Here is a 71,688-nt window from a genome sequence, read left to right as displayed (position 1 = left end):
GGAACAAAAACAGCCGCTGTTTATTACAGTTCTGCTACACTCTTCAAAAGCAGTCTCAGTTCTGACACAGATTCTGCAAGGGAAGGTCTGATTATACCCATTTTAAGGACTGGCAAACCGAAGCCAAGACTCGCTAGTGGTTGCCTAAAGATATCATCAAGTCCTCATTCAGAACTTGGCAATGTTACATTATTTGGAGAAACAGGACTTTGCTGATGCAGTTTGGGACTTGGAGATGAGAGTTAGAGCTGAAGTTCGGGAAGATAATTCTTGCAGGAAGCTCAGCCATGAGCGAGATCAGTATTTGTTTATTTGTTTGTTTTCATACTAGGATAGTGCGATGTTAAAGATGGACAAGACACTTCCTGTTTTCTTGGTGACCTGGAGACCAAAAGAAGCAGATAAAACAGCCCATTGTCAGATGGCAGCCGGAGGGAAGGGTGTGAGGCACTGACCTCCCACAGAGGTGCAAGGCTGTAGAAACTTTTGAAAATTACTTTGCAATTTAGAGCAAAAGCCAAGAAGATAATTATGTCGTTTGACCCCACAATTCATACCTGGGGATGTGTCTTGTGACTCAGAAGAAAACAAAACAAAACAAAAAACTATGACAAGACATTTATATCTGTGGTGGGGACAGAACCTAGGGGCTTCCACACAAGATAAACACCTACGTTGCCGTTGAGTTATACCGCAAGCTATAGTGGTACAAGCCCAGTCTACATTCCCTGGCTACTCAGGAGCCTGAGACAGGAGGCGCTCAAGTTTAAGATCTGCCTGAGTTACAGAGTGAGTTCAAGGCCAGCCTGGGTAGCTTTGTCAAGCCATGTCTCAAAATAAAAAGTTAAAAAAATAAAGAAAGGAAGTCATGTAGTTCAGTAATAGAACACTTACTTAACATCCAAAGCCATAGGCTCAATCCCAGGGCCGTCAAAAAACAAACACGCATGTAAATAAATAAATAGCAACAAGCATATGGAGACATCCAGGGACAAGAGCGTGAGAATAACAGAGAGAAGTCCCAAGAATAAGCCTTCAGTGGCCTAATCCGTCCCTCCAGGGCCCACAGGCTACCAAAGAGTACCAGCTGGAGGGGACCAATTCATTTCTCAGTGGAAAGAGAGTAACTGTACGCATCCTTCATCGGAGCCAGCTAAGGATGGAGATGGGGTAACTCAGAGCCCGTCCTTGAGCCTGGCTCCTTCTCAGCTCCCTGGGGCAGTATTTTAAGACAGCTTATGGAAATGAGAAACCAACAAACAACCAAAACCAAACTGCTGTCTCTACTGTGTTTGGACAGTTACAGCCCTGGCTCCCTGAAGACGAGGCCATTGCCTCTGCCTCTGTCCCAGATTAGCCTGTTCAGGCCTCAACAGGTGCCTCAGGGGCCCAGCACTCAGAGAATGTGTTTTAATAGATGAGGATGATCAACATGATGACATCGTGTTTGCCCATTGCAGAGAGAGATAAGCAGGAAGAATGGTTAGTGTTGAAACACAAGGAATGGATGCCTCCCACCAGAAATGCCTAAGTGACCAGGAGGAGGACGAGGGAACATCACATGGCTACTAGAAGAAGGTCCATTGGGAAAGCCCTGTGGGGACACGGGGAAAAGGCAGAACTCAATAACCATCAAATGCAACTGAGCCGGTCACCTAGGAGCGAACTGTAGGGTCTTCCCATTCCTTCTGCCTTGAAAGTTTACTTATTAATAATACAACACATATTCCTCATTTATAGCCCTTGTTACTATGAATTGACAACTGCAAAAATGGAATTATAAAGATCATATACCAAAGTTTTGAGTTCTGGCGGGATAAGTCATTGGCAGCTCTTTCATTAACACTATTTTGGTGTTTTAAGATCATATACCAAAGTTTTGAGTTCTGGCGGGATAAGTCATTGGCAGCTCTTTCATTAACACTATTTTGGTGTTTTAAGATCATATACCAAAGTTTTGAGTTCTGGCGGGATAAGTCATTGGCAGCTCTTTCATTAACACTATTTTGGTGTTTTAAGATCATATACCAAAGTTTTGAGTTCTGGCGGGATAAGTGATTGGCAGCTCTTTCATTAACACTATTTTGGTGTTTTAAGGTATGAAAAAGGCTTCGACAAGTTAATAATACAGTTCTGACTTAGAAGAATTGTCTAAACTCAGTAGCGACTGCAGTTTGTTTTTGGTTGTTTGTTTCTCATCCTCCTAAGCTGTCTTATAATACTGCCCCAGGGAGCTGTGACGGAGTCAGGCTCAAGGACGGGCTCTGAGTTTCCTGTCTCCATCCTTAGCTGGCTCCTATGAAGGATACATACAGTTCCTCTCCTTCTTGGCTGCCCTCTTCCATGGAGAAACAGACTCTTTGGTCCCCTCCAACCTGGGTGGGCCCTCTAGTCTCTTTGCCAGCCTGTGGTGGAGGTCTCATGATTATAAGCCTGAGCTTCGAGATACCAGTTTGTCCTCGTGAAAGTCAGCAGCCTTGTAAATAAATCTGACTATTCTAAGGGGTGGGGGCAGGAAGAAAGAAGGCTCCAACCCTCAGCTATTCCATCCACCTTCACTGTGGTGCCAGGCATGTGAATGAGGCCAACCAGCTCCTCCAACTCCCGTGGAAACAGCCCAACCAAGGCTATGTGGGGCAGAGATGAACCGAGCGCATGCGCCTTGCTCCACTTGCTGTGTTGAGCAAATGAATCCCCGTTGCTGGTTCAGGCCACGAAGATTGGAGGTGTTTTGTTATGTAGCAATAGGTAACTGAAACATCTCTCATCTCCAGACGACCCAAAGACGCTAGTGTCAGCCCTGAGTCGGCTCGGGCCTCCTGCTCCTCCACTACAGAGTCTGTGGAAAACGGGAGCCAATGTGAGAGAGGTATGGGCTGCTTTGGTTCTAACTCCCACCTCCAAAGCTGAGCATGTCAAAACGGTCAAACCCAAACTCTGGAGGCTGCAGGTGCATACACAGCCTGTCCTGTGACCTGCCCCACTTTGGAATCAGGCATTGGCTCCCATGCCAAGACCAAACCCAGTCATAGGCCGTCACCCATTAATTATCCTGTCCGGGGGTTCTCTCTGTACTTAGGAAAGGCCCCGTGGAGAACCAGCACTTAGGCTCCTTAATCTTCATCATGTTATTTAACACAGCAAAACATGGGCCGGGACCGCGTGTTTGTGATGCTTGCTCCACACTGTGTGTGACCTTGAGTCAATTTCCTGTTGTCTCCTTCCATGTTGAGGTGCTCAGGACCTGCTGCGACCATGTAGGGAAAGCATGTAGAGCCATCGCAATGAAGGAGCAGAAGGAGACCTGAACATCTCGCCCAAGGGTTGGGACATCACAGCCCAAGGAACCAAAGCCTGCCTGCCACTTGCTTGTCAATGCCCTATCGGCTAAGGATATTTTAACAACTTTTAATGGTTGAAAAAAAGAATAAGGGCCATGGATCTCTAGCACCCATGTGAAAAGCCTGTGATCCAGTGTGGGGAGCCAGACACTAAGATCCCTGGGTCTCATTGGCCAGCCAGTGAGTTCTAGGTTCAGTAGATAGATAGATAGAAAGATAGATAGATAGATAGATAGATAGATAGATAGATAGATAGATAGATAGATAGATAAACGGAGAGATGAGAGTGAGAGAGAGAGAGAGAAAGAGAGAGAGAGAGAGAGAGAGAGAGAATAAGGTGAAAAATAATTGAGAAAGACACCTAGACATCTGATGACCTCTGGCTTCTACAAACAAATACATAAATATACACCCACCCACCCACTCACACACATCAAAATAATACTGTTTTTCACATGTGAAAATAAGAAATGCAAATTTTGGTGTCCTATTCCTCTGGGTGCTGAAATTATAGAGCAACAAGAACCAGATGGTCCACAGACTACTAATAGTTACTAGTTACTGATAGTTACTAGTTACAGTAACTAGTTACTAATAGTTACTAGCTGTGTTTACAGGCTCTTTGTATGGTGACACTTATTTAAACAACTCAAACAATGATAGTATGGATCAAGGCCCAGGTGGACCAGCTAAACAGAAGATACAGAGGGGTAGGGATGGGTTTCTGGCATAGACACTTTCCTTCCTACCAAATCTGTCTTCTGAACGAATCAGAACAAAATTCTGACCCACTGTCACACTTCTGTCCCCAGATGAACAATGAAAAAAACACACTGAATTCTAGGAAGGCTGCAGAAAGAAAGCTTTTAAGGGCTTCTGGCCCCTGGAATTCTTTTCTTCCTCTGCCCGGGGCTGGAACCCTCGGCTCTGTGTCTCCTGGGCAGCACTTAACCCCTGAGCTACATCCCAGCCAGGACCTGTGAGATCAGGCTTACGCCTACAAGGAAAGAGTCAACTAGCTTGCTTGTCTGTTGACGAAGGCTTCTCCACATTGTCTAGACAGGTCTAGTCCATTTCTCTAGACAACACCATGCTGAATAACGTGTGTTCTAGAATGAGTTGGCCACCGTGAAGATCGGCTGTGGATACAACTGAACGAGGAAAGCAAGTCCTCACCCACAGGGAACATGGCCCAGGGCCACCAAGCGCATCCAAACCCAGATCACCATGCTGGGCCAAGGGAAACTGGAGAGGCCAGTGGCCCCTCCTCCTGTAATTCAAATCTACCCAGGACAGGTCACCTCAGGTGCCTGTAGAGACTCACTTGCTGTTTGTTTACATGCAAATGCCCCCCTTTCCTGGGACTACTGTCTGAGCAACTCAACCGTTCTCAGGAACTCCGGAGAGCCACTCCTAGGGACCAGTGCTGAGAGCTCCTGAAGCTGAGTAAAGTCAGAGATGCTTGCCCTTCAGCCCTTCAGTCTGTTTAGAGGACTAGATGGGATGAGGCAGGTGAATGTTTCTGGAAGAATTCCATGTCCTGTTATTTGCTCTTTTTCTTTATTTGGGGACTGGAGCCAGAAGCCAAGGCCACCCACATGCGACCCAAGTTCTCTGTCACTGTACCACAACCAGACCTGAGTTGCTTATTTGGCTATTTCTGAAGCAACTGAGAAATTGTTGGGTCCCTTGCTAGAGGAGAAAAGGATGCTGTAAACAAATGGGGTTCCAGGAGGGTGGGCAGGAGTCTGACGGCATGGGCGTCTGGCCCCTGGGGTGTTCTTCCAATGCTCCCCTCCCACCTCCAAAAGGCTCAAACACTCTTGAGGCAGGATGGAGATTAGAGCTGAATCTAACAGCTCCCAGACTCCGGCACCATAGCTGATCTTACTTAACGTTTTGCCCAGCTTTTAGTAAGGCAAGTTCTATAATACAGCCCACCCTGGCTTTGCCCCATGTAGTCAGATAACCTTTGCTGTACAAATAGGGAAACTGAGGCTGGAAGGTCAGTGGCCTGGGGCCAGCTTTCACAGCACAGAGCTCACCCCTTACCTTCTAAGATGGATGATCATTGATCTAAATGATGGTTTAGAGCCATGACCTAAAACACATGTATCCTCACATACATCCCTACAGACACTATGCTCACCTGAGGCCAAATTGTTGTTGGGAGGAGTGGACATCAATGTTAGAATTCCACAGCCCTGTGATGGTGTGGGAGGTCTTTTTGTCTATGTGTTGCTTTTATTGGTTAATAAAATAATAATAAAGAAAACTGGCTTGGCCTATAGCACGGGAAGAAGAAGGCAGAATCAGAGAGACGCCATGGAGCTGCCAGAATCAGACATGCCGAAACTTTAGCCAGTAAGTCACAACCACGTGGCCATATACAGATTAATAGAAATGGGTTAAATTAATATGAGTAAGCCAATAAGAACCTAGAGCTAATGGGCCAAGCAGTGAGTTAATTAATACAGTTTCTGTGTGGTTATTTTGGGTCTAAGCTAGCCAGGCGGCTGGGAACCAACAAGCTCTCTCCGTACAACACTGTGAAGTTCTTTCTGGTGCTTGTCTGTCACGCTTGAACCGGAGGCCACCCCAACCCCAGTGTTAGCACACTAGCCTACTTCGTCTGTTCTTTGAAGGGACACAAGCCCATCTAAGTTGTGCCTCTGCCGGGTCTTTTCTTCTCTTCCATTCCCTCTGTGTTGCTAAAACCATTAGATTACATTCTTAAAGTGAGTCAGCAAGATCAGTTCCCTTATTTGGCCACTTCCTCTGCCTGAGGCTGACTACCAAAGTCCAGCAATCAAAAGTCGTCTTTGTTTCACCTAATTAACATATCCAATTAAATTTAAACACCTCATCTTCATAAACTGTCCTGCCATGTCTGTTTCCTCCTTATCCAGAGGCAGCCCTTTGTCCTTCTGGGACAAATACCCTTTCCCCTTCCCCTTGTCCCCTTACTCTGCTCCCTCACCAGCTCATCATAGCTCATTCTAACACAGTCCTCCTCTTTTCCTCCTCTTAAAAATTACACTGTGGCACACGCCTTTAATCCCTGCACTTGGGAGGCAGAGACAGGTGGATGTCTGTGAGTTCGAGGCCAGCCTGGTCTACAAGAGCTAGTTCCAGGACAGGCTCCAAAGCTACAGAGAAACCCTGTCTCAAAATAAATAAATAAATATAAATAAATAAAATAAAAAAAAATTACACTTTAAAAGGTGACTTTAACTTTTCTTTCCCAGTTAATAAAAGATCTCTCCATGAAAGACATGTATTTGGGTGTGGTTTGAGCCTAATCCAGGGTCTGGGAGGAAGCCCCCACTGTCTCCTCCGTTCTTGAACTCCATATAAATAGAATCGGACTATAGGAGCCCATGTGTGCCTATGCTCACTGTTCTGAGAGTCTTTCTCATTCTGTTTTATACGTCAGAAGCCAGTTTCTCAGTACTGAGCAATACCGTTCCATTGTGTGACTATATCCAGTTGGTTTGATGGAGGTTTTGGTGTATTGCTCAGTTTGGTGGTATTGTGGATAGAGCTAACATGGACATTTTCAGAGAAATCTTGAAGACACGTGCTTTCATGTTTCCTGGCAAGTACCTTGAAGTAGGATAACTATAGAGATATAGGTGTGGTCAGTTTTCTGTCACTGAAACAAAATGCCCATCAGCGGTTTGCAACCTATGAGTTACGACCCCTTTGGAGGTCACATGACCCTTTCTAGGCATCACATATCATTCTTATGATATTTACATTATGATTTATAACAGTAGCAAAATTATAGTTATAAGGTAGCAAGGGAATAATTTTATGGTTGAGGATCACCACCGCATGAGGAGATTTAGAAGATTGAAACCACCGACTTAGTCAACTGAAAAAGGGGACAGGGCTGGGGCTGGTGTGGTCATCACTGTTGCCCCTAGGTAGGAGTTGCTGAAAACCAGTCATGTGACTTTAGTGAGGATGCCCAGGGTCCAGGTGCAGGAGGACGGAAAGACACCTGTGAGGCCAGGGCCTGGGCCAGGCTCTACAGAGGCCACAGGCCCTGGCTATGTGGCTGTGGCGGCTGAGGCAGCCGAGGCAGTTAAACAACTTAGCCAGGACCCATGATGCAAATCTCTGGTTGTGATCTCATTTTCTTGGAGGAGGGATGTGTTATGGAGTACCTGAAGAAGAAAACTCTCAAGAGGCCCCAATAAGTCAAACGGAGTCTTATTTACCGCCAGCGTGGCCTCGGCCTCCAGCTGGTTTCAGCTTTTAAGGGCAAAACCCACCATTGTGAAGTATACAGAAAGCAAGTGTTTACAGAAGATGTTTACAGAGGCAGAGAGATAACAGCAAGTGGTCAGGCAGTTGCCCTTTCGCTCGGAGTCACACTGTATAGGAACTTAGGGCTAGTCCAAAGAGCAGTTTTGCCCAAGATAGTTTTAGCACTTAAAATATTCTTAGGAATACGTTCATAAGACAGCATAAGTACAGTTCAGCTGCCCTACAGATGGAACCTGCTACCTCACAGACTGAGCAAACACTGGACCGCAAAACCACACGCCTAGCCCATGCTGCAGCTTGGAACAGCACCTCCTCTTTCTAAGATGTACCTACGTACGTATGTACATACGCATGTTCAAGGAAGCCAGAGTGTGCTTCCTATAGCGCTCCATGGAAACCCGTCCCAGCAGCCAATTTACAGCGCATCCTCCGCACGTGTAGTCGATAGCACACAGGCTCTGAGAAGTTTGAGGTCAAGAAAGTGGTTTAATAAGGCCGTCTGCTATGACCGCAGTTAGTCAGTACCATGGCCTCTGTTTAGATAGACGCCAGGACTGAGGATATAACTCAGTGGCGGAGTGTTTCCTGCACATTCGCGAGGCTCTAGTCTCTGTCCTCATCACTTATGCAAACACACACCTAGGTGTAGCTGTGTGAACTGTGGCCTCTGCTCCTTAGGAAGCCTAGGCAGGAGGATTGCTTGAACCCAGGAATTGCAAGACAAACTGGGCAACCTAGCCAAATGCAGATTCCAAAACAAAAGAGCAGAGAGTATTGCTTCCCTGTTCTGGAGGCTGAAGCTGAGGTGGAGGGGCCGGCAGGGCTGGTTCCCCGCAGGCAGGCTTGGAGGGAGTAGCTGCCACTCCCAGTTTCTGGTGGTTGCCGGTGACTGTGGGCAACTCTTGACTTGTAGATGCCCTGCCGAGCTCTGCACCTTCTTCACATGTGTGGAAGTCTTTGTCTAAATTTCCCTTTTCGTAAGGATGCTCCTTGCATGAAGGGGCTGCCTTCTTCCAGTGTGAGCTCAACTAACTGCATCTGGACCGCCTGTAGGACTCAGCCAACCGTGATAAGCTTAATAGGAGCAGACCACCCAAAGGACATTCTTAACTTCCAGCCATCATGACCTGCCAGAGTAGGGCTCAGCCACTGATGAGTTTAATGGAGGCCTGAGTCTCAGTAGTTTACCCTGAAGCAATACCTAGTTGCAGGAAAGACCACAAACTGAGATTACCCAAGCACCAACCAAGAACAGATCATCCAAAGGAAATTCCTAACTTTCCAACGGTTGTAGATAGGATCACCTGCCAGCACACACTCACCAGGACCCCCTTAGACAAATGTCAGCCAATCAGGGGTCCTAACCTTAGAAATCCCTCGTCCCCACCTTTACTACTATAAAAACCCAACTCTAACTGAGCTCAAGTTCCCTGATTACTCAAATATGTTGGATACACAGAGAGACCAAGTTTGCAAACTTGTATAAAGATTCTTTGCTTTTACATACAAGACTCAGCCTCCTTGTTGGTTTTTGGGGGATCTGGGCATAACAATGACCTATTTCCAAATTGGGTATCACTTGAAGATCTTGAACATGTACATTTTGAGGTGACAACTCAACCAACAGCACTAGAATTCCCCCACCTGCTAGACTTTTTTTGGGGGGGGGTGGGGGTAGGAGTCCAAAAAAATTGATGATATAGTTTAGTGGAACCAGAAAACAAATCCCTAGGGCTGGACAGAGATGGCTCAGGTGGTAAAGTATCTGCTGGGGAAACAGAAGGATCATGTTTGACTCCACCACCCACATTAGAAAAAAAAAGAGTTTAACGTTTGTAATCCCAGCTCTTGGGAGGTAAAGGGATAAGGATCCTTGGGGTTTGGCCAGAGACTAATAGAATTGGTGAGCTCCAGGGTTACTGAGAGGTGGAGAATGATTAAGGAATATACTTAGTGTTGAACACTAGCCTCCCCGTGCTTAAGTACACACACACATCATATACACACACACACACAAACCACACATACACCATACACACACCACACACACAAACCACACATACACCATACACACACATACACACACCATACACCATACACACCACACACACACAAACACCACACATATACTACATACACACACATACACACACACACACCATACTCCATACACACCACACACATACACACCATACACACACACACACCATACTCCATACACAGCACACACACACACACACACACACCATATTTCAAGTTTAGAGCCTTATCTTTGAATCTTTCTAAAGTCAGGTGTCACTGGAGAACCTATCATTGCCTAGGGGTGTCATCTAGACATCATCAACCTATGACTGGCAGGTAGAGCTGTCCATCTAACATTGTTAGTCCCTGATTGGTAGGTGGAGATGTCCATCTAGACCATCAGCCCCTGACTGGCAGGGGGAGGGTCAGCTCAGATGACTGAAAGGTAGCTCAAGCCCCTGCCCAGAGGCAAACAATGACTCAGCACTTGCTTCATCTTTAGCTCTGCCCAGATCTTAGAAGGCACTACATCCCAGAGTGTGCCTTCCAGACTGAGCAAAAGAAATTCCATATGTCAGTTGACACTCGGAAGCCCTAGGCCCCTGCCCTAGTATGCCCGGGAGCTGCAGCTCTGGACAGGCAGGAATGTGTCCTATGTCTGAGGCAGGAATGTGATGCCCAGTTCTGGTGCAAAGGGACTAATAGTGAATGGAGCTAGGTGAACTTTCACCAACACAAACACTTCCCTCTTGTGCCTCCTGCACTCTGGAGGAGCAACCCAGGCCTTCCTGAGAAAGAACAGCCCTGTTGGAACACTCCCTTCTGATTAACTCGGGGAACCCGGAGAATAGAAGGGGTTTTATTAAAACTCGATGCCCAGCTGGTTCTCAACAAATCACTGAATCTGACATGAGCATCTAGTAACCAGAGGCTCACTCAAACGCCACAATAGGGGGCTGCTTTGACATCTTATTGACACAAAGAGTCACATTGAAGGAGGCCAGACGGGTGACATTTAGATGCGAATCAGCCGAGCAGACAAGAGGGACAGCCTTGGGTCTAGAAGAAGGTCGAAGACGGACTGTTAAATTTAAAATTGTAAAGAAAGAATTCATTAGCCCAGGGTATAATGCAGGCAGATGGCATGGTACCTAAGCTTAAAGCGTTTAAGTTGATAAACAATGAACGTGGAATACACTTAACCAAGTAAGGGATCGCAAGGCTCAAAGGTTGACAGGTGAGCTGCAGTCCTCCGAGGTGTCCATCCACAGAAGGAGAAGTGGTACGGACAGACCCCAATATTAGTCTACCAGAAAGAAGAATGGAACCCAGGCATTTGCAGCAAAATGGACGCAACTACAGGATATTGCGGTGGGTGGAGAAGTGAGGCAGACATCAAAGACAAGGACCACAAGAATATTAGAACTTCTTGCTGCTCCATTACAAGGCTGAAGGCAGCAGAGAACCGGGAGTTGGGGAAGTGGTTGGATTCATCTTATCACCAGGAACCCATAGCAGAGGTGACCACCTCAGTCTCAGGGTGCAGTGCTAATCCATGTGTGAGGCCCTGCCTGGCAACCTAGTCCCTTTGGAAAGGTCTGCCTCTAAGGCTGTGAAGAACTCCTCCAGCGTGTAAGCTTCACAGGACGCATGTATACCACGGCACATTTTACACTTCTAGAACTGCAAATCTCTTAGATGCATTCTACAGCTCCCTTGGGGTTCCAAGGGTCATGTCGCATACCTCCCTCCCACTGAGGATGGACCACGCTGACGCTGACGGTGGACTATCTATCTCAAAGACAGTGATTGCTAATATTCTCAGAAACAGGATGCTGTACAACTTGACTTTCCATGGGGGTCAAAACTTGAAATGGTCACTCTTGAAAATGAGCCAATCCCCAAAGCCGGTAGAAAGTTATGTTGAGCCTTCAAAAGCAAGAATCAGGCTGTGTGTGGGATGGCACACACTCGCTATCCCAGCACTCTTAAGCTGAGGCAGGAGGATCCTGAGTTTGAGGTCGGCCTGGGCTGTATAGCAAGAACTTCCCACAGAAAACAAACAAACAAGAAATTAAAAATAAGAGAGAGTTGGTCCTGAGGGCTACGTTTGATGAGGGCGGAGCTCAGCGGTAGCTGGGGTGCTGAGCGAGGGCCCACTGAAAAGCCAAGTCAGAGTAAGGGTCATGCCCACTTAGCTAAAGGTCGTGCCCACTCTGCTAAAGGTCATGCTCATTCAGCTAAAGGCATTCACTTTTCTTGCTTTCCTTATGAATGGCAATGCGTGATTGATAGAGACACTTTTAGGGGTGCTTGGAACACAGCTGTCACCAGCGACAGAGCATCACCCGGTCTAGAACTTCAGGCCAAAATTCCCCAACAATCTCTGTTAGCCACAATACGACCTATTCTGGTCTTCTCTATAAACGGAGGGAGGGGTTTGTTTAATAATGCCTAGTTATTATCACTGTAAATCTGAGAAGTCTCCAGTGCCTTCCCATAATTCCAAAAGAGTCTTCATGCTCTCTGAAGGAGAAGAAGCAGGCATTACACTTGTCTTCCAGACTGCCCCAGGCTGCTGCCAACTCTTAACCTTCCCTGGCCTCCTGAGTCCCCTCAGTCAGGGGACCAAGTGCCTGCCCAGGGCCTTCTCAAGCTGTCCATGCTGTGGTCTCTTTCACTTGGCATTAAATTCCTCAGGCTGGCTGCAGTGACTATCACATGGTTAGCACACGTCATAGTGTGGCTTATTATTGATCTTAGTATTAGCTAATCTTTATCAAAACCCCAAAGTGGGCGACTCCCTCAGGGTTCCTCTGTGGCTCACAGCCCAACTCCTTACAGAGTCATAGGCCCCACAGACAAAACCCTGGCGTCTCAAGAGTGTGATCCATGAGCTTGTTTGATTGGCTAGTGTTTGATCACTGCTGAATTACTCACTGTTCCTCAGCTGGCTGTTATGCATGAACATGAATCAGATAAGAGCCAAAGTTCCCTGGGTGACTTCATTCTTCCCCCTAAAGTGAAAGCAGGCCACGGGGCACTATCACTCCCTTCCCTGGAAGGAGCCCCACATCACTTCTGTGGGGTGCAGGAAGGGGAACATAACCTGAATGGGACCACACAGTCTTATACCTGTTGAAGTCTACAGAGCTCAAAATGCCAGACCCCTGGGCATGGGGCTCTCTTCCTGAGCAGCGTGTGACCCTCTGGATTGTGAAGAGGGAAAGAAACCGTATGAGTCACTGCATTTTACAGGCGGGAAGGTGGAGACTCTCCACTCCTTCCTCCCTTCTCTGATTCTTAAGACCTAAACGAGTCCTTTTGGCCGAGCAAGATTTTCTTGGTGTGGCTGAACTCGGGTCCCCTTTTGGGCTGGCCCTGAGAGCACTCAGCAAACCGATCTGCTCCCGGATTGTGGTGGAGCCATGTCAAGGGCATTGCTTTGGTGGAGTCAGGATGTGACAGTGGCTTGGGAACCTCTTCAACACGAGGGACTCCAGTTCCCAGGGTCCTAAAAGCTCTGTCACCCTCTCTGCTGGCCCGGGCCATCCATCACCTTCCCCCCAGTTTTCTGGGCTTTGCCCCACCCTGTGTTTCACTCACTGCTCTGTTATCAATTCTGCCTCTCACTCACTTCTAACGAGGTGGGGGTGGGGTGGGGTGGGGAAGGTGGAGGGGTTGGGGTGGGCAGGGCATGCAAGGTGTTGATTCAGAGCCTGGGCTCCTCTTCTGTTGTCCTCTGCTCCTCCCATCAACAGATAAAGGATTTTTTTTATCAAAGACTCTTGTTACTAGAGCTTGCAACCACGGGAAAGATACTCTGGGCAGAAACAACCAGATAACACAGTGTTTGATGTCCTTCCATGATGTCTCTATAGAAGGAGGCTCAAGGTGACCTAGCCCAACACCCTCATTGTGCAGGAGAGGAAAGGGATGTCCAGGCAAAGAGATGGTTTATATCTTGTCATGCGACTAGTTCTTGGCTAGACCAGGGTCCTGGGTCACCCTTTTAAGGACTCACTAGCTGAGCTCATTTCAGTCTCAAAGCACATGTATGGCTGTGGGTTCAATCTCTTTCCCCACCCACACACCCACTAGCTTGGCATGAAGACTAGAGGCTGTGTCTCTCCGTCCCCATCACACCCTTACGCCAGAATAGTGCCTGACACACAGGAGGACCTCGGTAAAGGTCGGCTGTTGGTTGGCCGATGAGCTCCATCTGTGCCCTTTCAATAGTCAACCGTCTGGACTCTTACTGCGATGGATCAGGTAGTCACCAAGTAGACAAACAAAGAGGGTGGCTGTTACTCACCTCTCCTGCCTTTGGCACACAGGGAGGTTACCTCACCCACCTCCAGGCAGGAAGAAGTGCTGAGTTACCCATTTGCTGGAGAGCCCGGTAGGGCATCAGTTCTGCCTGACCATCCATGAGGCCCTGTTGAGAAACCAAAGACAGTGGCTGAGCCTGATGGGGGAACACTGTGCCACTCTGCACAATGGTCTACACGTGTGATCTGTGGCTTTGTGCCCAGAGCCTAGGAGATACTCACACCTGCGAGCATTTGGTGGCGGTGCCCCTCAGGGTTACCGTGATTATTTTTGGAGCCATGTTTCTTTAGGGAAAATGACATGATTCTGTGCAGTGTAAACTACTTACAGCCTCCATTTACGTGTGTGTGTGTGCGTGTGTGTGTGTGCGTGCGTGCGTGTGTGTGCGTGCGTGTGTGTGTGCGTGCGTGTGTGCGTGCGTGTGTGCGTGCGTGTGTGCGTGTGTGTGTGTGCGTGTGTGTGTGTGCGTCCTTCAGAATTCAAGATGGTTTTGCTGTCTCACCTCCTTTTCTGGCTTCTCCAGTTCTTCCTTCTTTCTTCCTGATTGGGCCGTAGCTACTAGACCTGGGCCTTCAAATGTCTGGCTTACTCATCGTAAAATGGCCCCAGTGCAGTGATACAGAGGATGAATTGAGCTTCAGATATTGGACCCCTAAGGAATGAGGTCAAAGGTTTTGTCAGCCAAGGGACCAAATAGCTTTCTGGTTCCATGGACACAAATTGCTCCTCCGACCAACAACCTCCTTTTTAATAACCTACTTTCCCAGGCCCCGCACCCTTAGTGACACAGGTCGTTTAGCATCTAAATGGCCGGGCCTTCCCCTGGCAGCACACAGTGCTCTAACACGCGGGGGAGGCAGCTCTCTGAGGTTTAGGATGCTTCCCAGTTTCCCTGGGGCATTTTTGCTCTGATTTGCATCCCTCTGGGGCTTCCTCATTGAGGACCTTTCTCCCTCACAGGAAAGTGAGAGAGGAAGGAGGGGGAGGAGAAAATGAGGCCTCAGAGGACCAGACCATAGTTGTATTTAACAGTAAGCTCTCAATGCTCTTGACATCTCTACAAGGAGCTTCTGGGCTTTTGCATCATAGTAACTAAGCTGGGCTGTCCCCATTTCTGTTCCCACAGGTGTCTGGCACACTTCACAGGAAAGCCCTTTCTCCCTCAGGAAAGCCCCCTGGTGCCAGAAGAGGCTGCAGAAGGATGAGTCTCACAGTGTTGAAGGAACAGTAGAGACTAACTCCTAGAACCCTCCCTCCAAGCCTCCCGACCTCCCTTCCTTCCTCTCTCCCTCCCTCTCTTTCTTTTTCCTCCCTTTTAACCAGTTCAGGTAGCCCAGGCTGCCCTTGAATTTTTGGTGCAGCTAAGAATGACCTTGGACTTCGGATCTCCCTTCCCCCACCCCCTGAATTGTGGGGTTCTAGGAATGCATCACCACACCTGGTTTGTCTGGTGCTGGCAGTTAAACACGTAACTTGGTCCAAGCCCGGCCAGTATTCCACCAGCTGAGCCTTTTGGCACCAGCCCTGATCAGGGGGAGTTCTCCTGTCAGGAAGCTGGCTAGATTCTGTGTTTCCTGGTCAGGTAGGGTATGGGAACCACAGAGTTCAGGGTCTTTTCGCAAAGGAGCCTGGGGGATTCTGCTCCCAGCTGCTGTGGGGATGGGGAGGACAGAGGGGAGATTCAAATGGAACAAACCAAGCTGAGGGAAGAGGGGAGGAACAGAGACCTGCAGGCTCCACAGCCTCCACCACTCTCTCCGGAGTGAGCCACAGAGCCTGAAAGGCCAGTTTGGTGAATGGGTGGAGAAGAAAGATTTCTCTTCAGCTGAGGGAAGGTCGAAGCCAACAGGAGCATAATTGCTGAGGCTGTCTTTGCATGGTGGTGTCCAGATGGGCCTTCTCGTTTCTAGTCTTTTCTTCCAGGCTGAATGTACGGTTTGGGCTTCATTAGAAGAAAGTGCTTCACCTGGACCTGTGGGCAGAGTTACAGAGGGGCCTGTTGGTCTGCTCTTTGTAGACAAGCTTTCAGAGAACTGCCCTTGCCTGGGGCTGCATCTAGGATTGTGAGGGCCTCTGTCCTGAGGGTATAGGGGAAGCCAGCAGGCCTTCTCCGGGTCTAGATGAGGTGAAGATATGTCCTCTAAGATCTCAGGGAGTCTGGACACCTGTCCAGGGACCGTCTCTCATTTCTGGACAGTATTGCCCACAGATGTCTTCTTCCAGGGACTGGAGACCCCTACTGTGTCAGAAAGGCTCCTGTCTTGCTCATAGAGCTGTTTCTGGCAGTCCCTAGCCAGTCATCTCAGGAAACCCTGGGGTACGCATTTTTGTAACCATCCGTGAGTGTGTGTGCAGTGCTGACTCTGGAGATGGCCCTAGCCATCTCCACACCCTCAACTCAAATCTGAACTCAACCCCTGGAGCCTCCCTGTGCACTCACCTCAGAAGCCTCAGGCTAGAACATCACTTCCCATCCCTCCACTGAGGCAGAACCCCAGCCCAGCTCAGCCCCCTTTGCTCACCAGGGCTTCAGAATCCCCACAAATGTGCCAACTTGCTGCTTCCCCTCTATGCCCATCCAGTGAATTCCTCCGAGTCTTCTGATCCTTCCTTTCCTTCTAACCCCCGTGCAGCCACTACTGTGTGCAGCTCCACTTCCATCTCTCTGCTTACTACCTGTGTCCTGGCTTCGAACTTCATGTTCCAGAAACACCCGAGGGCTGTGCTGCTCAGAGCATCTTCATCCATTACCTTCTTTACCTTCTTGACAGATTCAACCCTCACATAACAGACCTCTCTCTCTCTCTCTCTCTCTCTCTCTCTCTCTCTCTCTCTCTCTCTCTCTCTCTCTCTCTCTCTCTCCCCCCGCCCCCAGAATTTCTCTGTGCAACCCTGGCTGTCCTCAAACTCAGAGATCCACCTGCCTCTGCCTCCTGGGATTAAAGGCATGCGCCATCACCACCTGGCTGTCTTTCATCTCTTAAGGCCCCTCCTTGCACTATGCAGCCCTGTCCCTCCCCTGCAGCCCAGGGATTCCCACAAAGCCCTTGAAGTCTGCGTCAACACACGCCCCACCTGGCACTGATGCTCAGCATGTGAGAACGTATAGATGGGGGAAAAGGAAGTCTGGATTTAGGCAGAACTTTTCCTAGTCATACCTGCAGGCAGAGGCAGACCTGGGATAAAGCTAGAGATGCCAGCCCCCGGGGAAGCCCCTCAGCGCCACACCTTAGCCTTCCTGACCCTGTGCTAGGCCCCCCTGGCCATGTAGCTTGTATTCTGTTTCTCGTAGTTCAAGAGTACTCCCTCATCCAGCTGCTGCACAGCTGTGGGTAGGAAAAGCACTGGGCCGACTCTAGAAGGCTCGCAGTCCAGGAGGGGAGGGAGGCCATGGAATAGTCTCTCGAATCACCACTGTTTATCAACCATTACATGGCCAGAGGGAGACTGTGGCTCTTAAACTAAGGGCCAACCAATTAAAACATGCACCCTGCACTAGAACCAAACAACGGCCCTTGTTCAGCAAGCCCTTTCTTTGCCTGCCTGTGCCACCCCAGCTGTGCAGCTGCTTCAGCTGCCACTGGACCCCAGGGCGCCTGGCAGTACTTGGTGACAATGACTATATCTCTACTCAATGAGGATCTCTCTTTGCAGGTACTGGGAGAAGAGTATGGAATGATCGTTGTGGCCCTGTGTGTCATGGTGTGGTCTGTAAGAAACATAGATGCCTCGTTGTAGGAGGAAGAGGAAGAACAATGGGACGATGTGTCAGGAAGAGTTAACAGGAGATGTACACACAGCAGATAGAGAGATTATAGACACACGCAGAATGAAGGGGCAGAGTGGGGTCTGTAGCACTCGTGCCGTTTTATGGAAATTTCCTGAGGTTCCTTTTTTATACAGACTCTCTAGGTTGTCTAGGCTGCCCTTGAACTTGTGATCCTCCTGCCTCTGCGTCTCAAGTGCTGGAATCACAGGAATGTGCTCCCATGCCTGACTCATCTACCTAAACTAAAGAACACCCCAAACTGTGTTGTTACATTATTTTCAAGGCTCTTATCTCTATGGAACCACAGAGAAACAAGCACACTCTGTAAGCACACACGTATCTAAGAACAGATATTAGGTACATTATAATTGATGCTTGCTGGGTGAGGATGGGAGTGGAGATGAAGGGTAGAGGGTAAAAATGCGGCACTACTCGCTTGAAAGGGTTTTGCACAACCTGGTTCTAATTGTACACCACAGTCAGCGTCTTCCCCTGCTGTCATGGTATCACAGAAAACAAGGGCACACAACTCCGCCAGTCAACCTGAAACACTGAGCTTCTCAGGGCGTGGGAATGCTACTCTCTTTTTAGAGGTCTTGGGGATGACCTCACTCAACTCCCCTTGTGAGGGCTCAGCATCTTGAAGCAGCTCCAGTCATAGACTTCAGAGCAACAGAGGACAAGGGGCTTTCTCTAGCCCCCTGGTGTTCCTTCCTGCCCCAGGCTCTGTCAGGCTCTGTCTTCCAACTGCCCAAGCCAGCGTTCCCTTGTGTTTGTTTGAAGGGCTTGGCTGTGTTTGTCTTAACACACGGGTGCCCGTCTGAAGCAAAGCCTTGTGCTGTTGTGCAGCTCAAGGGAAAGGTCTCCTAAGGAGTGGTGAGTGGGGAGGCTCTGTCCTGCTCTGTCAGCGTTGTGGAGTGTTTTTCTCTTTCCAGGACAACGGCCTCAAAGCTCAGATGAGGTCACCTTCTCTGGACAGGTGAGAGCAAAACCCAGGCTCCAGTGGGAGGGATCCTGGTTGGAGGATATGACGTCACTGTGGCACCGAGACACAAGAAGGGATTGAAGGGACCGGCTTTCCCACAGCCTGTTCGGTATTCACTGACTCTAACTGCGGCAGACCCAGACCCCTTGCCCTGTGTGGGCATACTGTGCTGATGTCAACAGCTTTCTGGGACACAGGTCCATAAAGCTGCTGGCAGAAGAATCGCATAGGCATCAGCGTGGGCCCTGGTCAAGGTTTATGATTGTCACTTGGAGGTGGAACAATACATCCTCAGAGAAGCCGCTTTCAAAATGATTTCTATCCAGCATGCCCCCATCCCCCATGAATCACTTGTTATTGTATTATTATGTTATATTATATATATTATATTATTCTTGTCATTAAATCACAGTGTGGATCCATGGGAGAAATTGGACATATCGAAAGAGCGAGTTTTCAGAACCTGTACACACCCATGGAATCAGCACGGAACATCCCCAGACCACAGAAGTCCCTTCACACCTGTCCCTTTCTCAGGACTACTTACCCTCCAAAAGGCAGCCATGCCTTGAACACCTCAGATGGGAACCATTTGTGTGTGTGTGTGTGTGTGTGTGTGCATGGATGCACATGAAGGACAGAAGCCAGCATCCGATGCCTTCCTCTGTCCCATCCATCTGACTATGGGGGGCAGGGTCTCTCACAGAATCTCAGCTTGCCAACTGGCTACACTGATTGCTCAGGGGTCTACCTGTCTCTGTCCGCCCAGAACGGAGAGTATCAGCCTCCATTATCTCATGGCTGCTGGGGATATGAACTCAGATCCTCACACTTGCTCATCAAGTGCTTTGTCCAATGAGCCATCTCCAGGGCCACCTCTTACCTCAGTCTTGACTTTATCAGTATCAGGGTCAGAGAAGTAGGCAGCAAAGAAAGCCTGCACCCACCGACTCAGTTGTCGCCTGCTGGATTTGGGGACGCAGCTAGCACCGGCTTGAGCGTGCATCCTTTCGAAGTCCTTTGCTGACATGGGTAAGATAGATATGGCCAGCCAGGGATGCAGTTGTCTGGGGTGGGGGGCCCTCTGGAGAAGGTCGGTTTAGCACCCAGCAGAATGAAACAGAAACAAGCCAGGAATCTTCCTCCCACGGGCTGTCTGTCTTCAAGTTAGAGCTACGGCAAAGTATCATTCCCAGTCAACTCTTGGGAAGAACACAGCTCAGTTCTAATATGCACACATCACTCAAGATCAAAGCCCCCTTGAAATGAGCTCCCTCGTCCCCACTGCCCTCGATGGGAGATAGACAAGGGACCAGCCATATTCCCACCCTGGGGGTTGCTGAGGCTTGCAGGGAAATAAGTGACTGGTGTAGACACTAAACCCCATGATGAGTTGGCAGGAATCCACATGGGGACCCAGGCTGGTTCCCAGCTCACCCTGGACCACTGGCATTCAAGCACTGGTCAGGGGCTGAAGGCTTTGCTGAGTACCCTGGGGGTACCGGGGGGGGGGCGGGAGTCTGCATGGATGGGACAGACATGGCACAGGTTTGAGACATTGACTTCCTCCGCACACTGGGGCCTCTGGAGGAAGAGCCTCTACATTGTGGACTCTGGACGTTAAAGATGGGCTGCTGGAAATCCATCCCTTGTGGGTAGCCATGCACGAGAAACAGGGGTTTGTTGCGTGCACGTTGCTCCTAGGCTTCCGATTCTGGAAACTCTCTGGAAGAAGATGACAAGCCAGAGTCCCTTTGTGAAAAAGAGTGGACTAAGCGATTTTTACTCCCACTGCTTTTCTTCAGGGTGTCCTGGTCAGAGCGCTGAGCACTCAGGAAGTAGCCACGGGACAGGTTTTCCTCAGAGCCCACTCACCATTTGCTCAGCAGTGTATTGGGCTCCAGAATGTTTCTAATTTTATTAACTGTCTCAAAACGTAGACATGGCATTTCCTATTTGACACAGGAGATACTTAGGTAACCCAGGGAGTAAACAGTCACGTTGGGATTTGACCAGGTCCACATGGCTCCAATGCCCGCATTTTCCACAGAGAAGGTCAGCATGAGACTGGTATGGGGTGGGAGGTGGGGTGAGGGATCTTTGCACCTTCTAGTGAAAGTCCTCAGGGTAGCATAAACCATGAAGTGAAGAAGGCTGGCTCAATATCTCTAACAGTCTTACAGGAGTGGTCCATAGCACCCAAGGGGGAAGGAACTTGGTGATCCCTGAACCCTACCTTCATTGGAGAATGAGAAAACCCATTTAAAGAAGATAAGCAACTGGACCAGCCCTAACCAGTATAAAATGAAGGCGGCATCTCATGAGTCCTTACCAAGTATCCTAGGGCCTTCTCTTTGCCGGTGGCCCTGAACTAACTCTCTCTCTCTCTCTCTCTCTCTCTCTCTCTCTCTCTCTCTCGTTTTCCTTGCAGCAGGGCAGGCAGGTTTGATGTAGGCAGAAGACACTCCACAGTAGAACCACGAGAAAGCCGGTGACCCTGGAATGACTTGCAGGCCTCAGAGATGAGGTCTTTGCACTCCTCACCATCCTAGTGAACTTGCTGACTTTGAGAGTGAGCTCTGGACACACTTTGTTCTTTTGGATTTTCCTGGCGCCAACACCATGCTCGCTGCTATATAGAGGGTTCCTTATAGATGTTGGGCAAACATTGCCCAGGAGAGTGGGACTCCAGAAGGGCAGGATAGAAGTCAATCTCCTGAAGACTTTGGCCTCTCGGATGAGATCATGGGCTTTAGAGGCAGAAGCATTTTATAGATCCAATAAATGCAACACAACCTGGCTATTATGCACTTTCAGGTGTCGTGATACTCTGCCTTGAATTCTCCACTGGAGGAGGAAGCGAAATGAAAACCCGTTTCAGGCCAGCGACCTACCCAAGGTCTCCGCCAGAGAGGAACGGCATCAAGGATCAGTCACGGGGCCTGCTGGCCTCTCTGCCTGCCACATGGAAGTCTTGCAAAACTCTTCCATTCCGCCGGCATAGCTGAAGCCAGCCTGTCTCCCTCATCCCCAGTGCTCTGACCGGGACTAAAGACAAACAATCCTGCTGAAGAGAGCCATGCACAGTGGAGCTGACCTGAGGATGGGCATACGTGGTTCCCAAGCAGAGGAACTCAGCACGGTTGGCCAAGGTCGTACAGCTACTAAATGACCATGCTGACAGGAACCAAATAATGGCAGTGTCTTCTCAACACATGTAACAATGCAGCTGTCCTTCCCCGGATGTGTCCCTTGCACAGGAAAAATGGTCTTCAGGTACTTCTAGATCAAGTCAGTTATTGAGTCCCTCCACAGGGCTGGGACATTTCAATAGAAGGGGCACAGAGGCCTCTCACCAAGGGAGGGGGACATGTAGCTTTGGCGTTAGCTTGAAGGGTTCTCATCTTCGGAATGACACGCAAAGGGATGATTCTACCACCCGGCTCTTCTAGCTCTTCAGTTTAAATGATCTCCGTGGCCTCAGCTGTGTATCCTCAGGCACAATGGTCAGGACTTGACTGTCATTCTCTGTCCCGCCCAACCTCATGAGTGTCCTTCCAGGAAGCTGTGTCCCCAGGCAGAAGACAGTGCCCCCAGACAGACTGGCTGGCCTTACTCTGGTACTATGGCTGCGTGAAGGTGGCCCAAAGAAGTGCTTTGGTGGCCACATGGCTCACAGAATTCCTCTGTGGACAAGTGGAATTTCTCACTCAGTGGCTGGGACAGGGCACGTGTTGATGAGTATCTGCAAAGCCGTACACTTTGGGGGAGCATGCAGTAGCCAGAGTTCAATGTGAGAAAAGCAGGGGCTTGGGAAAGTGCTATGAGCAATCAGGCCTGATAGCCAGTTGCCTGCCTAGCAACTCCAACTTCTATTGTATTCCAGCCGATCTCGAACTCTGGAGTGGGAGGTCCTGTGGGGGCAGGAAGGCGGCTCAGCTGTCTGTCTCTCAGCGGAGTGAAGAAGCCTGCCCTGCAGGCAGCCCACTGCCTTCCTCTCCTCCCCGGAGATGAATCAGCTGCTGGGGAAGACTTAGGCCTTGGGAAACAAGGAGATAGCCCTGACGGGCGAGCCACAGCTGAATGGAGGTACTGTTCTTCTTGCTGGAGCAGTTTCCAAAGCAGCCCCATCGTTTTCCTCCAAAGTGCTCAAGCGTGTGTCTCTAGGGCGACCCCCATACGATCGATCACTGTCCCCGAAAGTGGGAAGACTGTCTGCCTGTGGGCAGCCTTCTCAGACCAGCAGGATGCCACTTACAGTGGGGGCGGGGGTGATGCCAGGTGAGATACCTCCTGTGACAGATTTGGGACGAGGCGGGTCTGTGCTTCTGTTTAGGGCCGAGGGCTGCCTCCATGTCCACCTTCTCACACACTGACTGGCTGCAGAGAACACACGATGCCTACCCAGGATGCAAAGTCAGCACCCGGGAAAGCTGTGCCCACCCTTGTCCTGTGTAGTGAGTTCAGCATCCCCAGGGATGCCCCAAGAGGGAGAAACCCCAGCTGGAAGCCAAACTCCCATAGAATCCAGTTGAAGTGGTCCTCACAAGGGCTCGGGATGGGAAGCCAGGCAATAAAGACAGTCTTACTGTGGGCACCCAGGCGATGCTTGGCCAGGTTCAGCGTGTGTGAGCAGTGCTGCTTCCCGTGCAGAAAGCTCCTATTTTTTTAAAGGCACCACTGCCAGCTGGAGCAAAGCGTCCCTTCCTGGGCTCCCTGGAATTGTCCTCACGGAAGCTCTAACCCTGCCTGACTGAAAACTACAGATTCAAAGGCGCACACACAGTTTGCTTGGGCAGTGAGGCACTGGCAGTGTCCAGACAGGTTTTCCAAGGGACCAGCTGATCCGCTCACCTCCTCCTTTTGGAGGTGAGGCCCCCAGATCATTCAGACCAAAGCGGAGAGACGGTGAGCCTTCTGCCTGCCTCAGTGGGAGGATGAGTAGGGAGCCACTAGGAAGTTGCTTAAAAGTCAAAACGGGGAACTCTTCGGGAAGGTCCTGACTCAGTCGGTCCAGGAATCACTGACCCTTAATGTCTGTTTCTCAAGGAGGCTTCCACACAACTGCTGGGTGCCCAGATGCCATTGGTTTGAAAGGCTCCAAGGAGAGCTCACCGTCTGCATGGAACATCCTGTCTGTCACCCAGGCCGCCCACTTGCCTAGTGACCAGTGGACAGCTCTGGCTATTTTCCCATCATGTTTGTCACCTTCTTGAGGGTGTCCAGGGAGCACACAGCTAAATCTAGCCTTCTTTCTGGAAAATGGAAAACAGGCGGCAATTTCCTTATCGGGGGACCAGTGTGTGTCTCATCAAGCACAGGCAAGAGGAAGTCACAGATGGAGAAATGGTCCGTGGTCCGTGTTTCCTGGGGCTGGCCTGGGAGACAGCTGCACTTCTGTCTGCCCTTGCCTTTGCCCGGAGGGGCTGATTTTGAATGGGGGAAGTTAACTCACTGGTTACTTGTTCCCTTAGGCCACAGTGTCTTAGCCTCTACTTGCTATTCGGAAACAGGGGACACTCCTGACACCCGTGTACTTTGCCCCAGAAAACGCTGCTCTAAGTGGGGTTCTCTTTTATGGTGGTGTCATAGCCACAGCCCTCCTAGAGATGGTATCATAGTCCATGCAGGTTGCTATAACAAAATAGCACACGCCAAAAAATATAAGGAAAGGAAATTTACTTCTCGTGGTTCTAGAGGCTGCAAAGACCAAGATCAGGAACCTACTTCCCGTGCACAATGGCGCTTGCTCACCAGGGCACTGGCTCCTCACATGGAGAAAAGTTCCAGTGTAAGTACACTAACCGAGCCAGGCAGTGGTGGCGCACACCTTTAATCCCAGCACTCTGGAGGCAGAGGCAGGCGGATCTCTGTGAGTTCGAGGCCAGTCTGGTCTATAAGAGCTAGTTCCAGGACAGCCAGAGCTGCTACACAGAGAAATCCTGTCTCAAAAAACAAACAGCAATAACAACCACAAAAATAACTACACAAACCGTGTTGACACCCTCACACAAAGCACTTCCGGAGACCCTGGCTCCTAATACGCCACCTTGGCTTTAGTGGGGACAGAAGCATTCAGACTATACTGAACCTGGAAAACTGTTTCTGGGGTGAGACATAATTACTGAGGGAAAGTGCATCCCTAATTCCCCAAATCAAACCCAGATAAACTTGGAGAATACCCTCTGTTCCCAGGTTAGATACTGTCTGCATGATCTGGCCCTCGGAGGTGCCTGAGGCAGCCAGGGGCAAAGTCTGGGATTAGATTCCGGGAATCCCCACAAGAATCCAGCAATGGGGGCTTCAAGCAGATTTCCTCATTGGAAAGTCTAGTACCTTCACCCCACCGGCTGGTGGCCACGAGGCCAGATTCCTTGACAGTACAGACATGGGTCTGGGCATGAACAGACTGCCTATGAAGACCACGATGCTCTCTGGGTACAGTCAGTTTTCCCACCAAAAAACCACCACTGTTGACTAACTCTTGTCCTCACTAGGTGGGCCAGTGAGGCATGGCGTATGCCAACCAGAAGACATGTGGGGTGACCAAGCCCAGTAGCTTGGGGTTAGGTGTTCAGTCATACCTTGTAGTCAATCTGAGCTACACATCCTTCCCTGTGGACAGTAAGTATGGTGACTCTAGACCACTATACTCACAGTCCAAATCACTGTAAGAAGCATTTGCCAAATGATGCAATGTCCATTACTCAAGTTTATATTTATATTTGTACATACTTACCAAAAAAGCCAAAAAAACAAACAAACAAAAAAACCAATCCTACTGTTTTAAACAGGAATCGACTATAACTAAAAGTATAATGAAAAACTAAGAATGAAGTTTCATGGCAAATTTTCTAAATTTACAAATTGGAACCCCTGCCGGAGGACCGGGCGTGAGGAAGGACACTGCACGCTTGGAAGGAGATGTTCACAAATTTGTGCGCTGCAGAAGGGCACTGACTTCCACGGAAGTGTCCCAGGCCTCTCACCTGAACACGTGGATGTGCAGAATCAGATGCTGATACCCGGAGACATTTCTCCAGCTTGCTCTCTGGCAGAGCAGCTAAGACTGGAGTGTGACGGAAACCTGAGGTATGAGGTGCCGCCTACCCACAATGCTCCTTTCTTTTCCAAATATGCACCCACAGCGTGTTTCAAATTCAACACCTCCCTCCCTCCCTTCGCTCATTCCTGAGCCAGACACAGAAAGGAGCTGTGATTTCCCAACGGGTGTCCCAATTCCAAGAGGACACATAGGGACAGATCTGGACTTGCCAGCCCCATGGTGAGCACACAAAGCTTGGCTCTGCCGAGAATGAAAGCCCCAAGAAACCACAAGCGTTTCAGGGATGGCTTGTGGGCTGACACTGTGCCTGGATCCCTCTAGGACTGCAGCAAAGCCTACCCCCAAGGTCTCAGCTCTGTGTGCGTGGTATGGAGCCATACATGACACACCATTGAGCCTTATTCTGACTCCTGAACTTTTAGAGGTCAAGACTGCCATATCCAGCCCCCTTCTTTCTGCACCTTCTTTCTCGCCTCTTCTGGGATGAAAATTAAACACCCTCCTGGCAGGATAGCTTAGACACATCTACAAAGGCAGCTGAGATCAACACACAACTCCTATAAACCACTTTATTAAACTACCTCTTCCGTAAAACACATAGAAACGAACCTCCTAAATACATTCAGTTCATCCTCAGCAAACAAGTGTAGAAACGTATTCACATTTTCCCGCTGCGTGGATTGTTCTTCCAAACATGCTGTACAGAAACACAGGTGTGCACAGAGCTGGGGACACCACACTGTCTCAAGGCACCCAGCCATTGCCGACTGACAGCACCATTTTGGCAGGCTTCTCTGGAGCAGCCCTTCTCTGAGCCCCAGCCTCTGCTCAGGATACTAGAAGCTGCTCCAGGGGCAGACACCAGTCCAGGACCACTAAGATGATAGGTCACTGAGACCAGCATGGAGGCCGTGTCTCACGCCTGTGGACCGGGAGGCAGACCCTTAAGAAGAGGAGATGCTTGCAACACGGTGTTGGGGTGCAGCAAGGCTCAGGCTCTCCTCGTCCACTGTCCACAGATCCAGAAGCATATGACTTCCAATTCCCACCCACTCACAGGTGTTACGTTTGAGACAATTTATCTACCTGGTCCTAGTGCAGTGGTCCTCAACCTTCCCAATGCTGTGACCCTTTAATACAGTTCTTCCTGTTGTAGTGACCCCAACCATAAAATTATCCTCAGTGCCACTTCATAACTGTAATTTTGTTACTGTTATTAATTGTAATGTAACTATCTGATATATGACCCTGTGGGGTAGTGACCCAAAGGCTGAGAATCTCTTTTTCAGGCTTATCCTGGCAGCCCAGACATACCTCCTCGGGGCTGTTTTCCTTCCTTCCTTCCTTCCTTCCTTCCTTCCTTCCTTCCTTCCTTCCTTCCTTCCTTCCTTCCTTCCTTCCTTCCTTCCTTCCTTCTATTTTCTTTATTTCTTCCTCTCTTTCTCTCCCTCTTCTTTCTCTCTTTCTTTTCTTTCTTTCTTTTCTTCCTTCCTTCCTTCCTTCCTTCCTTCCTTTCTTTCTTTCTTTTTCTTTCTTTCTTTCTTTCTTTCTTTCTTTCTTTCTTTCTTTCTTTCTTTCTTTCTTTCTTTCTTTCCATCCTTTCCAAGTGATGGTGACTGGAACCTTGCTTCTGCCACTGTTCACTACCTCAGCTCAGGTGCAGCAACTCGGTTTCCAGCCAAAAGAGGAATGGCAATGACTCTCCAAAGGGAGACCATAGATCCATCCGCAGTCGCTGCACAGCCAGTCCCCACCTGTCAGTGTCTGATCCAGAGAGGTTTCTCTAAGACAAGAGGGTGGGGCTTAGAAAATCAAGAGTTTCAAGTATGCTTTCTATTTCCCAGGCTTAACGAAGATATAGTGTAAAAATAAAACTTAAAGTGTGTGTGGAGGGGCACTGAGGCCGAGGAGATGAATTAACAGTTAAGAGCACTGGCTGCTCTTCCAGAGAACCCGGCTTCAATTCCCAGCACCCACATGGTGGTTCACACCTGTCTGTGACTCTAGTTCTAGGGAATCTGACATCCTCATACAGACATGCATGCAGGCAAAACACCAATGCACATAAAATACACATAAAATAAAAATTTAAAGACAAAAACATAATGAAAGGACCATTGGGCAATAGCCAAGCTCATGCTTACAGGATTCCTGATCTCTGGTATACATTTTCCTGATGTTAAAATTTCTGAAATCAGGTTTTCTTGGGGGGGGGGAGTTCGTTTCAAATAAACAAACCAACCTTGGTTTGGCTTTTCTTAGAACTTAAAAAGCACTGTACCATAGAAGAGAAGCTGCCACCAGGAAGCTATCCTGGGAGCTGGGTATGGTGCTTTGAACCCACTGACCCAGCACTCAGGAGGCTGAGGCAGGAGGATTTCCTAGACTACATAGAGACTAGCCTAGACTACACGGTGAGACCCAGTCTGAAAAAGCAAAATAAAATAAAATAATAGGGGGAGGGGGAGAGAAACTAAGGTTTCAGGAGAGAAGGAAGCTTGGCCCACAGAAAGGGTCATTTCTTTCTCCACCCAGAATGACAGAAGAAGAGTGACCATCACTCAGTTGCACAAATGAGAAGGTGAACAGGAAAGACACACTCAGTTGAGCAGATCCTCTGTCTTCCCACTAAAACACGACACACATTGTGGAAAACCCTGCACCTTATACAGCTGACCCCCATCTTCAGGGTGGACTATAGTCATGGGCTCCCCCATGAGTCTTGCACCCTGGGGGTCTCCTGAACTCATGGTAGCCTCAGAATTCTACCCACACTAGTCCAACATCCTACTCACATAAAAACTTCACCCAGAGTCATTTGAGGAGAACCCAAGCAAGTCATAAAGTCCCTGAGAAGACAGACCCAATCCTACAAACACCCAAGAGCTTCTGAGAGGCCACTGTGAGCTAGGAATGGGTGTGTCCATGTATGCATGCACACATGCACAGATGGAGCCCAGAGGCCGGGGGATGGGTGTAAGAAGGTACAAACATCTTCATGGTAAGGATAATACCCCCTCCCCAGGGAGGCATTTCACTCTGAAAAAGGAACCAACTAAAACATCATTTTATTTTTATAATATTAAAAAATAAGTCTTTGATATATAAAAACTGGCCAGAATTTTTTTTTACTTGTTACATAAGAATTGTCCTCTTACATGTCCAGATTATCACTGGATCTTTGTCTCAGGGTAGGAGTTAGGGTTAGGGTCCTGAGTATGAACGAAAGGAGGTGCTGGGGTCTGGGAAAGCACTCTGCAGAATAGAATACTCTCAGCCTCGATTTTGTAGAAGTCTGCACAGCAGGCTACAGATCTCCATGTACCTTTCGTGACGTGACCTGTGAGTCGCTTGGTGTGTAACAAGACATTAAAGACTGGCCTCTGATGTCCTCACCCCAGCAGCCAGTCCTGGCAGGTAAAATCCCATAAGGCAGAGATGTAGACAGGCCCCATCACTTCTGCAGGGGACGGAGGATCCTCCCTAGGGTGGCCCGCCCTGAGTCCTTCAGTCTGAGAGAGGATCTTTCTCCTGTCCCTCTGCCCTTCAGTGGGGTTTCTGCATTGGCACTTGAACCCCCAGAAGATTCAGGACACTTCTTGGAGGTCCTGGCACTGCTGGCCCTCTTCAAAGTACCACTGTCCTTGGAGGCAGAATCCTCGGGGCCACCTTTGACCCTAAGCTGCCGCTGGGAAACTGTCCTGGTAATGCCGGTGGCTCTGGATGCAGGTGGAGCATCCGGTCGCATGCACCGGGATGAGGAGGCCACGGTATTTCGAGCAAAGCTTGGGACGCTTGGGACGGGAGGAAGGGCTCTAGAGACACCTGGAGCCTGAGGCGCTTTGGACTCTTCCTTGGGGCTTTCAGAGTCTTGTGAGTTGGGGCTGTTGACCTTGTTTTCTTCGGGTTTCTGTCTGGGGATGTTTCTGAGGGGCTTGGCGCTGGGCTTCCTGAACGAGGCCCTGGGCTGTCCCAAGGCCTCCTTCCCTGGCCGCCCAGTCATACTGCCACTCGAGCGGGGCAACCTGGGCTCCTCTGCTCCAGGCCCACTCACGTGGGGCCTCCTGGGTGAAGTGTCAGAGGTCCCCCGTACTGAGCTCCTTCGTGATAGCAGTGTGTCTGTGCTGCTGGGTGTCTCCCGAGGGGAAGCCCTGGATGTCGGCTCCGGACGCTTCCAGGGCCCTGCTCCCCTGCTGGACTTGGAGATGGGCACCACTTTGCGCATGTGCTCATTCTCAGAGGAGTTCAAGGTTCTCACGGGCTTGGGTGCCGCTCCCTGGCTGCGCCGGGCGCTGATTGGCTTTGAGGCCCCTGGGGATGGCTCTTTGAGGGAATTTCTCTTTAGTGCCGTGATATCCTTTCCTTTGCTGGGTCTGTCCTTCGGAAGGCCACCCTGGCAGCTGGGCTCACTCTTACTGGAGTCTGGAGCAGGTACCTCCCCAGGGGGACTGGAAGCAGGGTTGGAGAAGATCTGGCTGCTGCCTGCCTCTCCAGCCCCAGAGGACACTGAGCCAGCCTCTTCTCTCTCTTCCCCCTGCTCTTCTGCTGGTCTGGAGTCGGCTCCCTCTGAGCAGTCCAGAGTCAGTGAGCAGTCTGTGGTATCCGAGACATAGAGCGGAGGCCCGGGATCCTTACCTTCGGTGTCAGTGACAACCACAGACACAAGAGCCTCACTGCTGGGTTCATCAGAGACAGCCCCGTCATCCTCCCCAGCTGGGCTGAGACCCTCCTGGGGACCTGTGTCCTTGGGTGTGAGGCTGTCACCACCAGCTTCAAGGGACTGTGAGCTCCGATCCCCCGGAGACAGCAGCTCTGTGGGACAAAAGTCCTTTAGAGTCGGTTGGGATGCTTCCTCCAGGCCCTTGGGACTCTGGAGGTCAAACTGCGCCAACCCCGTGACCAATTCATGTTCCCTAATGCCCAGATCCAATGGTAAGAGAGGAGGAGTTTTTGTGGGACCCAAGCCCACAGGTTCACTGTTCCTTTTCCGGAGGATACTCGTCCTGCCCCGTCCAGTCGATGGGAAAGGGGCTGCTGGCTCCTCCAGCCGGGGTGTTGGAAGCTGACTTTGCCAAGCCAAGCGTGGGGTTTTCTCCTGCTTCTTTGAGGCATGAGGTTCATGTGCAATGTTAGGGTCATGGTTCTGCTGTTCACCGGGTTCCATCCAGGCGATGGTGGCTCGGGCCTGTCTGGGACTGCTCCGGGGTAAGCTGTTGAATTTGTTGGGGTCTTCAGGACTGCCAGTGGCACTCTCCAAGAAGGTCAAGAGCTCGCGGTCAGCAGAGATGCCCAGGGAGAGGCGAGAGCGGCGGGTGTTGGGGGGCCGGTAGGAGGGGCTGGTGGGCCTGGGCTTCAGAAAGGACGGCAGCTCTTCTGTGCCCTTCTTAGCTAGCGTCTCCACATCGTTCTCACTGCTGCTCCTGCCAAAGCCCCCGAGCTCCCCAGTCGTCCAGGAATGTCGCTTCTGCTCCAGCTCCTTCAGCCTCTGTAACTGTTTCCGCTCATGTTCTTCCCGGTCATGGTTGTCCTGGTGGAGTGAAGAGGAGCCAGCATGAGACACAGAGAGCCAGTGTGCGACACGAGGCCGACTCATATTGAGATTTGACGAGAGGTGCTTTCACCAACAACCCTGGGTCCCGCCCCACACAGACTCTGCCTTCTGCACTTGTGTGTATTCATGGCAGGAACACTTCCCAAAGCAACTTAAGGATCTGACAAAGGGGCATGGTAGACTCGGCTCCAACAACCTGTCTACAGTTCTTATTTGATCCCTCGGCCCAATGTCCAGCTTCTAGTATGGGCTATGATTGCATATATGCACATGGTCTCAATTCCAGCAAAGTCACCTAGGCAATTGTAGAGAGATGCTAAAAGGGTACACACAAAATTACACAACCCAGTTGTGTGGCTCTATCCATACTCCTCTATGAGTCAATGCACACAGACTCATCAGCAGGACATTCTATTTACCATTGATTCGAGTATATAAACATATGCCAAAGACATTGAGAGGCGGCTTTCACCATGTTCTTGGGGTGCTCCCTGGACCAAAATAAAGGTACAGATATCTAAAATGCCCTGGTGGCTCTGCCAACCACAGCTTAAAGCAAGAGTGATGGTTCTGTCCCTTGTGCCCAGGCCCATTCCCACAATCAGACAAGATAAACAGGTGTGCTTTACAAATCCTTCACCATTTATCCTGTTGGAAAGCAATGGCTCTTCCACAATGACACAGAACCCAAACAGAGACACCAAAGTGTCTGTCACCTCTGTGTGGCCTCGTAGGCTGCTGCTCTGACCAGGGGATTTACTCCTGGTTCCCCCTTGAATACAAATGTGAGGATGAGCCGGGCGATGGTGGCGCACGCCTTTAATCCCAGCACTCGGGAGGCAGAGGCAGGCGGATCTCTGTGAGTTCGAGACCAGCCTGGTCTACAGAGCTAGTTCCAGGACAGGCTCCAAAGCCACAGAGAAACCCTGTCTTGAAAAAAAAAGAAAAAAAAAATTTATGAAAAAAAAAAAAAAAACAAAACAAATGTGAGGATGTTCAAGTTCCTTATGCAAAATGGGACAAAATTTGCACAAAGGATATGTATAACCTCATATACACCTTAAATCAACTCTAAATTACTTATAGCTGACCCGGTATAAGAGTTACATATGTATTGTTTATGGCATGGCAAAAAAAAGTCTCTAGCATTTAGCACAGATAGAATTTTTAAAGACTACTTTCAATTTGTGGTTGGCTGAATCTGCAGGCGTGGCTATACAGAGACGGCTGTATTTGTGTTACAATTCACGAGTTTCTTTTGGGTCCCAAGGCCCATGCAATCATGCAGTTATGCGGACACCTCAACTCTGTTATTGTGAGCAGTTTTTATTTGACAATACGTTTCCTCTTCCAGTGGGTTTTCCTTTCCAAGTTCCTGTGGAGAGCTGCCTGGGGAGTCTTGGCTCCTTCTTCAGCTCTGGCCACAGCTTCCCTCGGGTCCCCAAGCTTCCCGGCCTTCTCATTTTAAGCCTTCACATAGTGGGGGTGGCCCAGGCCCTAACTCTCATGACAACTAGGCTGAGAGCATCCCACAGTGTCCTCTCACATGCTGGCAGCATCCAGATGGAGAGAGCCTCAGAGGTGGTCAGTTTGGTTTCAGCCAAGCCCCATGGCCTCCCACAGCTGAGCTCACTGCTTGGAAAGCAGTGTGTTAATGTGGCTGCAGGCACAGCTCCCTGGTCTCAGCTAGATGGAGAAGGGAGTGGATAAGGAACCTGAAGGAATTCTGGACTTGGAAGAAATGTGAACAGTTCCTCCAATAAATCCATGTATGGATAAGTCTGCATTCAAACAGCAATAGTGAGAGCCTCGGGTCGAATCCTATACCATAATCAAATGAATAGGCAGGTAATAAATAAAATCTGGTCAGCAGGTGAACTGGGGCAGCCTCATTGGTTCCTCAGTGTCACCTGAGATAATGGATCTTCAGGTACTTTTATTTTTTTTATCAACAGGTAACTGTTTCACTTATCACTCAACCTGAGAAGTTTTCTGGTTTTTTGATTCAACTAAGAGACCGGTGTCTGAATGGTTAAGGCAGCAGGCCCCCTCAATCTGGGAGACCTTCAAGGTCTTGCTCACTAAGGGCAGCATGGTCCCCGTGGTGCCGATGCCAAAATAGTATGTGGCTCTGGAAATAGGCAAGAGGAAGGCCTCTCTTCTAGGTGACGCAAGCCTCCCTAGAGGCTGACACTTCCTCCTAGGGAGGGGCTGAGAAAAACAGTCAGGTGCACAGGAAACTTCCGAGACTCACCAACATGAGCTAGCAGCATGCTTCTCGGGTATTCTGTGTGCTGTATGATTAGCAAAGGCCACCGTGACAGACTCCTGATGCTACAGCAGAGCCACCTCCCCCTCATCCCTGCTAAGAACCTGCCATGACACCAAGCCAGATGGTCCTGAAACCAAAGAACCGATGACCCTCGTTCTGCCATGGGCAGAGGACTGGGTCGGTAAGCAGAAAAACGAAAATCCCAAGGACCGGAAGCAGGGCAGTGCCTACAGCCATACCTTAACGGCTTTGTTGAACCTGGTACAGAAATCTCTGAAGATCTGGAAGCATTCATCCAGTTTCATCGTTTCTTTGTCTTCACAGAAAAAATCGATGAGGGTGTGAGCCTCACCCTGCAGCTCCCGGTTCCAGAGTTCCAGCTCCGACAACTTTTCCACAGCAAACTGGAGGAAAAACAAACAGGGACCCATGCAGTAAACAGGGTCAGCTGGAGCGGACGCGCTGTCGGGGTTCCATTTCAGGTCTCTGCAAAGGGAAGGCTGCGGAGGCCACTCAGAGCCAAAAGGAAAATGAGTCTGCCCAAAGCAAACCTTGAGAGAACAAGGTGACCTCCTGCCCGAGGCCCAGAAGCCACAAAAGGAACTGAAGAAGCCAGGAGTGCTCAGACACACCTATAACCCCAGCATCTGGGAGACCGGGACTGGGGGATTAGGAGTTCAAAGCCCACTGGGTTACATAGCAAGACCCTTGTCTTTAAGTAAATATGAGAGCCTTAACCCATAGAACGTCATGACCAAAGCTCACCTTTAAGAGCACTACAAGGAAAACATCCTGCCGTCATTAAGAAATTCTGCTGTATTTGTTTTTCCTCCTCTGAAAACAGACTCTTCTTTGGGCCAAGGTCTCAGAAGTTAGCTTGTCCTGACAAGCTGCCCGTGTTATCTGGCTGAGAGGAGATCTATACTTAAATGCAAACAAACTCTATTGGGTTACTGTCTCCACTGACCAGGATGGAACCCTGGGATCCTACCAGAGACAGCTGTGCCCCATGCGCAGTAGGTTTGGGGTGTATCAGAACTCCCCAGTTTTGATCGTCAGGTCCCATTCTAATCCCTACTTTTCTGTTCGACTTTCCCTGACTCCTCTGGGATGTGTCAGTTTCCAAGGCCACCACAGATTGCAGTGCTACTTTGACAAGTCGTGTTGAAGCCGCCCAGAAAGTCAGTGCTGGCAATGATAGAGGGTCGCACGTCCCCAGCATGTTTCCGATCCATCTAGAAAAGGGTTTGTGATGTCCAAGGGTCACAGGCACAATTCCCTAGTACAGGATAGCGACAGCATCTGCGCCATAATGAGGTAACAGGGTGGCGAGAGAAAGGGGACTGGATAATTGAGTTTCTGTGTGGAAGTCTGTTATCGTTGCCTTGTTTACTAGCCTTGGATGAAAAAGGAAAGTAGGAAGCATGTTATTTCACCAAAGGACTCTTACGTTTGTATTTTAAGGACATCTAACCACAAACAAGTTCTTGTGGAGTGAGGGACTGGGCCTAAGGTGTGGGAAAGAAACAGGTTCCCCGCTTTGGAGGAGGGGAGTTGCTGTCTGTGCACACTCAGCCAGCCACAGAGCAGAAATGGAAATTCCTGTCAGATGTGGCACCTCCCACCGGTCCGATCACTTTCCTCTTAGTAAGCCTTTGCTTAACCCAGATACATTCTAGGGGTGGTGGGGGACAACTCTTTAGCAGAGTGAAACCAGAGACAGCAACCATCTGAGTCAGTGGCCCAAGGGGGTGAGAGCCTTCTGGATACATTCTTTTCACTGGAGAAAGCTAACTCTTAGTCTGTCATTCTGCATGGCAAAACAATAACAACAACAACAACAAAAAAACTAAAACAACAACAACAAACTCAGGCAAGAACAGCTCACTGTGGGAGAGTGGGCCTCCTGATCAGTCTGCACTTCCTATGACTTATCTGAAGACGCCATGGGGATGAATGAATACCAGGACGGAAAAGCCTAACAGGACCCAAGTTGCCCTCGGCACCTGGGACAACCAAACATTCTGAACGTCAGCCTGAAAAGAGCCACAGCGGAGTGTGACGTCATAAATTCCACAGTACTCTGCACAAAGCCGGAACGAGCTGTGCCAACCAAGGAGACCACAGCCCAGCAGCCGTGGGGTGAACCTTCGCTTTCAGCACTGACTTGCTGGCCGGCTGTGGGTTGAAGCCCCAGGCCCTTATGTCCCACCCAAAGTAGGGTCAAAATGATGACATAAAATTGCAAAAAAAGGTGTGTTTCTGCATCTTTCTGTTCAAAAGCCTTGCATGAGAGCTGGAAGGGTTTAACTAGTGTGTGTGAGGCCCTGGGTTCCAATCCCTGCACATATGCACACACACACACACACACAAACAAACCCAATCGCCAAACAAGTGAGAAAAGCCACAAGATTTAAACAGCTCTGCGCTGCTCAAAGCAAAAGATGCGTGGTCTTTAGATTAGTGTCTGAGGTCTGAGTCAAGCCCCCTCCCAGAAGCCTCATCTGTGTGGCACCTTCTGTCTATACAGGTTATAAACAATGCTAAGGTTGGAGCTGTCACTTAAAGGTCCTGTCCTGGTCCAGCAGGAACAAGATTCTCCACACTGTTAAAACAAACACTACCAAAAAAATGTTTAAAGAACTAAAACAAGGTTGCCTCTGAATAGCAGCCCAGTGGTAAGTAGCAGGCAGCCGGGTCTTTATATAGAAGACTTCAATAATACATGTGGAGGGGTAACTCAGTTGAGGGTGTGTGCTTAGCTTGTACAAAGCCGTAGGTTCAATCCCCGGCACCTTCAGGACGAAAAGGTTTAGTATAAGATTGCAATACTTAAAGTAAGAACTGGACTGAAGGAAACAACCAGAATCTAAATTTCAATGTGTGACAGTTCTTATTCCAGGATCCCTGCTCTGTTTTAGGTCCCTGACCACGCTTATCACGGCTCTGTATTCAGAGATGGCGACAGCCCCTGCATTGCTGCTGCATGCCACTCCAGGCCCAGCGCCTGACTAGCAGGCACAAGGCCTTGGGTTCCAAACCAGTGGAGACTTGGATGGCCTCACACACTCTCCTTGCCTTCTGCCATGGCAGCTCTGCCATGCATGGCTCAAGGGTCTCACAGGAGGCTAGATGCAACAGGACCAGGACGGGAGGTATCACTTTGTTTTTTAAATGAGGCCGATAAAAGAGGTACGTCAGACTATGTGATTAGTGAGTCACCCTGAGCTGTCCCAAACAGATCCACTCTACTGGTTTTTGTTGATGTTATTTGGGGTGGCTCCCGACACACCCTGCGGGCTGATGTGTTTGGGTGCTGATGGGCTGTGTGCGCCCTGCTGCCGTCAGAGGAAATCACAACAGGTACAATCGGTCTCTCTCCTCTACAGACACACACGAAGGAGCGTCAGCCAGAACCCTCCAGTGTCAATGTTCTGTGGAACTGTCTCCAGTTACCCAAAAACATGCCGGCCACAGAGCCAAACCTCCAGCTGCCAGGCAGAGCCCCAGGGTGAGAGGCTTGGCCTGCCGCCATGCCGGCAGAAGCCCTTCTTAGAAGCAGATTCTGAGATGGTCACCGCTGTCCTCTGCCACGAGAGGTCAGAAAGATCCTTGTATTTACTTGCAGGGAAACCGTGATCGAGCACTTGCTGCCCCTGCCCCCACCCCCAATCACACAGACCGGCCTGCCGGGCCATGAGAGGGACTGACCTGGAGGAAGTCTTCCATCTGCCGAGCCAGCTCCTGGTCCCTCCGGATGTTTTCCTGAAGTGATTTTGTCCTGACAAAGAGCGAGTGTAGCTCCGCCTCAGTGACATCCAGAGATAACCTGAAGACAGAAGGGGAGAGTGGGCAGCTGGCACCAAGACACTGTGTGGTGTGTGGCTGTGCCAAAAAAGACCCAGCATTGGCCAAGCCTGGGACAGGGGAGCTGCTGGGATCACATCTACTGTATTTAGATCCTGAGTGAATAAACACCCATTAACATACAAGACTTAAGGAGAGCAGGCTGCCAGCTAACCCAGCCCGCAGGACTGAGGGAGCTTTCCACACAGGTGGTCTCAGCACCACTGGGCAGCAAGCATGGAAACTGAACCTTAGTGAGACTCGGAGCAGCCGCTTTCCTTGTGGTGGGATACTCTCACTAACAGGGAGCCAAGCAAAGGAGGCTGACATGGTAGGGAGCCAGATCCCACCTCGGGGAACTAAAACATGGCCAACTGTGCTGCAAATCAGGTGGGCTGATCGCTGTGTGTTTGTTCTGGCTATTAAAGCAAGATCACCAAGACGGTTTTGTCACCCGGAAGGGGTACAGGTGAAACTCAAAATCCGGGGGAATTTTGAACATTTGAATGCATTGCTATTATGAATGTGTTGCTATTATGAATTTTAGGGTTGTTGTTGTTGTGCAAAAAGTTTTCCACTTCTGCTGGCCTTTGGTGTTACACGAGTCTTAACCTAAGGACTAATTCTACTTCCCTTGTGTTTGTCATTCTCCCTCCACTTTAGAGAATGGGAGAGGCTCCTCCACGAAAAGGATGTCAAAAATGCTAACTCAGAAACATAACACTAATTTCCTTCATATATATGTAATATTTCTATAGTATTAATATAGCCAAAACATTTAAATATTAATTTCTTTTAGAAATTAAAAATATTTGTATCTTATATCTGTTTTTTCTTGGAGCATCATCTGGGGATCAGTAAACACGAATTATGAAGCATTTAATCTTTGCACTGGTAATCCTCCTGTCTGAAGGCCTATTATCAGTGGCTGGATGTCAGTAACATTAGATACTGTCTAATGACAGCACTAGGAGCTGTGGTTCATTTCCTTGTGTGTAGATGGTTCATGCTGTTATGGCTGGCTATAGACACTCAAATAATAAGGACATTACATAGTCAGCCATGGTGTCATCTGCCTGTAATTCCAGATACTCAAGAATCTGAGGCAGGAGGATCATTTCCGCCCAAGGATTCCAGGCCAACCCGGGCAACATAGTAAGAGCTCATTTTTTAAAAGTATATAATATTAATCTGGTTGATACAAGCAGTGGCGAGCTGAGTTACCTAATCAGAGGCAACTGTGGGCATGTCTTCCCAACTCTGCATGGAGTACTTCTCTGCTGGTGACCATTTAAGGCCTCAATGGCAGCAGATGTGAAAAACTAAGACTCTTTTCTTGAGGTACGATTAACTGCAGTGTTTACCGGAGTTAAATAAGAGAAAGGAGATGATAACACACAGAGAGATCGTTGTTGCATTGAAACACGCATCTATCTTAGGTTTAGAAGCAAATTAGAGCAATGTAATTAGGGCTTCATGCTTGGTAGATACTTTCTCTGTAAAGCTGAGTGGCTAATTTAGATTCAGGTCCTTTCACGGGCCTTGGTGAGGTTCCGAACTCTTTGAATGCAATAGAAAACAAAAGTACCATGTTCAAGTCCACAGGGAAATAGTGATGTTGGCCCTACAAGTCTGATCTAAACCAACTCCCAAGGTCATAAGCTGTGCCCGCTCAACCTCTTGGTCGTGGGATGGATTTGAAGTTCGGATCCCTATTTTTCTTATACAGAATGGTGTTCTTCAGAATAGACTAAAATGGTTTCTTTTAGTCTAAAAATAACCATTAGTTTTACAGAGGCCCCACATTTCAAAGGTGCACACACACTTGCAGCAAGCACAAGGAAAGGAAGAACAAGAGAAAAGATCTCAACAAGAGAAAACATTTCAGAGTCCAGCCTGGAGTCTGAGAGCACTGCACCATTTTCATGGGAAGGCGGGCAAGGAAGCCAAGCCGCCCTTTTTCTCTGTGCTCACCTTGACGTCTCCTGCACATGCTGCAGCTTCTCAGAGAAGTGTAGAAGGATGGCATCCTGCTTCTGGGCTTCCTGGAACAAAGACAGATTTTAGTCTTCCTAGGAGGGAAGCTTCATTCCCTTAGAGCTGCAGGGAGCCTTCGAAACAACACTTAGTTTTCAGCTTGCTACATTCAGGGCAGTTCCCCGAGACATGGACTTTGACATTCTTCCTAAGATTTACCAGAACTGCCCTCCACTGTTCAGATACCTTTAACCTTCCCAAGACAAACGATCCCCACGTGAAATTCAACTCAAGTGCATTGAAACTCAATGGAATGAAGCAACAGCTTAGCGCCCATTGTTTCCTAGAGAACCCAATATACCCTGCCTAAATGGCAGGCATCTTGGTGAACATGCTCCTTGATGAAGGTACGGGATGCCTCTGACTGTTAAACCAGTTTGCAAACCAACTTTAATGAGAGGCATAGAAGCCCAGGAGGTATCTGGATTCTTCGGCTGTTTGCAGGCTGACTCGGGAGGGGCGAGTGGGAAGGAACCAGTTAGAGGATTCCTTCCTACAGGAGCCAGGCCCAAGGCACCTAGAGCCAAGGCCCACAGCTGTCAGAAGAGCTGACCGTGTTTCAGGCTGGGTAACTAAACAGTCTCTCGCTTCAGTGCTTTGAATACTGACTTTTCAGTCAAGTACTGAAGACTAGAGGCTGGGCTGGGGAGACCCGTCTTGGTAGACTGCTTGCCCAGCATGCTAAGACCCTGGTCTCCGTCCCCAGACTCCAGAGAAAAGAAGCTACAGGCAGAGTCAGACTCCAGATCTTACAGTAGCAGACAGCACTCTAAGGCACAGTTCCCAAGAGACTGGTCACAAATCTGATTCATCTCCCATCAAGGTTTCCACACCTAGCCTTCTCTCTACCCCTGTAGTGGTTATTCCTCCCAGCTTACACCAGACAGCTACGGCCAGGGTGTCTCCTCAGACCTCGTTCTTGTTTTTCTCCAACCCAGCCTTCACCGTGTCTTATTTTCTTAAAACAAAAGTCCTGGTCCATTCTGTTACTGCGCACACACTTCGGCCTGCTTCCCGTGACCTCTGACATTTGAATCCTTCCCTACGTTCTGCATTCAGCCTCACTGCCTCCCTTGTCCAGTCCCCTCCATAGCTTGAACTGGGGAATCCACAAAGCTTCCAAAGACAGAATCTTCTTTGTATATGCCTGTCCTTTTCCTAATGGGAAAACCATCCCTTGCCCAGAAAAACCACACTGTCTCCACTGGTGTGCACAGGGGGTCTCCCCCTCTCCACTTACCTGAGCGACAAAATGCAGAAGATTCATCCCAGGTTTGTTTGCTCTTGTGTCCGCCAATTTGAGTAAAGAAGACAGTTTAAATCCTACAGCATTGCCAGCATACCCTCCCTAAAGAAGACAAGGCAAGAGAAAGACATGTGTTGAGCCTTCAGACAGACAACCAAAGCAGGCACACGTCTTGTTTTGGGTTCTACTTACGGCATTCATGATATTCCCGGCCTGGAGCACCAAGTGTAGTATCGAATGTAGCTCCTCACATGACATCAGCTCTGTCAAAAGGAACACACCACTGCGCCTTAGAAAGCCATCCCATGCATAGAAGGCAGCTACCACATGCAAGTTCCAGCGTGCCTGAAGCAAGCGCTGACCCCAAAGCAAACACACTCTTTACTGTAGTCGTGCCTGTGACAATAGACATATAGTATGACCTACGTCCTAGTCTTTAGCTGGGGACCCAACATGTAGGGCAGTTGAACACTACACAAAGCTGTTCGCTGACAATTTTCAAGTCTCAGGAAGCAGAGAAGCCCAAGGAAACACTGGGCCGTGGAGACCGACCTCCTCCCTGTCAGCAGTTCATTCTTTGGCTTTTTTCTTCCTTCTGCTCACTGCCATTTAAGAGTGTCTTTACGAAACATGAAAACCAAGAGCCAGCAACATTTTGCTTAGCCAATGAGTTAGGAAAAGATAGAAAATAAACAAGCTGGGAGGTCATGTAAATAACTTGCAAACCACTAACCCTCAAGCCCCTGGTACCCAAAACATCTTTCCATCTTATTCAAAACACATTTCATTCTGGATTGGCTGACGGCTATAAAAGGGAACTTAGGGTGACAGATTGGTAAACTAATTCTTTCTTTTAGTCACTTCCTTTAGCATATATATATATAATATATTTCTCTTTTTAAAAATTCATTTTACATACTAACCACAGTTCCCCCTCCCTCCTCTCCTCCTATTCTCCCCCTCCCTCCTTCCCTGCCCCATCCAATCTTCAGAGAGGGTAAGGCCTCCCATGGGGAGTCAACTAAGCCTGGCCTATCTAGTTGAGGCAGGACCAAGCCTCCCCCACCCCCGGCCAACATCAAGGCTGAGCAAGGTATCCTATCAGTAAACTAATTCTTTATTAACACAAAATCTCTTATGCATGTCTATAAAGAAACCCAACTAAAAGTACACATTTGGGAAGCTGAACCAATCAGCGTAGTTATTAAAGAGACAGCGCAGGTAATAAAATGTCACCTATGGTATCTGTAGGTCACTATTCTCCACTAAGTCTGGTATTACTTTGAAAACATTACATTTGGACCAGTGCCTGTATTTTGTTATCTGAGAAGGCCAGTTTGGGAAGGTTACACAGATAAGAAACATTTCCTCCATGCCCATGAATTTATATTGCTCAATACGAAAACAAGTGCTCCCAACGCTGTTTGAACCGGAAGCTCAGTCCTTCCACGACTGCTGCAGCAAACAGCCTCCGAATGGGAAGAACTGAGAGAGGCCTCCCTACTGGAAGAATTCCTTTTCTTATTCTTAGTGCAGCTCCATCACAAAGAAAATGTGGTGGGCTGGAGGGAGGACTTTCATCACAGGCAAGAGCAATTGAACAGGAGCACCAAGTACGAATAGACAGTTCCAGAAAAACCAGTAGAGAAGTAATTGGGAGGGAACCAAGCTGGGGACCTGAAGATGGGAAGGTGGGTGGACCTGCCCGTGCCAGGGCGGTGAGTGCCAGGGAGCTGTAGCTGCCAGCCTACCCTCTCAAGACACACAAAAAGCCAGAGACAAAGGCTCCAGCCCCTCGGAGGCTGGGCAGGAAAAGCTCAGCTGTTTTAGACGTAAAAGGATCAGCTGACCCATCTCAGCTGTGACAGATGTTCACATGCTGGAGTCTAGGAGGGTGGTAGGTGGGAGAAGCCACGGAACAGAAACCTCGGGCGCCGTGGCAGGAAAAGGCACAATGCCTCAGCCTGGAAAGTTCTGCCCGCTTTGGGAAGACCAGTCCCAGTCAGCAGAGGAAGGAAGGTGTAGACGGTCCAGGACACAGGGACTGTGCTTACGTGTATCACACTCACCAGTATCACGCTCCTCATACTATGTACCAAACTCCACACACGATATATTGTGCACACACACTACATACTAAATACCACAAATGCCATAGCACCACACATAATGCAAAGATACTTTATACCATATACACAACACACACTACACTCCACAGACACCACACACACACACACACACACACACACGGAACATGGAAAGCTAACCATGTTGAGAAGCAAGACAGGTTGCTACTTGTAATGTTTGCTCTGAAGCCTGAGATGAAAGAAACTTTCTTCCATGGAAAGATAATATGCAAATTGATGTTCATTACTTGAACTTCATCCCTCCTTATACCTTTTTCCCTTTCTAGGTGATCCAAAAATGGGATCATCCATTTCCAGTTTCATCTGAATTTGTTATAAGAGACCAACAGCTCCCCAAACTGATAAAAGCAGCCGTGCATGGAAACACCGCCAGTTACCTTGTGTGGCCATTCTTAGGACTGTTATGTCTTGGTACAGAGAGGAGCAAGAAGGCAAGAATTCCTTTTTTAGCACCATGGCTTCAATCCGAAGTGAATAGCTAAAAAGCAATAAGAAAATAAAAAAATTCAGTAAAACTGTAGCAGGCGTCAGTAACGACCCCACTCCACAGAGGCAGCGACCAGAGAAGCAGCCTTACTTTGGCACCTGAATCAAGCCGTACAGAAAGGAATCTGCCAGAGAAAGCTTGGACACATCGCCGTTAAATGTCTTTAACTTCTTAACCTAAAAGACAAGAGAAAAGGGGAGAAGAGGAAAAAAATCACTGATCAAAATTTAAGATTGAAATTCATTTTAGGATCATTCTAAATAAATAATGTTTCAGTGCTAAATTCAAATAAAATGTAGACCATGAAAAAAGAATCCACACCTACTAATGTATTATTTTTTTCTTTGCTTGGTTGTTTACCCATCTTCATATCTAAGGATGAGCCCAGGCCCTGAGCATCTAGCCAAGCACTGTACCACTGAGTCTCAGGTCTAGCTCTACTGCTGGAGGGGTAAACGATGTGGCCGGGACTCAAGCTGAGAGAAAACCTGATGAACAGGTGTAGGGATTTTCTAAATTCTAAAGGCACACTAGTGACCTCCACACCAGGAGAATGGACATCGCCTGCAAGAACAAACCTGGGGCCCAGGCCGCCTTCCCTGGGGAAAGGGCAGGTAAAATCCCCAGCCAAATCCACGTTTTCTGGCCTTGGCCTCCTGGCTTTCTATAAAGTCTAAGAGAGCCTTGGGCACCAGTGAGGAGAAAAAAATAGGTTCTTTCTTGCTATGGAATAAACTTTTTGTACACTTTAAATATATATTGTTCTCACTGTTACTAAAGAACTGATTGGCCAATAGCTAGGCAGGATTTTGGGGGCAGAGAGAATGCTGGGAAGAAGATAGGCAGAGTAAAAGAATTTTGAGGAGGGGGCTGGAGAAATGGTTTGGAGGTTAAGAGCACTGATTACTCTGCCAGCGGTCTTAAGTTCAATTCCCAGCAAAAACATGGTAGCTCACAAACATCTGTAATGAGATTTGGTATTGTCTCCTGGAAAGTGTATATATAATAAATAAACAAATTTTTTTTTTTTTAAAAAAAGAATTTCTAGGGGGCACAGAGAGGAGGAGATGAACTTGCAGTACTGGGAAAATATACCAAGCCACGTGGCAGAGCATAGATAAGAAATACGGGTTAATTTAAAATACAAGAGTTAGCTAGTAACAAGTCTAAGCTATTGACCAAACATTTATAATTAATAATAAGTCTCTGTGTGGTTATTTGGGAACTGGCTGGCAGGACAGAAAAGCCCTCTTACATTTTCTCTCTCCATGGCTGAACTAAGTAAACCCATTCTTTTCTTTACTAATTTCTTTCAGAACAAGGCAGCAGGTTGTAGGTCTAAGTGACAATAACCATTGTTTTTTACTTGCTCTTTTTGTGTAGGGTTTTTCTCTTTAACCTGATCTCCAAGTCTTGCTCCTCTTGCCTCAACCTTCTGAACTTTAGGATTACACACATGTGTCTTGTCACCTGGCTACTGTTTCCCCTGCCCCCAATGTTGGGACAGAGGTGTGAGAAGCATATGCTCCACTACTGGGCTACCTCAGCCTGGACTACACCACTGAAATGAGTACAGGTCGGCTCTCCAGCAGGGAATGTGGAAAAAAGCTTCTGCTGAGCAATGGATGTTAAGATACCTGATTATGATGCAGCTAAGGTATAGAACTGACCTGGATGCTGATCAACAAACAGGCAAACAGATAAAGAAAATATGGAATTATAGTCAACGGTGCATTATTAGGTATAGAAAAGAGTGAAAGCCTGTCTTGCATGACAAAACGGATGGAACCACATGGCATTACGGTAAGCGGAATACGCCAGACACTGACAGACAAGTACTGCAGATTCTCTGACCTATGTAGAAGCTAAGAAATGTCTTGACTATAGAACAGTGATGAGCAAGGCTGTCCAGGGGAAGGGAAAGATGGACAAAGGGACGCTGGATTTGATCAGCACACACTGCTGTGCACCTCACACAGACCCCATCAGTACACACAAGTAACATCCTTAGCCAAATGTAAAATACCGAAAAATGATCTGTCCAATGAAAAGACAGGTAAATAGTCTATACAGTATGAAGATCCCATTTCTACAAATCAAGAAGAAAAGATATCTACCCCCCCTCTACAGTTACCAGTCACTTTCCTTTTCACTTGCTCATCATTCTAGTTATTTCCACTTATCTACGCTGAACAGACTGCTATTAAAAAAAAAAAAAACCAAGATGGATGAAGGTTTTTAAACACACATGTATTCCCCTCCTGTGGTAGAGCTCTGACGTAGGTAGATGGATAAACAGCTAGCAAGCAGAGGCAGAGGCGAGACAAAGCTCAAACTGCATCAGACAGAAAAATCCTGTCTTCTCTACACAGAAAACTGTACCAAGCTAAGAGCAAAATCACTTCTAAGTCTTTCTCTTAGTCTGGTTGCAACTAACCCATGCTTGCTACTAACTGGTGACCAGAAGTACTGACCAATTGTACACCTTCCTTCATAGAAAGGAATGTCTTTCCTGGGTTCTCCACTCAGGGTCTTAAAATGCTAAATACAAGGTCTACCATGGAGCCGCACTCCGGAACATGGGAGCCTCCCCTCCCACCCTCCCATCATGCCTGGCAACATGAGTTCAAGCCCTCGGAAGCAGTGCCAGCTGGAGCTTGTCTTGGTGGTACCCAGCAACCCAGGAGGCCCAGGATGAGTTCCAGGCCAGCTTAGGTTGCCTAGCAAGACCCTGCCTAGAAAATTAAGACCAAAACCCAAAAAGCACGATAAACAAAGGAGAAAAAATATAGAAAATTATAATTAAAAAATTAAAGGTTTATTTTATAAAAAAAACCCCACTAGTTGACATATTTATATCAATTATGTGAAAATCTAAACTCTAACAGCACAGATTCACTCTCTAGAGTTAGGTGTCTCTCAAAGATGCTTCTCTGCTTCAGCTGCTCTTCTGTAGCGCTGGGATGAACCCGGACCTCACGCTCGCTAAGCAAATGCTCTACTATGAGGAGAACGCGCAGCTACAACCGGATTGTTGGTTGTGTGTGTGTTGGTCAGGGCAGAAAACAACCTTTTCAAAAACTACATTTGACCACTTGCTGAGAGCCATAAAGTAAATTGACCGTTTTTGTTTTTGTTTTGTTTTTTAAGCCCAGGACACTTCCGGTTTAGCTCACTTCCAATTAGTGCTTTACTTGTGAGCTGAGACAGCCCTAAGCTGCATTCTGATTCCTCCTGGAGCAGAGTTTAACAGTTCACTATATATGGGCAGGGGCAGAGTGAAGCCAAACCTTTTAAAAGACCCCTTGCTCAACGTGCGAAGCTTAGGAAAACAACTGCACAGATTTCAGTCCGAAGCAGAAGAAGGGCTCATTCCCAGTAAACTAAGCACTTCTATTAGACATATGCTAAACAGTGGTTGAGCACGGATTAATCTCCTTCACTTACGAGAAGGCCAAAAATGTTTATAGATCTTAAGGGACTGGAGATGGAAGACAAAAATGTAAATGCCATGTATATAGTTCTTCATTCTAGTTCCCAGCAAACCTTGTATTCATTATGAGGGATTATCGTGCCTCCCCCCGCCCCGTGGGGAGGGAAAGGAAGAGGCAAGGTGAGCAAACTGTAATTATTATGTAGTCTCATCGTCATTATGAGAAATCACGCCTTCAACACTGCTAGGCATAATTTTGCTGGCTGAGCCAAGGGCCTCTCATTATGACCCCTGCTGTGCCCAGTTTCTGTCGGAAGAACCAGAACATACTCCGGGGATTCACAAAGCCAAAGAAAGGGTGGCTTCCTCGTCCTGTCTCATTCCACCCTACAGCCTCGGAAAGGCAGGACTTCCCACAAACATGCCGCCTCCAGAGGAGCTGGGGCTGAGGAATGAAGAAGCTAGGGGAGAGGGCACACTAGGGCCGCTCCTGCCTTTAGAAAGCGCTGGGTTCCTCCTTCAGTACGGCCAGCGGGGACTGACCACCAGAGCATCAGCACACAGCAGGAGCTGGGCCAGCCAGGCTGGGCAGCGGCTCTGGCCCCTCCTCATCCTCATCCCTGGCATGGGAGCTACTGGCAGACATCAGGGCCCACCTCTTCCTCTGCAAGGGTAAACCACACACTGGAAGAGAGATGAGCAAACATGCCAGATCAAAGATAAAGTGAAGGGCAGAGAAAATTCCTGATGACAAATTAACCTTGGCTACGGTTGGGCTGTCAGCTGAGAAGGCAGAGACAGGGGAGAAACCGGTGGTTTCCGCTCAGGGTTTTCAGTGTGCTGATAAGGTTACAGGATGACTTGGGAGGACTTGAGTGACACCCGCTCACACCGGGTGGCTGTGATAACAGAGGTGCTGAAAACCCTGTGAGACCACGTGGTGTGAGGCACACCGTTTTGACAACCTTTGCCCTTCCTTCCTTCAAGAAAGGTAACAACTGCTCAGGGCCAAAGAAAATTAGGGTTCAAGTCCACCTCTCTTGTATCACCCAGCCATCCAGAGACACCGTGTAACCCACAGAGCCAATGCAATTGCAAATGAGGACTATCCCATACTGTTCCTGTAAAGAGGAAATAAGGAAAAGGCTACAGAATAATCATCTCTGTGGTGGATGAGCTTTCTCTTTGTTCATCCCTGGACTGAGCCCTGGAAATGTAAATGGTAAGTTCTTTCCTGTGCTAAAAATGAGTACTGTATTCTATCCTGGGCTAGCGGTCGCTATGCATGCACAAACATTGATAAGTGCATTTCTGCCAAAGTTCCAAACCTTTCTCACTTAGCCCAGCTTCCTCCCTGACCTCATCCTCCTCATTCACCTCCACCAAAGACAACCAAGATGCTCCAGGGTCCTCACGAGTCTAGGCAATACCACAGACCACAGAACATTCTTGAGGGAGCGGCTGCTTCCTCTGCAGCCCCTCTGGCCCGCAGACACCCAGCAATTCCAGGAGAGATGACCCGGAAGGGTGTTTCTGCTGAAGTTGAGTGTGGAGGGTGTGCAGCCAAGAGGCAGTAATGTAAACAAGAAGTGTGACGGTATTGTTGCCACACATTTAGACTGAGGAAGACCCTTCACAGGAGACCGTGTGCTCTGGCCTGTGTCAGAGGGGTCCAAAGACGTCTCAAGAGTCTACTCCAGGCTTCTTGGCAATTAGCTCACCAACTGGAGCAGAGGACCTGGGTGGCCTCAATGGCTCTCAGGTGCTTTTCCCGCAGTTGGCCCTGGACAGTCCTGTTCCAGTGACTCCTCACAACACCCAACAAAAAGACCCTTTGAACCGAGGCACTCAGACAGCTATTCGCTCTTTCGAAAGACTGGACACAAAAAATGCAGATATTAAGACAACAGTTCATCACGGCACGAAGCTGGCAGCCTCCCTCAGGCCTCATGTCTGGCTCTCATTGACCGTGAGGAGCCTTCTGAGCGCTTCTGCACGCACTGTCCAATTTGATATTCCCTTTCAAAAAAACGATGTGATCACTTAGTGAGCACTCAGAGAATCCTAAGGTGGGTGAGGAAAGAGGCCATGCAGGAATACAGCTTCAAAAGCAAATCAGTCTTTACCCGCCCGTTTGGTGCTGGAACTCAAATCCAGGACTACACACTCGGGAAGCATTTGGGCTACATCCCGACTGAAAGCAAATAATCTTTTAAAGTGCAAATGAAACAGGTCCTACTCATCCTAGCAAAGACACTAAACCCTCATCCTTTACACAGGAAGAAAGAGGAAGGACCATGGATCCTTAAGACCCTTAGAGTACATTAATTCATCTGGACTTAAGTCATTAATTCATCTGGACTTAAGTAACTTACACTTCATTTGTAAACAAAAGCTGGGGCAGAGAGGGCATTCCACCATCAGACACACATGAATTAAACGAGAGCCTCCAGTAACCCGCTAATCCCACTATGAATTTAGAACCCGCCAACATAAACAACACAACTCTCTCTCTCCTCTCTCTCTCTCCCCCATTATTAATGGCATTGAAGTCACGTTTTATAAATGATAACTGGGATGGGGGAGGGGTCGTATGAGGAGTCAACAGTACTTTTGGAAGACAATTTATATAAAAAACCCTTGTCCTCTTGATTTATTTTCTTGCAGTGGGAGGGATCAGGCTAGCACCTTATACATTCGAGCCACACTTCGTCCCAGCCTTATGTTACTCACAAAATGTCTCCTTTTCCTTTTATTCACAGAAATAAAATCTTTGATAAAATTACATGCTGTTCTAGTTCAGCATTCACAAGCATATAGATTTGTGTAATTTCTTATTGAGACTTTCTTCAGACCTAAAGGATGGTATCACCCCAATGTTGGATGGTTTTATAAAACTGCTATCCTAGGGCCTAGGGCCAGCACTTTGGCTCCGCGAACAATGGCTCTTGCCTCTAAGTCTGGTGTGTGAGCTGAATCTGGTCCTTGAGACCCACAGGAAGGAAAAAGGAAAGAACCAATGGCGCTGCCCACTGACATCCACCAGGGGAGTGCCATGCTGTTCACTCACACCTGACACATACAATAACAATAAGTACATTTTAATAAAGTTTTAAATAGCTATTCTCTTTTCTCTTATGAAACTCCTAACTACCCAGTAACCAACTAACCTGATTCAAACAGAATTAATCTCTTCCTATCACAGATAACTTTCTGTGACCACAGCATCTGCCCCTTCTAGTGCCTTACACAGACACACGGATACTCACCTACATTTATGCTATCTTTATCCACAACAGCCTTTCCTTCTCTCTTTTAAAAAAAGAGAAGGCATGGGTATTATAACCTGGGTTCACACTAGGCAAGGGTCAAATGTTAAGACGGTGGAAAAGAAACCCGAGATTTATTGAGCTCTCGTGTGCCAAGTAGCATGCTAGCTGCATCCACAGGGCTTACTCATCTTGGGAACCAATGAGGTAAGGGTCATTGTCCTCATTTACAGGGGAGGAATCTAAAGTTCACAGGTGTTCGGAACCTTGCCCGAGTTTCTCAGTTACGGGACAGCGCCGCCTGAACAGACTGACTCCGTGGCCTGGCTCATTCTATTGGACTGGCCACTTTCTACTTTTCTGTGTCTCCTCTGGTCCTGGAAGGACAGGGCTCTGAGTACAGGGGCCGCTCACACTCAGAAGAACAGGAAGCTTTGTTCATCACTCTAAAGACCCAGAAGTCTGTAGTAATAAGAGCGGCGGGGCTGCGTCCCCGGCACCCGGCCGCCCGCATGGCTAGCTTATGCCCCGAAATAATTACACGGAAACTGTATTCTTTTAATCACTGCCTGGCCCATTAGTTCTAGTCTCTTATTGGCTAGCTCTTACATATTGATCTAACCCATTTCTAATATTCTGTGTAGTACCACGAGCTGGCTTACCAGGAAAGATCTTAACCTGCGTCTGTCTGGAGTGGGAGAATCATGGCGACTCCTGACTCGGCTTCTTTCTCCCAGCATTCTGTTCTGTTTACTCCGCCTATCTAATTTTCTGTCCTATCAGGGCCAAGCAGTTTTCTTTATTAATTGAAAGTAATTCCTCCATCAGAAGTCCAGGGGCCAAATTCCTTACCTCCTCTGACTCTGGAAGAAACTTAAGCATTTCTCGAAGTGTCTCTGACCCGTAATGCTCACTCTTCCCTTGGTGGATGTCTTCCACGATGGACTGAGGAGACCTTGGAACGATAAAGAACTGCATTTGCTGGTGTGTCAGCAGGGACACGAGCCTGTGGAAATGAAAGCAAGCACCTCTCTCTCTCTACCCACCCCCTCCATGCTTCTTCCTGGTCCAGAGGCCCTACCAGCTCCACTCTACGGTTTCTTCCTCCAGAAAACATCCCCAGGAATCTGGGGAAGACTGACAGCAACACCCGCCATGGGATCTTCGGGGGAAGATGGATGTAAACTTTGCCTGACAAGGGGTTTGTGAAGTCCCACCTCTCACTGAGGCACTATGGACAATTAATGGGTACCGGGGTGGGGGTCGTTTTCCTCAGTGGTATAGCCACCGATAAGCTGCCCACGATCCTGTAAATAACCCCTCGCTCATGTAAACAACCATAATTAAACTCAGTAGGTTAAAAATAAAAGATCAAAGTCAAAGAGGACTTGTTGCCGGGCGGTGGTGGCGCACGCCTTTAATCCCAGCACTCGGGAGGCAGAGGCAGGCGGATCTCTGTGAGTTCGAGGCCAGCCTGGTCTAGAAGAGTTAGTTCCAGGACAGGAACCAAAAGTCACGGAGAAACCCTGTCTCGAAAAATCCAAAAAAAAAAAAAAAAAGAGGACTTGTTGGGGAGAAGAGTTTAAGGGATGGGGAAGGGTGATGAGAGAGGGTAATGGGGACAAAATGTCCTAAATTCTGTATATATGTATATGAAATTGCCAAAGATTTTAAAACACACACACTACTTTCTTGACATACAGGTCCTACATGGACATCACAGGGCATTTCTCCCTCACTTCAGGACTGTGAGATCACAGCAAAGGCAGACGCTTGCAGACCCACGGAGCCACGCATCTAGGAAGGACTTGGAGGAGTTTGGAATGCCCCTCGCTCAGATTCCAATCTGAACTTCAGCTCAGTCACACTCCCATGGCGTGGATATGGCTACAATTCCAGACATGAGCAAAAGTCTTACTTTTTAAACTGCTTAAGAAATATCCCAATGTTCATACTTCGCTTCGCATCCACGACGTTAACCTAGAAAGAAACAGATACACAAAACCCCTTAAATATAAATAAAAACAGCTGAGTTGAGGCGTGGCGGCACACGCCTTTCATCCCAGCACCTGGAGGTGGAGCGGACGGATTCCTGAGTTCTAGGCTAGCCTGGTTTATATAGTGAGATTAGAACAGCCAAGGCCCTGTAGAGAGACCTTGTCTCAAAACACCAGAATAACTAAGTAAAAATAAAATAAAAACAGCTGGAAAAAACAAGAGAGTTAAAAACCCACGTTGTGGGATATTTGTACACTGTGAGATTTTGCTGTTAGATATCGACAATATAGTGCTGGGATTGGTTTAATGAAGACTGACCACTCAGTAACTAGGCAGGAGGGGTAGACGGGACTTCCAGGAAGAAAGAGGAAGGAGGGGGAAATGATGGAAGCACGGAGAAGAAGCTGGCCAGGTGAAGAATGAGTAATGAGTAGGACACACAGAGGGACAGAGGTAAAAGCCACGTGGTAGAGCATAGCTAAATAAAAATACGCGTTAATTTAAGTTATAAGGGCTGGTTAGGAACAAGCCTAAGCTACAGGCCAATCTTTCATAATTAATAAGAAGTCTCCATGCCATTATTTGGGGGTTGGCTGGTGGGACAGAGAAAGACTCATTACAAACCTGTTAAAGTATAATACTAATGTACAGGAAACAATTTCCGATATGCAAATCTGGTAATTAACACATGTTCTTAATATAGCTTTATGGATATTCTTTATCGTCTCTCCACACTTTTACCAGAACATTGTATTTATCTCCTTAGTAGTAAGAATGACACACACAGCTGTGTGTGGTGGCACACGCCTGCAGTCCCAGAGGGAGTTCAAGGCCAGCCTAAGCCACTTAGTGAGTTGGAGACGCGCCTGGGCTACGTGACAGTCAATCTCAATTCTGCTCCCACAGCACCGTAAACAAACAAATTCATATCTGGACTGGGTGGTTCAGTGGTAGAGTAAATTACCCAGCACATACAAGACCCTGGGTTCCAGCCCCAGAACAATGCATAAGACATATGTTTATTATACTAATATACACATTCAAATAGATAATATTTTTTAATTAAAACTTTTCTTTGACATATAGCCCATACTTAAAGGCCAAAGTAGATATATTAGCATAGCAGGAATTATATGAGAGTCGAAATGGCAAAATAAAGGAATGACTTTTGATTCACAGACTTAAATCATTCGTTCAGGAGAAAGTAAGGAAGTACCATAGCCACGGTGGCGGTGCACACCTGTGATCCTAACACTAAAAAGCTTGGCTTGATGCAAGAGAATTATCAGAAGTTCAAGGCCAGTCTCAGATCTATACATTTATTTCCTCATTTTTCTGTCTCTGAGTTAGAAGGTATCATGTAAGATGCAGTTTTACTGTGTAGGCCAGGCTACTCACAAACCCCCAGTGATCCCCTGCTGGGGTTAAGCGTGGGCACCGCCATGCCTGGCATTATGTGGCACCTTTTGATTTAGCGAATGCTGATATAACTATCCAGCTGTGCCATCAAAACCTGGATTGGACTGTAACAAGTTTTAAGTGTTCAGAAGAAGATCTTATTAAACTATAGGTTACAACTTCTGGAGGCCTGCTGGGAAGTGAACACCCACAGTGGAGGATGGAAGATAGGCTAAAACTACTGCCATCTTTTCCATTGTATTTCGGTAAAAGGGGCGGGGCTAGAAGAAATAGAGACAAACGGAGATTCATTGTGAACAAAGGAGAATCAGGCTTCAGACCAAATTCTGCATCTTGGGGTGGCTTCAAGTTTGTAAGCAACAAGCAAGACCGTTAATGTCACTTCCTGGCCATCAGGTTAAAATTTTACCAAGTATGGCTGCCTCCTTTTGAAGACTAATCTTGAACAATCTCATTACTTACTAACCTATGGGTTTATCTGATGTTAACACAATCACCTGCCAGCCATAAAATAAGCTTCCAAGCTGAGAGGGTGCCCTCCTTATTGGAATCCTACCCGGGGACTGCGGTTCAAGTTCAATGCGAAGGAGGAAAAGGAAAGGGACAGAAAGCCCGAGAAACCCAACACTCTAGGGAGGAAAGCTTCTACTGGAATGAGGAGTCTCAATTTATTAAGACAGAAAACCGCTCATTAAAACTTGTAAATTAAAAAGCCACAAGTGCGGACATGTACACCGAGGCGGTTGTGTTCACCTCTACCTAGGATGGAAACAAACCTGTCTAATTCTCTCACTAAATGGCCACCCCTTGCGGTGTTTGACCCCGGACTGTGGCATCCTTCCTCCCCCTGCACTTTCAGCTCCACCCTCATCCTGTTTGCCCTTCCACCCTCCGGGGCTCTGGATACTTGGCGTCGGTCCATAGCCACCGCTGCTGGAAAGGCAAGGGGAGAAATTACTCTTATTATCCCTGTTTGACAGATAAGGAAACCACCTCAGAGATGCCATTTGTGGCTTTTCCCAAAGCAGAGCTGGGACAGAATGTTAGCCTGCTTCTCTCTGATTCCTCTCCCTCCTGGTTCCTGTGAGTTTAGCACTGGTGGGTCTCAATAAATGTAGCCCCCCCTGGCACACCAACGTGGGGCAGTCCCTCCAGAAATGAGGACAGGTCTGTGAAAAGCAGCCAATCACAGACTGGCCAAGTCTAGGGGCACCCCCAGAGTTGTTAGTGTGGGATGCCTGGTGACATCATGTTCTCACCAGACAGATGAGCTTCCAGGAGCCTAAGCCACCCCAGAGAGGCAGCCAATACACTCAAGTCAAGGGCAGCTGGAGCCTGTAGGAGATGTCCCCACAGTCCAAGCAGTTTCTGAAATTGGTCACAGTCAGCCAGTCTCTAAGGAAAAGCCTGAGCTGGCCACAGCTGATCAGCTTACGGAGAAAACAAAGGCCAGCACTTCACCCAAACAAGGAACAAGAGACCAGCGATAGCACTTCAGGACAGCGTCTGCGCTCAGGCACCCTGGGCTTCACCTCGTGCCTGATTCTGCTGCCTTATCAAAGGGGATCCTTAGAACAGTTATAAAGGTGTTTGTTAAAGCCCTTCAAAGAGGGTTATCACGGCCCATGTAAGGAGCTTATCTCACTTCCCAAACGTTGGCTGCCACAAAGCTAGTGTTTCAGCTGCAGAGCCCTTGAGGACTGGGCTGAAGCCACACACAGTGGCACTTGAAAGGGAGCCCAGCCGGCTGTAAAAGTTAAGGCAGAGGGGACAGGCTGCTGAAGCTGGGGATGTGCCAAGCCAGCCACAAAGGCACTGTCACCTCTCCCTCCCACCTGAATGTGACACACCAGCCCCCTTCCCCAGATCCCCTCCTCAGACAGGCATAGAACCCAAAGCCTGATGTGCCCTGCAAGACAAGGGCCCTCCATGATGCTGAACCCCCAGCCCACAGTTCCCACGCTTTTCCTAATAAGTCATTACAAAGCCCCACCTCCCGTATCCTTTACAGGAAGGAGAAACTGTTTAAGTTGTAGGAAACTGTATAGTAGCACCGCTTGTATCACCTGGTAGCTATGATACCACCCAGCTTCAGGGTGTTCACATCTTGCAAGGAAGAAGCCCTGAACCCATTAAACAGTAGCTGCCTGTTCCCACACCTTGCCCTAGTCAATGACCCTGGCCAGTACTTTCTATTGCCATGAGTTTTTGCATCCCCTTTTTCTACCTTGTGTGTGTGTGCATGCGTGTGTGTGTGTGTGTGTGTGTGTGTGTACACTGGTCTGTGTAGGCCAGAAAACAATTGCCTGAGTCAGCCTTAGGACCACGTTCACCTCCCTTGAGACAGGACCTGCCATGGGCCTAGAGCTCACCAGTCAGGCTAGACTGGACAGGGTCAGTGAGCCCACGTGTGAGGATTACGGGCATGAACCTCCACGCTCAGCGTTTTCATGGGGTCCCAGGGATTGAACTCAGATCCTTGTGCTCTGGAGGCGAGCACTTTTCTGACCGGCCTATCTCTGTAGCCCTTCAGGTTCCTCTTCTAGGCAGAATTAGAATTCCCATGGGTGGTGGGCTTATGTCAGTTAGAAAGTGTTCAAGGTGGAAGAACAAAACATTCAGTCACTTGGCGTGTTCCCTTGGTGGTGTGTTCCCTTGGTGGTATGTTTTCTTGGTGGTGTGTTTCCTTGGTGGTGTGCTTTTTTGGTATACGTTTCCTTGGTGGTGTGTTCTCTTGGTAGTGTGTTCCCTTGGTGGTGTGTTCCCCGGTGGTGTGTTCCCTTGGTGGTGTGTTCCCCGGTGGTGTGTTTCCTTGGTAGTGTGTTCCCTTGGTGGTGTGTCCTTGGTAGTGTGTTCCCTTGGTGGTGTGTGTCCTTGGTAGTGTGTTTAGGTTTTGTGGTTTGGGTTTTTGGTTTCCTGGTGCTGGTGGCGAACCCTGGCCTTAGCATTACTAAGTAAGATCTTCACCAAATCTCAACCTTTTAAACTGATTTCATTTCACCATATGAGAGGGGTATCCTTACAGATTCTGGTCACCTAAAATGGGGGCTGTTTCCACCTGACTCAAAACCTGAAAAGCAAATAGATTGCATTGCATATATATTGTTTCAATCTATACGCTCTATTTCATTCTACAGGTCTTGAGTGTGAGCACTTCCCAGAATCTCAGAACACACTAGGAATGTAGTCATGACTCCAGGAGAATGACCGGTTCTCAAACGAGGGCGTGGCAGGATGAAGCAGCATTGCTCACGGATCTGGAAAGAGCCATCACCCTGGCAGCCTCCCTCCCTGCTCCTGACTCCTCCCTTCCCTCTTCTCTCACTTCATCTACACCGTGTCAGCATTCACTCACTGTCACTCCGTCAAGGGCAGCTGCTGAGCTCCAGTTCTGACCCATTGGTTTTCTTTAGAGTTCCCCGACTTGATAAACCCTAGTGTTATCCTTAAGCGTCACTCTAGGGGGTTAAAGAGATGGCTCTGTACTTAAGAGCACTTACTGCTCTAGCAGAGGACCCAGGTTCAGTTCCCAGCACCCACATGGCAGCTCCCAGCCACCTATAACTCCAGTTCCAGGGATCTGATGCTCCTGCGTGTATGTGGTGCATGCCCAGACAAGCAAACACATGAGTAAATAAATAAACATTAAAAATAAAGTATTTTTTTTAAAAAAGAACTGCTCAGATTGCAAAAGGAGATAAAAACCCAAGTAACAGCTGCGTTTGAGAGACAGAGACTCAACTAACCCCAGTGCTGAGAACTCAGGACATCAGCAACAGATGGACAGGAACTTGGCTCCTTCTCAGGGATGGCATCAGTGAGTTGTGAAGTGAAGTCTGAGCTGAACCTTTTATTAGGAGACCCGTATATATCAGTGTATCTCCAATTGCTTTATTATAGCTTAATTACCATGACACCATCACATCTGTGATCTCCCAAGTTAATTTTTAGTAACAAGCATATGAGGATGGTAGCATTTCATAACCTCCTGCCCCCAGCTTACTATTTTAAGTGCTGTGCCTTCTATGCCTGCCATTCCCAGACCAACATCTTCCCTACCCTCCAGCGAATTCTTTGTCCTCTGGAGCACAATGGAACTTTCTAGTAATGCTCTATGAGCCCTTTAAAATGAAAGCCAATCATATATTACCAGGCCATTTCTATGTGAGGTTATTATACAACAAGGGACCCAACCTGCTCCTCCGCACGTCTGAATCTCCAGAATTATGGCCTGTTATAATGTGCTAGTGTCCCGTGTCTGGGCTTGGAAGCAGGCCTCCGGGAAACACACCACTCAGCATGTTCTCCAGGGCACCCGGACAGAGGGTGAGGACTATTGCTTTTGACCCTGGACTCCACTCACGGCAGGGTGAGCGGGAAGATTTATGACTGATCTTTGTCAGAGAGTAGCCCGGCTGAAGTATAGCTTCTAAAGGAGATGCACCCGTCAGAAAAGGAAATGGCACACACCAGCTCATTTTCAGTCATGCTGATGGTAATGTAAGATATTGGAAATAACCCCCAGTGGTCTCTTCGGTGGCAATGTGAACTAGCACGAGCTGGAAAGGGCCATCCTGGCGCTCGGCTATGATAGCTTTTTAATATGCTGTCCCTTACGGTCAGACCCACGAGTGTTTAAAACACCATCTCTGCACCCCACGCTCACAGCGGCCACATTCACAAACAGCGGAAGCAGCACAGCTCTCCAAGGATGGAGAGATTTATAACTGAATGTGGTATAAACCTATGATGGAATATCGGGTGGACTTGATGCTGTCACGCACAATGCCGCAGCTTAGGTAAACCCCAAGGACATCGGGTTAAGGGCGATCAATCGGCCATGAAAAGACAAAATGCTACATGGATCTACTTCTGTGGGGTACCTGGAGTAATAACATTCACAGAGACAGGAAGAAAAATGGAGCTGCCAGGGGCCAGGGTTGCGGGGATGAGAAGCCCTTGTTAAATGGGTATGCAGCTCAGGTTTGTAGGGTGGGCAGGTTTTGGAAATGGATGGTGGGGTCTTCACCACATTATGGATGCACTTGATATCCATTCAACTAATAGGTCAGGTAGTGAATTGTATATGTAATTAACAATGAAATATATACTTTTAGGGCTGAGGGTTCAGCTCAATATTAGAATAACTGCCTCACATACGCAATGCTCTGGATCCTGTTCTCGGCATCTAAACACTAACAACAAAATCGGGTTGAGAGACAGCTCAGGGGTTAAGGGCACTTGCTGCTCATATTTGATGAGGTTTGGTGAGCGCACACGGCAGCTCACAATCATCTCTCTCTCTCTTTTTTTTTTTTTTTTTTGGTTCTGGTCCTGGAACTAGCTCCTCTAGACCAGGCTGGCCTCGAACTCACAGAGATCCGCCTGTCTCTGCCTCCCGAGTGCTGGGATTAAAGGCATGCGCCACCACCGCCCAGCTCATAATCATCTCTTAACTCAGTTAATTTCAATGCCTTCTCCCAAGGGCACTGCATACACATGGTACATGAACGGACGCACAAGCAAGCGAAACCCTCATACACATGAAAATCCAATGAATAAAGCTTTTACAAAATAAAATAATTCTTTAGCGCTAGAGAGATAGCTCAGTGGGTAAAATGTTTGTCAAAGAAGCCCGATGACCTCCCAGTATCCATCATTTGCATAGGTTCCTCAGAACACACACACATTCACACTTACACACACACAAACACACTCACACACAAACACTCATACTCACACACTCACACACACTCACACAGAACTCACACATTCACACACACACACTCACACACTCACTCACACACTCACTCACAGACACACACACACGCACTCACAGACACACACACACACAAACACGTTCCGCAGTAGCACAGGTTTCCAGTCCCAGCACTCCTGTGTGAAGGTGGGAAGCAGAGACGGGGCAGTCTCCGGAAGCTCGTGGGCCAGCTGTCCTGGTATTGAGCTGTGGCGAACAAGAGAGCCCCTGCCTCAAAGGGTCAACGGAGAAGTCTGATCTCCACCCACGCGCCATGGCATGCCAGCACTCCTCGATGCAAATGATAGGCAAACGCACGTAATTTTAAAATAACTCCTGCGAAAAGGAAGTTAAGGAAAACACACACGCGCCTCTGGTGGAGGCTGTGGTGATGGAAGAAGGGTGGACAGAAGGACATCGGCTCCTGACCTTTGCATCTGGCTTGGAAGCAGACAGCTCCGTTTGTGTCGTGACTATTATGATTCGCACTGCTTGCCCGTTCCCCTCTCAGGGGCTCTACCCTGCTCTTGGCCTGTCGGGTGGACAGCAGTAAGCTGCCCTTAACACCCTGAAATTGCCCCAGTTCCTCTCAGCTGAGGGCTGCCTCCCAGGGGCACACCAAGCTGAACCCCTTCTGCTCCAGGTGTTTCTCTGAGACATACGCCCCAAGACCACACACACACACACACACACACACACACACGCCCGTCCAGTCACCTCAGTGGGGAGAACTGGGAGACAAGGGTGAGATGTGACCGGCTGTGCAATCAGGAACCTCTGCTGGAGCGGGGCCAAGGCCGGGGCACTAAGGAAATGACTTTTGAGTCCCTTCTGCTACTGAAAGGGCAGCTGACCAATGGAAGGACAGACAGAAGAGCTTGTGATTGGTACTGGTGACACTACGGCCTCTGATGACCCACTTTTCCAATGCACTTCACAGTTTATGAGACACAACAATCCTGGTCCCTGGGCTCCCTGTATCTGATAAGAATGCTCTCAACAATTTCAGGGGGATCATACAATCAGCTTAAAAGACACTCAGGACCTGGTGGAGGGAGTTAACGTGTTCCTAAGCCAGGAAGGGAAAGAGGTCAGCAGTGTTGGCTCAAGAACTCAATAACGCAGGGAGCTATGCTTCACCCCAGGCCCCTCCCACTTTCTTATCTAGGCAGCTCCATCGATGACCTATTTTCTCTGCTCCTTTACAACACATTTAAAGCAAGGGACTTATATTTAGTTGTATGTGTGTTTGGTAACCTAACGGCTGTTTCCCCCTTCACAATAACACATTTAGTGTTAACTGAAAACATGCTTCATTAAAAAAAAAAATCTGTCTCAAAATAGCTTGAAGCTTGGCTCTTGGCTCTTCAGAAACCCGTCTCCACAAAGGCTATAACTGAATTCGGAGATCTGAGGCAGGGAGGCCATCTCCAAACACATTGCTGAGGGCACACAGATGGGAAGGAAGGACTCCCAAGGCCGCTTACCACAGGGCATTTGACCCCGGATGGCCCCCAACTCATCCTAGAGAGCTGAGCTCAGCCTTCCACCCCAGGGGAGACCCCAAACTCTAGGCTCCAGCTGAACGCCTCTCCCTGAGAAAACTGCACCAAGTTCGCTAGTAACAGGGTGGTGCTGCGAGGCCAGAGCCCAGCAGCCCAACACATGTGTTCTCTGTATGAGGTCACAGTCCACGGGGATGCCTGGGAGGATCCCGCGCACGCGCACTCCCCACACTTTCCTGCAGTTTCCAGCGCATCTCGCTCGCATGCTCTCGGGGAGATCCCACAAATTATCGGAAACACGCAACTCCAACACAGAGCAGCAAGGCCCCTTCCCTCTCTCATCCTCCCATTCTCTCACCTCTTCCCGGGCATCCCTGAAGGATGAATTCAAAGATCCTCCTCTCCTGGGGAGAGAAGCCTTGGAGGTGTCTTCTTGCTGCCCAAAAAGCTCCTCGATGGTCTTCTTGTCGATCTGGTAGTGGCGCTGCTGCTTGGCTGCTAAGGTCCAGATGTTGGTCTTGCCACGCACTTGCTCTTCTGGAATGGTTTTCCAGAAAAAGCTTCGCATCCGTTTCTTCTTACCCAGGGAGCTGTAGCCATTCACGTGAGCAACCGGGGGTAGTCCCGGAGGAGGAGGAGGGGGGATGAGAGGTCCCCCAGGAAGTGGGGGTGGAAGAGGAGGAGGTGGGGAGGGGGAGAAGCCCTCCCCTGAATGTGGGCAAGGTGGAGGTGGAGGCGGTGGAGGAGGAGGTGGAGGAGATGCAGAGGGTGATGTCTGCCCAGTCATGAATGCAGCTGCCGTGGCAAGAGTCCCATTTTCTTTATCGTTGGCCAGGGAGACACAATTCATAACATGCATAGTACTGTTGCCTTCTAAGGAGCTAATTCCTTGACCTTGGAGAAGCAGACACAAACATCAAACTCGGGTTGTACTTCTGGGCCCACGAGTCTGCTGCCAAAAGAGAGGGCAACTGTGCCTCATGTCAGCTTCCAGACCTGCGAAGACGGAGCAAATTCAAAGTCAGTGCTGGCAACGGCTTTCTCACTAGCTTTTCCCCTTCAGGGACCAGGGTCGGTGGCCCACATGGGTAGGTCTTCGGGTCAAGAAGATATCTCAAGGCACACTGGAACAAACTTGTATTTTTCTAAGTCCACACCACATTTTGTTTGCTACTCGGAAAAACTGCCAAGGAATCAGCAATAAAACCAATTTGGAAATCTCCCATTAATCAATGAAGCATGTGCATAACAGTGCCTGCTATACGATCAGGAGTATTCCCTTTATGAATAAATGACTTGTTTACCAAGAGGTGCCTTCCTCTCTTGGATGATCTATCCCAGCCCTTGGGGAAACTGCCCAAATTGCTGAAGCGTTAGGTGCTTACTTAGTGACCCTGCCTCTTTCCAGTCTGGACACGTTTTCTCCAACCACTGGGTCAAAAGGCATCTTCCATGTTGAAAGGAGCAGGTGGGGCACTTAAAGAAGACAATAATGACCCAGTTTGTTTCCTTGGAGCCAGGGTCACCCTGTTCCTGCTCCACAGAATGATGCGGATCCCTGACTAGAGACATCACCTCACTAAACCTCCATTTTCTCCTCTGTAAAATTACAGTACATTCTATGACTCCCATCACCCCTTCAAACGCTGTCACCTTAGAGTCTAGAGAAGTTACTCCTCAGAGACCCTAAATGGGTCACCTGCCTTTTGCGCGACTGTGACAGTATTACAGAGAGGCAATGCACACGGACAGTACACACTGCCCCTACCAAGTTCACCACATGTCTAGTCCTTATCCACATCACTCACTTATCTTGGAGACCTAGATTTGCACGGACCTACAGATGTTTGGTTTCAGCTTTATATGGTTGTTACTAACCCAATTCAAAACAGGGTCAAAATAACTACATTTCTCATGAGGAGGAGAAGGGGTGAAGATGTGAGGAAGGAGCTTTTTACATGATTTTCCCAGCTATAATTATCCACTTAGGTCATCACGGTTAGAGCCTCGACTTGCAGACACACGTGGATCCCACAGCGCTGGGTTACACAGAAGGAAACCGTCTGATATCGCTAATTCAGACATTATGAAACATTATACATACGACCACATGTAATAGGCAGGACTTCCTGGGGAGCAGGAGTGGAGTCTGGAAACATTTTCTCCTCAGAGCCCAGCTCCGCAACTTCCCCGAGCTGCAGTCTGAGCAGAGGCGGGTGATGACCTCACCTATGTTTCAGCATTTTTGATCTGTGAAATAGGAGAATACCTTTTCCCCCGGCTTGTGTAAGAAAAATGCACTAACTCAGGAATGTAGTTAACTATTTCTAATAATTGTTTATGTGCGCAGTTTCCCTTTATCTTCATAGACAACACATTTGCTACACGTCTGGGGAGGGCTCTGGATAGATGGCTCAGTGGTTAAGAGTGAACACCACTCAGCACAACCTCCTACCAACAAAACCTTCACCAATTAATTCATTCTCAACCTCTCTAGGCTACTTCCCAACAATTGTACACCCCTGTCATGTGACTCCAGCTCCAGGGGATCTGACACTTGGGCCTGTAGAGGTACCTGTACTCAAGTACACATACGCATGCGCATACATACACATACATGCACTCATACACATGCATGCACCCATGCAATAATACACTTATATGCACATATACATGTAGTTAAAATAATAAATCTGAAAAAAAACCACATCTTGGGTTTATGGATGAAATGCCAAAGTCCTGGCTGCTAGAAACTTATGTAAGAGCTTCACTTTGCTATCAATGGTTGTAGTGAGATTTCCCCTCTTAATATTCAGTGGCTACATGTTAAGTTGTTCATCTCTCCTACACGACAAATACACTTATGAAACATTTAACTGTCTGAAGTTTGTTTATTTATTTTATTTGTGATGCTGAGGAAGGAGCCAGGCCCTTTTGCATGCCAGCCAGGCAGTCCTCCATCAGCTGCTGGCTTGTAATCCTTTCTTATTTACTTTAGAGCTGGGCATTCAACCCACACGCTAAGCATGCGTTCAGGCCCCTGGCAATATAAGTACTGAATAGAAAATGACATTCCCAAGTGTTAATTTTTTTTTTTTTTTTTTTTTTGGTTTTTCGAGACAGGGTTTCTCTGTAGCTTTTTGGTGCCTGTCCCGGAACTAGCTCTTGTAGACCAGGCTGGCCTCGAACTCCCAGAGATCCGCCTGCCTCTGCCTCCCGAGTGCTGGGATTAAAGGCATGCGCCACCACCGCCTGGCCCAAGTGTTAATTTGATACTGTAAAAATGATATCCTGTGTACATTTCAGTGGTAACAGTGTATTCAGTTGTCACCACTGGGTACTATCTAAGTAACATTGTAAGTATGTATCTAAACTGACTTCTGGTTCAGTGGTAACAGTATATCAGCTATCACCACTGGGTACTGTCTAAGTAACGTTGTAAGTATGTATCTAAGCTGACTTCTGGTTCAGTGGTAACAGTGTATTCATCTATCACCACTGGGTACTGTCTAAGTAACGTTGTAAGTATGTATCTAAGCTGACTTCTGGTTCGCTAGCCATGGAACTGGCTTTTAGAAGGGGTTTTCATAATTATCATCAGGGGCATAACTAGGCTGTCTTCACAGTTGGCACCCCGAAAGCGATCGTGACTCATTGTCAATTACAGTTTATAGTCACATTTGAACTCCTCTTCCTTCAAGACTGTGCAGGTACTTCTGGCAGTTCATCCTTACATATTTCATACACTGTCTGTGCATGAAATAACCCTTGAAGAAGCTGCTAACTCTCCAGTTCACTTCTGCTTCCATATATACCGATGTATTTATACATCAACTCACGCCACCCCCGCCCAAGTGCTGGAGACTGAACACGGAAGCTGCATGCATGCCAGGCAAGTCCCCTACCCCAGGGCCCTGAATTGGATCCCCAGCACTGGGAGGTGGGGAGAGTTGAGGAGGGGGTAAATAATACACTGTCTGACCTGGGAAGTAATACTTCATTCTGTATCAGCTAAAGAGACTTAAAGGTATGGGATTAAAGCCCTCAGTGCATATGCAGAAACACTAAGTGAAGAGGTTGGATATTCAAAGGTGGTGTGACGTCATTAATCTTCTGACATCCAGCCCCTAAAGGACTAAGACTTTTGAGTACTGTCTTGTGCACCACCAAGTACCAGATTAAAAACTTGCAATAGTTACAAAGTAACACACAGGAACTGCGCATTGATACAATTCTGTAACTACTTCCTACCCTGAGAGAAGAATGCTACTTTAACAAAGAAAAATGTATCAACTGCCCTGGTCCTTTTATCTGGCACCGCCCCCCACCACCATATTCAAACATCTTAGCTCCCCAACAGCGACCAGTGAGTCAGCTCACTGGCAATGATTAGCTACATGCAAATGCTTTTATTCCCGCTACTTCAGTTCTGCGTCCCTGCTCCCACTGGGCAGGATTTCCAATGTTAAAGAGGTGACAGGAAAAGGAGGGCACAGATACCATTCTAACTCCTTCCGGTCATGTGGTGTGGTGTTAAAATAGAGGAGGCACAAAAAATATTCTATTGCACTGTCCACAGTAGAGATGACACTGCACACTCTCAAGGACGCTGGGAGAAATGCAGGTGATGCAGACACCCAGACAGATGACACCCCCTTGCCTGCTTCTCACAGTTGGCAGTCGGCAGCAGGGACAATGGATCAGCCCTGGTTCTGTCTGGGAATCATCAAGTATCCCATCAATCTCCCTAAGACAAACAGAGGCAGGCGTGTCTTTAACATCTCCCCAACAGGGGGACCTCAGCAGCAGGGAGGAGGCTGTTGAATGCAGGGCTGTCACAAACAGACTCTCTGAAGACAGAACCCATCTTCGAGTCCTCTGAAGTGATAAACATAGTCCCTCAGAGGTGGGGTTGCTGTCCCTCCCTCTGGAAGGATGCTGCTCAGTCGAGCATCTTCTAACTTGGATTTCAGCATTTCACCTGAGCGTATACTCAGCCAGCACATGGGGTTTGAGTAAGAATGTTCCTAAGAGTTCCTAGAAGAGTTGTCTGGCTCTTGCTTAACTGCTACCTAGGGCTTTCTCAAAGGAGGGTCTGCCCCGCTCTGTTCAGCAATAATAAAAAGTGACACGGAGCCAGATGGCTTTCCTCTTGCATCCCCACATGTCACAGATGAGGCCTGGGTTGGAAGGGCAGGCTGTGCACCTGATGAATTGAGGACAGGCAAAGGCTGAGCTACACCATATCCTTAGTCGGGAACAGGGGGAACAGGGCTGGGGAATGTTCCTGACTTTCTAAAATACTATTCCCTTCTTTCCTCCCACCCCTTAAGGAACACGCCTCCACCCCGACCTGTCTTTTCAAGCCTTTTCTTGGTTAAGACATACTGTGAGTTTCCGAGCAACACAGCCTGACTTGACACTTCAGCAGCAGCGAGAACCCAGGACGGCAGGTTTAATCTGTCACATCATATAAACAAACATTCACAGCTGCGGGAGGTGCCTGTTTCTGAATGCACATTTTCGGTTTCTTCTCTCCCAGTCCCCAAACTAGGAAGAATAGTATGGGAGTGTCAAAGGATGCTCCTGGAGAGACAGAAGCTCCAGAAAGACAACTGGGGACCAGATAGAGCGTCTGCGGAGGGCCCAAATCAAGACAGAATTTCTTTAAACACTCGCTTCAGGTCTTTATGAAAGTCTCCGACCAGCGAGGAGAGGAAGCAGCCAGGACACCATTTCTTTCCAATCAAAATGAAAACATTTATCTCCCAAGTCTTTGCCCACCACTTTCTATGGTCCCTAGTACCGCGGATCCACTCACCAAAAGGCCCCCCATTCCGCCGGCTCCTACTGTGCTTAGCCCGTATTCCCGAAGGCCACCAGCGTCCAGCAGCCTCGCAGCCTAGGATCCCGGGACAGCAGGCGGGCTCAAAGTGGGCGGTCCCGGGTCGCGCTAGCCCAGAGGCCGCCTTATCTGGGCTGGGAAGGCGCGCATCGAGGCGGAGAGACGCCCACACGCGCCGCGCAGGCTCCGCGACTGGGACAGTGGGAACAGCCCTCCCGAGAAGGGTTCGACCTTATGTCTCCCGGAGGGCCCGGGACGCCCCGGTCCCGGATCGCTTAGAGGCCACTGGAATGTCCACGCCAGCTGCGCAACCCCTAGGGACTTCCCCGGTGCCGACCCGACCCGACCCGGGGTGGCTCGCCCTGTCCCGGGGTCCCCGCCGACTTCGGGAGCCCAGCTCTCTGTGGAGTCCAGGGTTCGAGAACCCGTGGCCGCCAGCCGCTTGGACTATCGCTGCGGCGACACCGTGTGGTCCCCGGCGCGGGCTCCGAGGAAACAGGCTCACGGCCGCATTGCGGCTCTACACCAAGAGAGAAGGGAAGAGTCCGCGACAGAAACGCAAAAAAGGGGACTCGGGCTGGTGGCGGAGACCGTGGCACGCGCAGGGACCGGGGATGACAGTCAACCCGCCGCTTCTTCCCCACACTTCCACAAGCGCCGGCGCCACTTCGGATGTGAACTTCCAGGGAGGTGTGCAGGCGTGGGAAGCCCCACACCACGGTGGTAGGGGCGAGTCCTCGCTGAGAGGGCTTCTGCGACCTGCGCGACCCTCGCCATCCTAACCCCAGAGGTCCCACCCGCGGACAGCGACGCACCGAGCTCCGGGTCAGCCCAGCGCGTGTGTGCCTCGGGGCACAGGGCCTTGAGCTCACGGACCAGGTCCCCGGAGTGGGGTGCAGAGCTCCCGCTTCCCCGCATCCTCCCCGTGCTACCGCTCTGCCCGGCATCCCCCTAACCCAGCCTCGCGGCTCGGGCTCCCGCTCCAGTCCCGTACTCACCGCGCCCGCGCTCCCGGCGCCCGCGCAGCCTCCGCCCGCTGTCCCGGCGCCGCCGACTCTCCGCAGGACTGCAGGCCAGGGACCGCGAGGGGGCAGGGCGGCGCGGAGGGGCGGGGCCGCTGCAGGTAACAATGCTGCCTACCCGGCTGCTCCGCGAGCCGGCCGCAAAGGGCAGCACGCCCTTTCCTGCTCGACTGCCTCCCTCGCTCCCCCTACCACCCGACACCGTGCTCGCCCTAGCCAGCTCCGGGCTCCTGAGACTCGAAAGCCGCCGCCCAGCACGCAGCTCCTGGCACCTGAAGCCCCACGCGAGAGGGAGATAGCGATTGCTGCAGGGTGAAGATGAGCCCTGCGGTCCTAGTAGAACGAGGGAGCGAGGGGGAGGCGCCACGTTCGCTACCGAGCAGGTCACCGCTTTCCACAAAGGAACCTCTGCGGCAGTCTCCTGGACACCCTCCCCTGCGCTCACGCATGAACACCCCGCACTCATTCGTAGGCACGCACGCACCTTCACACACATACAGACCTCCGCGCGCCAGAACGCTCAGCTCCACAATAGTTTCTCCCCGGAGCAATGGGTTTCGCTAGGGGAGCTCCCTGGCGGTTCAGAGCATTCTGACGGCCAGGTCCTCTGTGCTGCACGCCAAATTGTTTTCCCTTCCCTCCCCTCCCTTTTCTTTATTTTCTCTTTTCTCAATGATGGTAACAAACTTTTCAGATTTATTAAAGAAAAAAAAAAGTATGGCAGACCTGGCTGAATGAAGGAGCTCTGTCTGGGAACTGGGAAGAGCCCGCCCACTCGTTGAAGGAACCGGGGAAGTCAGTCTAATCGCATTTTTTTTTTTCCAAAGTGACTTGCGACTACGCCAGGCAGAGAGAAGTTGAGTAGTCAAAGAAAACTTATCCTGGACAAACCGGCTGCTGGCACCTCAGCTGCCGGGGCGGGAGGCGCCCTCTGCGGGGAATGAAGTCATCCTGCCCTTTTCTGGGTGCGCCCAGATAACCGAACAGCGCTTTCCCAAGCTCTCAGGCCTGACAACTTCCAGCTGATTCCACCAGGTCCCTAGTTCCTGGACTCCAGTGACATAATTCTTCGCCTCCTACCGCGAGCCTTGCATAGGAAAAGAGAAAATACTAGTTCCAATCGTTCCACTATCTAGACCCCAAAATGGTGCCTGCCTTTTTCTTGGCCTTCTTGGTGAGTTCTTTGGCCATTAATATAGTTCCCGATTCAACACGTCCACCCACAAACACTGAAAATATCAATGCCGGTCTTGGGCTGGGAGCTCATGTCAATCCAAATGAATATTGATTGCTTCCCAGGTCAAAGAGTAACAAGTGTTAAGTGTGAGCTGCAAGACAGAGTCTTTTCCCTTTTCCCCCTAATTTTACTATTTATTATTATTATTGAGACAGAATCTATGTAGCCCTGGCTGTCCTTAAACTCGCTCTGTAGCCCAGGCTGTCCTCCAACTCAATCTGTGTGGGTCACCAGGCTAGCCCCCTTTCCCCTTCTTTAGGCAGTCAGACCTCTTCCTTCCATCCCTGTAGCGAACGAGCATGGCTCTCAGACTAGTCCCTTTCTGCTGCCTGTGGACCAGCTACTCCAGAAGCTGAGGCAAGGGGATATTTTGAGCCTTAGGTACAACATGGTGAGATGAGAAAAGAAGGAAAAAGCCACTTTAGAGTTGTCAAGCCCAGTGGCCCTTCCTCCCCCTTTGGCCTTTGATCTCCAGCTCCGCTCTGTTCCACGGGCCTCTCTAGCCCTCCCTGGTGACCCTTCTTCTCAGTCACAAGGCTCTTACAACCCTTGATCTCCCATTGTCCATTATAATCCCATGGGAATCGTTTCTGACTTTACTCTGGATGCCTTTTGGAAAGAAAAGCAATAAAATATGAATAACCATGGCCTTAGGTTCCCATCCTTGGGAAGGGCCCAGGAAAACGAGAGCCAATTGTCTTCAGTTATGCCAGGGACTTAAATCCACATCCGACTGGTGGTGGTGTCACAGTCCCGATTCAATGCCGGGAAGTCAGTTCACCTTCCCCTTAAAAGCAACACTCTCCCCTCATTCCTTTTCCTGACAGCGGGCTGTGGAGGCTAAAGTCCCAGACTTGGTTGTTTGCCTTAGGCCCACGGGCATCATGCTAACTCTGAGTAAGACGATGTGTCTGTCCATTTGCTGCCCACCATGTGTGGGGCACCCCAGGTCTTACTATCGATCTCCCACCAGCCTTCTGTTTTGTTTTCCACCCTAGAGAAGTATAACCGGACACCTATGTCCTGAAGCTCAGAATTCTTCCCCATCTTCTCACCAAATCCGCCCACTCACCCAGAAACTGTTGCCGGTTGCTGTGTGCACAGGTCCACCTCACAGCTTCCCACATCTGTCTCTAACCTCCTGTAGAGTCATGTGTACGCAGATGTGACCTTCAGTCTGACAAGGCAGTGGCACCCTGCATCTCCTGCCATTCGGGCTTCCCTTTCCCGGAAGCAGCTCGGTGTGAGGCCCCTGTATGGACAGGTCTTGTTTATTTCCACTTGCTGTTCTTCTGCACAGTAGATGGTCTGACAGAGCTGGAAGGGGCACAGCTCTCCAGGCGAGGGAGGCAACACGTTCATATACTGTCTGCCACACACATGCACACATGCCCTAGGCTTGCTGTGACCAGCAAAGGGCTTTGTTCCATCTATGCTGGGAAAATGTGCCAGCCTGCGGGGAAAGCTCAGAAGGCTCCTGAAGCAGGGTACCTGAAGTCACCAGGTTTGTGGCTGAGAGGTAGCTGCTGCCGCTGCCCCTCAACACTGAATGGAGGGTACTGTGGCCAGCCTCTAGTTACTTAGCATGGCACGGGCATCCCCCAGGGCCAGCAGAAAGTCCTCTGGGACATTCCTTCTTCTCTGTGCAGCTTACTCTGCCCTCTTCCAAAGTGGTCCTTCCAGAAAGGTCTAAAGTTACATTCCTGTCACTGAATGCATTTTCTCCCTTCTGGCTTTGACTTCTGAGATGCTCTCAGCTTGTTTTTTTTTTTTTTTCTTTCATAGAGAGATTGTATTTAATCTGTCATTAGGAATCACTGACTGAACTAAATGTTCAAATCAGCATGACTCAATTTCGGCATACATTCTAAAGCATATCTCATCATTAAAAAGCAGAATTATTTGCTAAAGGAGTCGATTTAGCCTGTGTGCTGACTCCACAGGTCCTTGAATACACTGAAGTCAGTGCCCCAGGCATGCATCTGAAGCAGCAAGCTGAAGTCCCCCTTTCCCTCGCCCCTCCCACAAGGCTTCTCCCATTTTTATGATACAGACTGAGGTTTGCTTAGCTCAACCTTCTCTTTTTATTCTTTCTTTCCTTTTTCTTTCGTTCTCTTTTTTTTTCTTTTTGGTTTTTCAAGACAGGGTTTCTCTATGTAACAGCCCTAGCTGTCCTGAAAGTAGCTCTGTAGACCAGGCTGGCCTCAAACTCACAAACACCTGCCTCTGCCTCCTGGGTGCTGGAATTAAAGGCGTGTGCCGCCACCACCTGGCATTAGCTCAACCTTTTCATCTTATTCCTAAAAGATACACCTGATGGGGTCACTTGTTCAGATTACAGGTCGTAGTAGCTCTACCTCTTAGGAGCCGAAACCGCCCAAAGAAACAAATGGCCAATTCTGTAGTTAGACTGGCAGATAAGCAAGAGACTCGAAGATGGGCACACTGTTTCCTCGGGAGGGTGGAAATCTCACAACAAATAGAACCTGCAGATTGTGACTGTCAGTCTGAATGCAAACTTGATTTGAACACCTTAAAGGCAAAATGCAAATGCCATATTCCGATAATCGTCCAAACAACTTGTGAGGTCCCCCATTGTTATTCCGCGTGTTTATTTTGTAGGTGTGGATGTGCACGTGCCTCAGTGTGCCTCTGATGGTCAAGGACGATGTCAGTCGCTTTTCTCCTTCTACGGCATGGGTCCTAGGGATTGAACACTGAGTCACAAGCTTGGCGACTGAGCCAGACTCCACTTGCTCTAATGCTTTTCTGAACTACCAAATGCCATCTTATTTCCTCAGGTTACAGACTTTAAATAGTAAGTCG

At 48.8% G+C, this 71,688-nt stretch overlaps 1 protein-coding gene across 1 annotated transcript; it reads right to left on the bottom strand.

Moving 5' to 3' along the window:
• Positions 1-28,901: 28,901 nt before the first annotated feature.
• On the bottom strand, positions 28,902-67,660 carry Fhdc1 (FH2 domain containing 1). The gene is made up of 12 exons (XM_057757271.1): positions 67,602-67,660; positions 61,117-61,754; positions 51,997-52,058; positions 50,931-51,033; positions 43,467-43,552; positions 43,267-43,367; positions 40,935-41,005; positions 40,737-40,844; positions 39,434-39,504; positions 37,325-37,442; positions 33,853-34,017; positions 28,902-31,317 (listed from the first exon to the last, which is right to left on the bottom strand). Exons 2-12 carry the CDS (start codon positions 61,615-61,617, stop codon positions 29,245-29,247), a joined length of 3,459 nt encoding a protein of 1,152 aa, XP_057613254.1. The 5' UTR covers positions 61,618-61,754; positions 67,602-67,660; the 3' UTR covers positions 28,902-29,244.
• Positions 67,661-71,688: the final 4,028 nt, after the last annotated feature.

Source organism: Chionomys nivalis, chromosome 24 (assembly GCF_950005125.1).
Source record: "Chionomys nivalis chromosome 24, mChiNiv1.1, whole genome shotgun sequence".
NCBI classification, from domain to species: domain Eukaryota; kingdom Metazoa; phylum Chordata; class Mammalia; order Rodentia; family Cricetidae; genus Chionomys; species Chionomys nivalis.
The sequence above is the reverse complement of the archived record's forward strand: the minus strand, read 5'-3'. Positions and strand labels throughout refer to the sequence as shown.

Excerpts from the sequence above, each read along its gene's own strand:
- Fhdc1 (XM_057757271.1), bottom strand. The coding sequence starts at position 61,617 with ATGCATGTTATGAATTGTGTCTCCCTGGCCAACGATAAAGAAAATGGG. Across the intron at positions 51,034-51,996 it reads TTTCTTAAGCAGTTTAAAAA|GTCTCCTCAGTCCATCGTGG; the intron begins GTAAGACTTTTG and ends TATCGTTCCAAG. Across the intron at positions 37,443-39,433 it reads CATGTGCAGGAGACGTCAAG|GTTATCTCTGGATGTCACTG; the intron begins GTGAGCACAGAG and ends TTCTGTCTTCAG.